This window comes from Delphinapterus leucas, chromosome 1 (assembly GCF_059928025.1).
Source record: "Delphinapterus leucas isolate spDelLeu-1000000601 "Yukka" chromosome 1, BTC_Dleu_Yukka2, whole genome shotgun sequence".
NCBI lineage: Eukaryota > Metazoa > Chordata > Mammalia > Artiodactyla > Monodontidae > Delphinapterus > Delphinapterus leucas.
The window spans coordinates 65,241,389-65,302,336 of NC_143129.1; the positions used below are offsets into that span (position 1 = coordinate 65,241,389).

At 39.6% G+C, this 60,948-nt stretch overlaps 1 protein-coding gene across 1 annotated transcript; it reads right to left on the bottom strand.

Moving 5' to 3' along the window:
• Positions 1 to 16,773: 16,773 nt before the first annotated feature.
• NTMT2 (N-terminal Xaa-Pro-Lys N-methyltransferase 2) lies at positions 16,774 to 60,456 on the bottom strand. Its single transcript, XM_022560139.2, is given in 5 exon segments — positions 16,774 to 36,295; positions 36,297 to 36,416; positions 37,183 to 37,430; positions 42,950 to 43,125; positions 53,665 to 60,456. Coding segments are annotated over 5 exon segments (840 nt in total). The 5' UTR covers positions 53,819 to 60,456; the 3' UTR covers positions 16,774 to 36,153.
• Positions 60,457 to 60,948: the final 492 nt, after the last annotated feature.

The following is a 60,948-nucleotide window of genomic DNA, read 5'->3' on the forward strand; positions in this document are numbered from 1 at the left end:
TGCAGTAAATAGTACCTTTTATAATTACATATATAAATAAGGAGAATATAAATAAATAAGTAAAATTTTCTAAAAACAAAAAAAGTAATAATGAGAATAATTTTTTTTTTTTTTTTTTTTTCGGTACGCGGGCCTCTCACTGTTGTGGCCTCTCCCGTTGCAGAGCACAGGCTCCGGATGCGCAGGCTCAGCAGCCATGGCTCACGGGCCCAGCCGCTCCGCGGCATGTGGGATCTTCCCGGACCGGGGCACAAACCCGTGTCCCCTGCATCGGCAGGCAGACTCTCAACCACTGCGCCACCAGTGAAGCCCGAGAATAAATATTTTTTAGTGCTAAGTGTCAGCACATAGTGCCTGACACTATACTAAGAATTTCAAATGTTATACCTCCTTTAATTCTCTCAAGGTAAAATTCCTATCTAAGGAGCAGAGTCTGGTAAGTGGCAGAACTAGAAATAGGCTGCCAGATTTAGCAAATAAAAATAGGATGCCCAACAAAATTTTAAATTCAGATAAACAAGAAATAATTGTTTAAAAAAAAGTACATCCCAAATATGGCATGGAACATACTTACATATCTGGTCACCCTAAACTAGAAATCAAGTCCTCAGATCTACTTTAAGCCCACGCTCTTTTTTTCTTCACCATATAAAGTTATATCCAGAATATAACTGATTCCTTGTATATTTAATTCTCTAGCATTTTTTTATTTCCCCAACCAGAAGGTTCTTCGGTAAAAAAACCATCCGAAATTGTATGTGGTTACTAACTATCAGGGAAAGTAAAAATGCTTAAGGCAAATAAACTAAACCAGGGCAGCTGGCTGGAGGGCTGGTACATCAAGAGTTATAAATCAAGCCCTGTGTTCTCTTGAGATTATGATCTTAAAGTATGTCAGCAATTATTAAAAACCCTTAAAAACAAAGTGGCAAAACAACATTTAATGTCGAGAAAAAAAAATTTGCACCATAACTTGCAGCTATAAATTGTACTTTAAAATATTTTTTCTTAATGATACAAATTAACAATCTGATTCATTTATTCAACAAAAATTATCGATTGTCCTTATGTCAAGGCCCTATGTAGATGCTGAATGAACAAAAATAGACACTGTCCTCACACTCACAGAACTGACACTCTAGCAAAAGGGACATAAAGTAATTCAATAAGCACACAAAAAAACAAATAAAATGTTACAGTCATCACAAGATCTATGAAGGAAAAATAAGCGGAGAGACACACCTATAATAGGAGGACTTGAGTTCAGAAAGGACTTTCATGAAATAGTATATAACCTTAGCTAAGATCTGAAGGATGAACAGAATTTAATTAGGAAGTTTAAATGACAGGTACCTGTGTGCTTTACTCATAATCCTACACTGGAATTGTCTTCAAATGTTATGAGAGAGAAATAAACATTTATTGTTTTGAGCCATTATATGTTTGGGTCTAACTGTTGCTGCAGACTAGTCTGCTATAACCAGTGCATTGCATCTTCTGCCTCACCTACCCACGATGCTGTCCATGCCTCACGTCTCCGCAACACTGAATAGATCTTTCAGTTCTTCATGCTTGCCATGCTCTCTTCTTCCACGGTGTCCTTGCAATTCCAGGTTAGGGGTGGTGTTTAGTGATCCTGGGGAACCCACTGTCAGAGATTCATGCTATGCTGATATTACTCTATCTATTACTCTATCATCTTCAACACGTGGCTTTCAAGGTCATCATAAGTTTTGCATCCTAGTCACCTGGTAGGATCACGGGAGGTTTTTATGGGCCAGGCCGGAAAATAGCAGAGTATCTTTTTCTTTTTTTTTTTTTGCAGTACGCGAGCCTCTCACCGTTGTGACCTCTCCCGTTGCGGAGCACAGGCTCCAGATGCACAGGCTCAGCGGCCATGGCTCATGGGCCCAGCCGCTCCGCGGCATATGGGATCTTCCCGGACCGGGGCACGAACCCATGTCCCCTGCATCGGCAGGTGGACTCTCAACCACTGCGCCACCAGGGAAGCCCCTCATTTTTGCTCTCATTCCATTAGTTAAGTTCAGTCACATGGTCACCCCTAACAGTCAGGGAGCCTGGGAAATGAAAACCATCTGTGTTACAGGAGAAGAGAAATGGGTGTTATTAACAACTTGCAATCTCTACCATGAGCAGGTGGACCAGGCGATACAGGGTCTTATAAGCCTTGTTAAAAGAATTTTGGTTTTATCTCAAGACCGATGGAAGTCCAATAAAGGGATTTAAGCAGAAATGAGTGACATGATCAAATTCGTATTTTAAAAAGATGATTCTGGCAACAAATCGTAGAACAGATTTGGAGAGTACTGAGTGGTTGTGGGTAAATCAGTTAGGAGGATATTATAGCAATCCAGGTAAGAAATCATGCTAGTATGGAACAGGGTAGTTAGTGGTGCTAGAAATGGAGAGAAATAGATGGATGCAATAATATCATGCAACAGAGCTTTGACTAGACTACAGAACAACAGGCAAATATATGATGTCTTTTCTTTGTTAAACTATTTTATACTTCTTGTCATCTCCCTGACTCTCCTTGGTTTCTTTTGTACCAGTAGGTTCCTTGATCAGCATCAATAACAATGAAGATATAAGTAAGAATCATCATAAGGAACTCCTCAAATCTGAAAAGCATTATCAAAAGGGCTTTCAGAGCCTCTCTACAGATTCTCTGGAGTGTGAAGTGGTTCAAAACAGCCTGATTTTGTTTAATACCATGCATATACAATAAAGTATAAAAATATGAAAAAAAATATTAGAATGTGCATTCTGACAGGGAATCAAAAAATATAGAACTTGTGTTACTTTTTGATGGTTTTCTTATTCATAAAATGAGGACAGTAATACCTGCACATTCTACCTCTAGGGATTTGGTTGTTGTGATAATCAAATGCCATAGAGATCACATCTACTGAGGTGCACAGTGGTTCATATTGACAAGGCTCCCTGGTGTTTGAAGTTTCTATAATTGCTTGCTCTAACTATTTACGGAGACATTCATTATAGTACTTGCACATGAAATTTTAAAAAATGTATGTTCAAAAGCCTGTTCATTCTTTTCTTGTTTTTACTGCTACCTAATATAAGAGTAAGCAAAAGTTACTTGCCTAGTATAATAGCCTAAAAAACACAAGACATATAAGCTTGCTAGTCAATGTACAGTTTAATGGGAGAGTTGAGAGTTTGGTGGTTGTTTTTACTGGTGTAAAAGAGGAAGGCTGCTTAACCCTCTAGTTGAAAATGATCTATTGCACAGTTACTGAGCCTTGGTTTTTCCCTTAGTCATCTAACAAGCTAAAAATTGTAATAGGAAACATATTAAATACCAAACACCATTCCAAGTAACATGTAAATACACACACACACACACATACACATATATACATACATATATAAACACACCTCTCACCTCCATACTATGAGGAAGGTATTATTATTACCATCTCCATTTTTCAGGTGAAAAAACTGAGGCACTGAGAGGCTCCGAAACTTGCCCGGAGTCATAAAGCTAGTTCATAGCTGAGCCAGACTTCAGACTCAGGCACCGTGACTTCCGAGTCCATGCTCTGTCTCCCATCTTGCTGCCTCTTTATAACATACTAAATGCTGAATTAAGTGCTATACTCTGCCCCTAACAAGATTATCCTAGTTATAGTTATTGCATCTTTTACTCTAAAGAATTTTCACTAACAGTACTCTAACTAAATTACCCAAAGAATTACCACTCACTTGGCACCATAGCTATTCAACGAGGCCAGTAAGATAATCCCAGATGGGTGGGGGAACTGGAAAACTCCACAACAAACTGCAGCCAGTTAAAGTCTTGCCCAGCAAGGAGGAGGTTGCCACCACAAAGTTATTCCATCAGGGGGATGAATTCCAGGGCCAACAGAAGTGCAGAGATAAGGAAGTAAGGATTCCTGCCTTCCTTTTCTAGAGTCCAGTGTCTTGTTGGATGTTGGCAGACAAGGCAGTACTTGAATTGAATCGTGGAAGTGGAGTAGACGCTCACTGAATTGACCAAGGGGAAGTGATTCCAACTAGAGCAAAGGAACAGAAAAATAATCCAGGAGGGAGAAAGCAAGGAAGAGCAAGGGTGTGGAGAGTAGAGATCAAGTAAGAGGGGAGGCTGGTAGGAGTCAGGTCATGAAGGGCTTTATGGAACTGAGGAAGCTTATTCCGTGTAGCTCCAAGGAGCCATTGAAGGGTTTTGAGCAGATGTGTGATACGTTTAAAATATTAGGGAAGCTTCCAGGTTTAGGGAAAGATCATGGTTTCAGCATTGGACTTTCTGAGTTTGAGAAAGTCAAACTGAGGGAAATCCAGTGGAAGTGTTCTGTGGACAAACAGACATGAGTTCTAGTTTAGAAGAGAGAAGTTGGCTGGAAACAGATTTGGGAGACCACTCCAGTTAGCTAGCAGTTGAAGCCATGACCATACAAGAGATTTCCCAGGTGGGTATATACCAGGAGATTTTAAAAAGGAGAAAGATTAGGACCCTGAGGTCTACATTTGAGGGTGGGGACAGATGAAGGACGAGCTTGAGGAGAAGCAACAAGTCAGGAGAAATACATGGGCAGGGCATAAGCCAAGGGAGGAGAAAGCATTATTAAAAAGGATGTGGGCAAAGATGTCAGATGGCTCAGAGAGGTCAAATGAGGTAAGGGCTGAAAAGCCCTTCCTATTTCAATGGAGTGGCAGGGCCAGCTCTTAAGATCAGGAGGTGAAAAGTGAACATGAGGTTAGCAGATGAAATGAGAGAGCAGCTGGAGAAGATTCTTCTGAGGAAGGAAATACAGAGGCAGCAACTTGGCAACCATTCTATGTTCTGTTCCTCAGTGGCCCAGTTTCTTTAAGAGACTGGGAAGTGGCATTGAGTTACGTAGCCTTTGTTTCTCTGACAGCCTCTTAGAACAGATCAGGGTTAGAGACACCCCCTCCCAGTTGGAATTTCACTTGGGATTCCAGGAACCAGCATTTAAGGTTATCTTCCAAACCCCTAAACTATGCAACTTGACACATTGGACTCTCCTTTGGGACTCACTTATGTAATATGTGATGAGAACATATCAATGTCCCAAAATTCAGGTCTTAGGTGCATCAGGGGCACATTGACTGAATTGAATCTTTCCATTGTTATAAAACCCTGGTGATTATTTTTATTTTCCTCAGCGTTTATTAGTAAGTTTAGTTTCTAATAATCATACAATATCAGGGGTACTAGATAAGACAAAGCTCTTTAAAGGAACCCAAATCTATAAAGACTTCTCCACTAGCATTTCACCATATTTAAAATTTCATGGTTTGTTATCTTGACCCCTCCTCTTACTTTTGGTGTGATCTTGGACTTGTCAGTTAACCTCTCAGGATCTCAAGTGACCTCATCTGTCTAAAAAGAGAACTGGACAGGGCTTCCCTGGTGGCGCAGTGGTTGAGAGTCCGCCTGCCGATGTGGGGGACATGGGTTCGTGCCCCGGTCCGGGAAGATCCCACATGCCGCGGCGCGGCTGGGCCCGTGAGCCATGGCTGCTGAGCCTGCGCGTCCGGAGCCTGTGCTCCGCAACAGAAGAGGCCACAACAGTGAGAGGCCCACGTACAGCAAAAAAAAAAAAAAAAAAAGGGAACTGGACAAGATGCTCAGTAAAACCATATTATTCTACACCAGGGGTCAGCAAACTGTTTCGTAAAAAGCCAGATAATAAACATTTTTGGCTTTGCAGGCCATGCACACTCTGTTGCTACTACTCAACTCTGCTGTCATAATGAAAAAGCAGCCACAGACAATGTGTGAACAAATAAGCATGGCTGTGTTCCAATAAAACTTTATTTACAAAAACAAACTGGACTGGATTTGGCCTTCAGGCTGTTGTTTGCCAACGCCTGTTCTAAACATTAAAATTAAGTCCTGGACTTCCCTTGTGGCACAGTGGTTGAGAATCTGCCTGCCAATTCAGGGGACACGGATTCAATCCCTGGTCTGGGAAGTTCCCACATGCTGTGGAGCAACTAAGCCCATGCGCCACAAGTGCTGAGCCTGTGCGCTAGATCCCACTAGCCACAACTACTGAGCCCACGTGCCACAACTACTGAAGCCCACGCACCTAGAGCCCATGCTCCGCAACAAGAGAAGCCACTGCAATGAGAATCCCACACACTGCAATGAAGAGTAGCCTCCGCTCGTCACAACTAGAGAAAGCCTGCGTGCAGCAACGAAGACCCAACACAGCCAAAAAACAAATTAATTAATTTTAAAAAAACCTCAAAAAAAATTAAAATTAAGTCCTTCAATTTATAAAGTTGGGCCTCTTAGAATCACCCATTAAACTACTCATATCCCCTAAAAGGTAAATTATGCAGCTCTTGTCAGACATTATGTGATGGGAGCCACAAAATTTAACTCACACACTGCAAATGAGAAAAGCAGAGAAATATAAGGGTTAGTACTTTATGGGTAAACAATCTGGTTTTCTTCAAAATCTGGGTGATAAAAATATACTAAGATTCGGGCTTCCCTGGCGGCACAGTGGTTGAGAGTCCACCTGCCGATGCAGGGGACACGGGTTCGTGCCCCGGTCCAGGAAGATCCCCCATGCCGCGGAGTGGCTGGGCCCGTGAGCCATGGCCACTGAGCCTGCACGTCCGGAGCCTGTGCTCCGCAACGGGAGAGGCCGCAACAGTGAGAGGCCCGCGTACCGCAAAAAAAAATTAATAATTTTATATATATATATATATATACACGCTAAGATTCCATTCAAACTTAAAATTCAGTTTGATCCAAAAATTTAAACAATCTATTTTAGAAGTTGTTAACATCTTTTTGTTACATCTTTCTGTAACAGCTTTGAAAACCTCTTTGCCCCTGCATAAAGACAGTGCTATATGAATGAATGAAAAGGAGGAGGAGGACTTGTGGGACCTCAGGGTCCATAAGGGAAGAACAGGGGGTCCTCTGGAGCAACGCCCCCTCCTTCTGTCTCTGGGATACCATCCATGTCAACACGGGTGCTTCCTGCCCTGCTGGCATTCAACAGCTGAGGTCTGTGGTCACTGTAACTTGCCATCCAGTTAGTCTTAGCTTGGGCTTGGCAGGGCTCAGAGGTGATCCTTGGCTGACTCTGCCTCACCTCCACTCTTATTGGTATTAAAGACCCCTTTGAGGTCTGGCTGTGACTATCATTAGGCCCTGGTTTAAGAGGTCTGCATTGCAACTCTTGCTATAAAGCCATTTCACCCCCGCCATTTCTTAGCCAGATTCTCAGCTCTTTTTGAAATTTGTCAGTGCACATGGGACCAAGCATGGCTCAGGAAAAGGTCAACTTCAGAGCCTTTCTCTGCTTGAGCTTGCCACATCATCAGGTCTGTGTGACTCTGACCCAGCTTGGTTTAAAGCAGCCACGAAGGTGGCCTCCTCCCCAATCCCAACTTGTTTCTTGGAGTTCCCTTCAATTTACCTAACAGTAAAGGAGGAGAGAGATGTCTGACTGCTTTACTGCTTTTCTCTCTCTCCCCTTATTCTCCTTCTCACAATCTCTGGAGTCAAAAGAGGAGGTGACTTTTCCTAGATTGCTCATTCATTTTACCCTTCTCTACCATGGAGCCGCCTAAACATCGTAGCAGAAGACCTATCTTTTCTATGCTGGAGGAGTAGTCTCAGAGCATAAACCCTCTGGGCTAAGTTGTTACTAAAAGGGAGCAATGAAGGGATTTGGAGAAAACTTTCTTAATGCCAGGTTGGCCCTCCAGCCTACTGTTTTGTTCAAAATCTATTTCGTATGTTAGAAGCTGGCTGATTCCTATCTTTCTCATTGAATTCCTTATGCCACAAATTATAATCTCGCCCCAGGCTAATGGATGGATGAATGCATTTGAAGCACTAGGATAAGCATCTTATATTCTAAGAGGTAAAATGAGGAGTGCATATTTCCAAAGTATTATATCACTGTGCATTTAATTTCTAAATTTATTCGATAGCTTTTTTCTATGAAGACAGCTGAATAAGGGGAGGTTCTGGAGAGAGCTAAACTCAGGATAGGTTGGTATTAGTACAGAAGAGCATGGAGAGGTAGCTGGCAGTATGTCAAGGGAGGCATGTTGAGTATCCAGTGTACAGTATATGACCACACAGCAGAGGGAAAAGGAAGAAAGTTGTAGAAATGCATTTCACAACTGTGTCTAGGACCAACGCAGCCAAATATTACAAGGGGAGAAAAGGAGCTGAAGCATCAATCAGTCTGCAATCCAATAAAACATCTTGGGAAGAGATTGCAGTAATAAGCTAGAGCAATGGTGCTGCATTATCTGAAGACTAGAACTTTAAGAGTCAGTAGTTTTGGTAAAACAGTGCAAGAGAACATAGAACCTTGTTCAGAAACAGGGCAGATTTATTTAGTTGATTGACTATGGGACCTGACTCAAAATTCAGGAGGTGTTAATGGTGAAGGGCCCAATAGAAAGCTCCAAAAGAGAGCAGCTCAAGAGAAACATATGTGAAAATATTTAGCAACTGGACAGAAAGCTTGTATTTTACTAAAGGTTGGATAATCACCTGTGGTCAGAAACTTATACCTACAATTTAAATGCCATCTTGCTGCCTGAAAAGTCATGCAAAATGCATAGGTAATTTACTCTTGACTTTGAAGTGTAACAAATAATTTTAAAATTGTATTTTTTTCCTAATTGTGTCATCCCGTGGCTGATATCAGTATTTCTTGATATGCACTGACTAGTAAAGAGATGGAAGAAGAAGTTAGTAAAACAAGCCATCTAGCATCAGAACGCTCCTCAGAGAGTGGAATGTGTACTTCATTACTGACTCCACATAGGATTCACAAAACAATCCCAGGCGCTAGGGGAAACAGAATAAAGATTATACTGATTCCTATCCTCAAGGAGATTAAGGTCTAATGAGAGAGAAATAAAATACGTAAAATCAACATAAATACATACAGATGTGCACAACAATTACAAGAGTGAGATGGTCATATGGAATCAAGAATTAGGCTGATTAGTTGGGGAATGATTAGGTAAACTCCAAAAAGATACATAAAGGAAATAGGGATGTAGTATTCAAGGTTGTTATCAATGCACTTTCACAGAAAAAATTTAGTTTTATGATACTCCTGGATGTCTAAACCTGTAGCATGCAATCTCCAGCATCTAAGAAATTTTATTTCTAGGACTTACCACCTGGTACCCCAAATAACTGCAGAGTTTAAGGATCTGTTACCAACCCTCACAAATTACTATCTCTCTAATAAAAGCATCTAAATTAAATATGAGAGTTTGCTATAGTGTGATAACAGATATATGTATGAATATGTATATCAGCAACTCAAACTTCTCAGGTACTCACAGTTGTGGGATATTTGCCCAGTGGGTTATCTCCAGCCAAAGGGCCAAAAATACTTCCTTTGGCCTTTCCTCCCTTCACCATCACACACAGTGTACATTCCAGTGAGTAAATATTTGTGCACAAGGACAGCTGCAGAAAATAATATACTGTGACCTACTCTGAAGGCTGATATAAACAGTTTTTTAACTATTAGCTCCCTGAGATCTTCTGTTCTTCTTCTCCAGGCCAGAGGAATCAGAAAGAGAATTGTCTTCCTGTCAGTGAGGAATGCTTTAGACATAATTTCCAAGAAAGGGAGGAATTAAAAGCAGAGGCAACTGAGAAGTCATATTCTTTGTCCAGAGGGGGAACCAGAAAAGACATCCCATTAGAGAAGAAAAAGAACCAGATATTAAAAAAAAAAAAAACAATATAGCAGAGTCTAGAAAGAGCTTAGAAGGCTCTGGAATCCTACAGGCTGTTGCAGCCATTTGCCTAGCCAAAAACCCACCAAGCAGTTCTTTAAAAGAAAAAAAAAAATAGCCCATAGGGACTGAAAACATTGAATAATAATTCTTGAATCCATCTCCACAATATTATTCATCTCTGCCAAGGTCAGGTTTGGTCACTGCATGGCTGGAGGTCTGGGCATGCAGTTCCCGGTTTTATTTTTACAGTAGTTATGGAGCCCTTTCTACTTTCAAGGGCCCTCCTGTCACTTATTACCCACCCTTCCAGACCACCCACCCATGCTCGCACACACAATACATCCAGACACACCCACAAATACCCAGATTCTTTCAACCTTATGGTGATTTGGGCTACAGGAATACTGTTTGCTCCAAATGACTTTCCTCTACATACTTAGAGTTTCCCCAGATAAATCGTTTTCACCCTCTGGGGACCTATCTGTGGACCTTTCCACTCAGCAAACATTTACAGAGCACCTACTGTGTGTAGGGCACAGATGGACGTAAGCGCTAAAGGAAGCTACCCAGGAGGCAGGGAAATGCCAGAGTTCCATGCTGCCCTTTGTTTCCTTGCAACCAGATGGGGCTGGGGGGGAGGAGAGGGGGGACAGAGAAGGGGAGGGGAGGCCATATCTAAATGGAGAGACCATTTCTTTCTTTCACCCACATTTCCTCTTTCCGCCTTCCTTTTTCTTCTTTATTCATATCCTCTCTTTATCTCTTCATCTTTTATGTCTCTCTCACTCTCTTCTCTCCCTCCTTCCTCTTTCTCTTTTTTCTACTAAGACAAAACCGTCTCAGAGTTGCCGTCAGACTTGGGAGCTATCACTGTGCTTCTCCCGCCTCTAAATAAATTATTCATGAAAGTAGGCCCTGTGGCCAAACAAACTCTAAAAACATAAAAGGAGGGGAAAACACTTGTCCTAACTCAGAAAACCTGACTTTGGGGAAACTGCATTCCTCCACATCCTGACATTGGTGCCTGCATATCAGAAAGGCCCAGAGGGAGAATGCAGGGCTCAGTGTAGCTGGCCTTCCACAGTCTCCCAGGCCCTGAGCCCTTACGATAATTTATGAGGTGTCAGGATATTCTGACCACAAGGTCGGAATAGAATGGTTTTTACACTTCAGCTGCCATGAAAGAGAAACAATTTAATTTTGTTTCACTCTGGCACTGTCTGTTTTCACAATGAACAGGGGATTTGGGTCTCCTGGAGCTTATTTGTCTAAGCACAGACCACGACTGTTGCTGAGACTTGAGATGTCTGATTTTTGACTCTAGCTTCCTTCTCCTTCCTTCCCAGTTAAGGAAGGAGGCACTTGCCTTTCCTATAGTACCAGAGTGAGACAGGAACCCGTTTCACCCTCGCAATTGTTATGTGCTAGTGACTAAACCAGATTTCACAGTCACTACATCCTCCTCTAACTTTCAGTGGGAAAGAGTGGTTCAGGTAAGTAAGGGGTATGAGAGAGCCCTTTCCAAAATTCAGCAGGCCCCAGAGTCTCCGCCCAAGTCGTGGTCTGGAGTCTGAAGCAGTGTTTCCCTTGGCCTACAAGCACAGCCTCCTGGCTCCTTCTGAAGCTACAGAACCAAAGACATTCCACTGAGCAGCCTGAAGCTCTGTCTGCCAGCAAAACCCAATGTCTCCTCGGAGAAATCACAGAGTAGGATTGCAATACTCCTTCAGCGACAGAGCAGCCAAGACAGCAAACGCAAGGCAAGTCAGATTCTCAGGACCCCACCAACCCTCTCCTCTAAGCCAGACAGGGAAGGTCATCTGAGAATCAGAATGTGACAGATAATTACATTATAGAGCAGTCACCCAAGAGGCTTACATTGATGGAGAGGGGCTCCTGGATTCTTGGGCCTAGAAACAACAGGCCTTCCTGGACCAGTTCATGTGATCTGCTCTGTTAAACTCATCTCCTAGGTTCTGGCCACCTGACAGGCACTAGAAAGACAGGAACAGTAACAGAATGAAATAGAGTCTATTTTATCAATCTTTTTTTTTTTTGCGGTACGCGGGCCTCTCACTGTTGTGGCCTCTCCCGTTGCAGAGCACGGGCTCCGGACGCGCAGGCTCAGCGGCCATGGCTCACAGGCCCAGCTGCTCTACGGCATGTGGGATCTTCCCAGACGGGGCACAAACCCATGTCCCCTGCATTGGCAGGCGGACTCTCAACCACTGCGCCACCAGGGACGCCCTATTTTATCAATCTTTTAAAGTTTAAGTATAATTAAAGTGAAAAGGGTAAATCTCTACATAATAGGTAATAATTTTAAAGAAACACTAGTGAAAAAAGCAAGGGTACAATACAATGAGAATAATATGCTACCATGTTTTTAAAAAGAGGCTGTCATGTATTAACATATACTTAAATAGACATTGTATAGGAAAACAGAAGAAGCTTGTTTTAGGGTTTGTCTTTAGAAAAAGAGAACTAGAAGCCTGAGGGTCAGAATTCAGATGGAGATTTTCTTCTCACTACATATTTTTCTGTATTTAAGAAAATTTTTAAACCAAGAACTGTTATTAGTTTTACAGAACAATATTCCATTTAAAATATAAAGTAAAATCCTGAAGAATGGTAAAGAGAAAGGAGAAGTAAGAAGAAAAGCAAATGATTCAAGCTTAGAATGCAACTTAATGTTGGGCTAGCCAATTCTCAACAAAACCACTCCCCTGAATTAAAGCAATGAATTCTTGGTGGGAAGGGTAAAGGAGCTATTTGGTAAATGACCTCTTCGAGTTCCCTTAATAGTAGTACTTAAGTGCATATGGAAGAATTCCTTACTTTCATGTGGGTGAGAAGATCACTCCCCCAAAAAGGATTTCAGTCAAAATGATGGAGCATCCTGCAATTTAGCATCCAATAAGCCTCAGTTTCAAGCAAAGTGCTGAGTCAAACTGGTTTGCTCTCCGCTCTGCCCTAAGTCAAATTTCTGAAGTCCCTTCTCTATACAGCTTGTCCAAGTAATAATCATGCTTCACATTTCCAGAGAATGTCATTGATCCAAGGAGGTGTGTGTGTGGGACAGAGCATTGGACCCTAGGTCAGACAACATGTGTTACAGTAGTAGCTGTCTCTGGGGTAAACTGATAAATTGTTTAATCTCTCTGGACTTCAGTTTTCTCATCTGTGAAGAGAAGGATTTGAATGAGATACATTACCTTAAAATGTCTTAAATGCTATAGGTCTCTGATTCTGTAAAAATACAGTTATCAGGCTGCATGCATATGGAGCCTTGTATACACTGCAGGCCAGTCATGGGTTTCCATGGTCACACTTGACCTTCAGACAGCTGCATATATGAAAGCACTTTCTAACTTGCTTCTTCGTCAATTAGGGATGATTGAATTGCTGTCCCCAAAATGCTATTCACCACCAGACCATGAAAGCAAGGTTCTGAAAGTACATTTGGCCTTGCCACGTGACAAACAGAAGAAACTACTACATTGTGAACTAAGCCTCAGAGGTATCCTGGTATTGCTTTAAGACCTTAGGTGGCTGGCGCACTGCCCCATCCATCATCTGATAGGTAGAGGTTGTCACTGGAGGCTACATCCCTGGTTAGACAAGAAATGCTTCCAAAATGAAGACCTCTCTTCCCATTCTTCATCCCACTGTAGGTGTCTGGAATATCACAAAGTCCTTTCTCCATGTCAGGACAAAGTACTCTGGTAGAGCAGCTTCATAGTGATGTCATGGTCATGTGAACCAGAGAGGCCAGAGAGATGGTGAGAGAAAAAGAATAAAAGAACTGCCAGGACAGCAGCCCCTATCAACCCACTTTACTCTCAGGTGGGAAATTTAAGAACTCAGTTGCTTAGCAGCCAACCTGAAACACATCTGATTATTTCTCTGTGTATTTCCCCTCCTCCAGTGTTTCCATTCAAAACATAACTGTTCCTCATTTCTTTCCCCACATACTCCAATTCATCATTGCCGTGTATGTCTTATTCTTCTCAACCCTATAACACAGTCTTGATTGGTCTTTCCTATTTGTCTGTGCTTTTGAATTTATAACCCTGCCACAACTTCAGTACTCTAATATAGCGATGAAAAACACAGATTCCAGAGAGATAATATAGGATAGGGGTTAAGAACATGAACTCTGGGGGCTTCCCTGGTGGCGTAGTGGTTGAGAGTCCGCCTGCCGATGCAGGGGACACGGGTTCATGCCCTGGTCTGGGAGGATCCCACATGCCGCAGAGCGGCTGGGCCTGTGAGCCAAGGCCGCTGAGCCTGCGCGTCCGGAGCCTATGCTCCACAACGGGAGAGGCCACAACAGTGAGAGGCCCACGTACCACAGGGAAAAAAAAAAAAAAAAAAGAACATGAACTCTGGTGCTAGAACACCTATCTCTGGCCTTTACAAGATGGCAGCACCTAGATGGACCATTAGGGACCAGTAGCCTTGGACGTACTGCTCATGGAGGAACAGGAGCTGTTGGACTGGGCCCAGCTCTATCCCAAGAAGGTTGTTGGTCATTAAGAGAATTCTAACAACAGTATGGAGGTTCCTTAAAAAACTACAAATAGAACTACCATACGACCCAGCAATCCCACTAGTGGGCATATACCCTGAGAAAACCATAATTCAAAAAGAGTCATGTACCAAAATGTTCACTGCAGCTCTATTTATGATAGCCAGGAGATGGAAGCAACCTAAGTGTCCATGAACAGATGAAAGGATAAAGAAGATGTGGCACATATATACAATGGAATATTACTCAGCCATTAAAAGAAAGGAAATTGAGTTATTTGTAGTGAGGTGGATGGACCTAGAGTCTGTCATACAGAGTGAAGTAAGTCAGAAAGAGAAAAACAAATACTGTATGCTAACACATACATATGGAATCTAAGAAGAAAAAAAAAAGATCATGAAGAACCTAGGGGTAAGACGGGAATAAAGACACAGACCTACTAGAGAATGGACTTGAGGATATGGGGAGGGGGAAGGGTAAGCTGTGACAAAGTGAGAGAGTGGCATGGACATATATACGCTACCAAATGTAAAATAGATAGCTAGTGGGAAGCAGCCGCATAGCACAGGGAGATCAGCTCGGTGCTTTGTGACCACCTAGAGGGGTGGGATAGGGAGGGTGGGAGGGAGGGAGACGCAAGAGGGAAGAGATATGGGAACATATGTATATGTATAACTGATTCACTTTGTTATACAGCAGAAACTAACACACCATTGTAAAGCAATTATACTCCAATAAAGCTGTTTAAAAAAAAGAGAATTCTAACAATGAACAGCTCCTTGACAAGACATCCAAAAAAGTTTGAACTAGATTTGTGAATGCTCCAGCTGGTAGTAATGTAATGAAATTATAGATTCAAGTGAATGAAAAGGTAAACCTTAAGGCTGCCAGGTTTAAAATATTTGGCTGTGGTTCTGAAATTGATCCAAGCTCATTAGCCATTGAATGGGTCAAAGGAAAAGGGTTAAAGAAGCCATGACAATCAAAAGCACAGATGCTACCGAGGAACCATGCCTTCCTCCCAAGGAGCTGCACAGCCCCATGCTAACTGAAGATACAATCAAGATGTCCCTGGTAAACTCTAAACGGAAACGTTATCTCAAGGAAGGAGAGAAAAGAAGAAACGAGCCGCGAGCCCGCAGATAAACCTCCGTTGGACCAAGTCAGTTGTTTTCCCAATCTCAGTGTAATCACCTTAAATGTCAAAAAGACTGTTACATGGTCATAAAGGATTATAGGATAATATACAACATTTTACCATTCAAATTATTGCTCTATCCAAGTGAAATACATAGATTAATTGTTCAGAATCATTTGGTTTATTTCAGCCTGCCTGTATTGTCTTAACCCAATTGGTGTTTACTTTGAAATATGTGATTGTGGCTGAAACAGCTCCTTGATGAAATCAGTAATGATTTCCAAAGAGTGCTTATGTTTAAGAGTAAAGTGTGTAAATATCCACATTTTCCTGAATCTGTTGTTAAGGAAAGAGATGTTATTAGGCTTAAATGAGTATTTGAAAGAGCCAATCATTGCACATAAAGCAGATGCACATTAAATAATACATTGGAAGAATATAAGAAACCAACAACAATAACAAATCACAAGCTTGCCTTTTACTAGCTGTGTAAGCTTGGGAAAGTTCTTAACCTGTCTGTGCCACAGTTTCCTCATCTGAAAAATGGGATGATGATAGATCTGCCTCACAGTGCAGTGTCAACTGTTAAATGATTTAACATAGGTAAAGTGCTAAGAAAAATGCCTGACACATAGCACAATGTATTATTATTATTGTTGTTGCTGTTAGCTATCTTGGATATTAGATCAGCCTTGAGGCCTTGGCTCACTGTTTTGGGTTCAACAAAAAAAAGTAAGGATGCTATTTGCGAATCTTTCAGGACTTTCCAGAGCCTCTGACTACTTCACCCCTTCGTCACGACTGTCATTAGCTCTGTTTCTTCATGTGCAAATGTAAAGCTTCATCCATCTTTAGTGACACATGTTTACTTACTTACATACCTATCCCTCACTTGTCCATATCCTCTCAAAAAAAATAAAGCTTGTCTTGCTCTTTAATTTTGAATCATTTTCCTCCACTTTCCTGTTCAAAGCTCTCCTAGTATTTAGATTGGAATACTAACAGAATAGCTGAAAGTTTGAAAGGAAGAGTCAAACTAACGATAATATTTCATGGAATTCTTGTTTCCTCAACATCTTTGTTTCTGTAAGGCAAAATGTTCCATTTGGGTCTGCTCTCAGTCAAGGGAAATTAAAGAAGGCATTTTTCCATGTGAAATGAATAGGGTAGTGTAGCAGACACTGTTCACTATCTACCTAGCATCCATCTCCCCATCTTACCTGCTAATTACACTCCAAATATATTTAGGTAGCCAGCAGACTCCATACTTCTGAAGAAGTTTAGCCCCTTCTCCAGCCCCACTTGGCATTCCCTTCTCTTTGCCAGTGATCAGAGGTTGGCATGTGACCCAGCTCTCGCTGATGAAACAAAAGAGAAAGTCTGCTGGGGGCAGGTGAGAGAAGCTTCTAGAAACTATTTTCTTTCTTTAAAAAAAGGAGACAAAAACTCTCAAGGAGCAAAACTTTCCTTCTATCCCTAAATGTAACGAGGTGAGAATGGGATGCTGGGAGATGTGGCAGTCATCTTAGCATAATGAGGTACAAGTCTAAGGACGAAAAGACAACATGCTGACAATGGTAGAGTAAAAAGAGAGGAAAAAACAGGGGACGTTGGTAATGTAACTGAGCCACTCTAACTGCCCTGGAACAGTTTATCTCCAGAATCCTTTTAGAAAAGTGTAAAGCAACTGTAATTTGGTCTTCTATTCTTGATAGCTGATCATAATTTATGATCAGATCACAAGGAATGTCAAGTCCTTTGTAATAGCACATTCATTCATCCTTGAGAATCTACTGTGAGAGCTAATAAATTATTCATACTTTTAAAGATCTTTCTGTATTTCAAAGTATTGTCACATCTCTATGATTTCTTCTGTATAGATTTTTCTCTTAAAATGTACTTATCATATAATGTAATTATCTCATCTCAGTTTACTCCAAATTTTTATAAGTACAAAATGTTTTATTCTCTCAAATTACAAATTTAAATTATTATAATTTTTTTTATTTTTCTGTTCCCTATACTTATCATTCCCTCCTATGGGAGATTTTGCTAAAAGCATAGATTTGGAATCAGAGAGACCCAGAGTCACATCTACTAGCCCTGTGAAGGGTAAATTACTTATTTTCTCTGACACTTAATTTCCTCATCTAGAAATAATATCTAGGGCTGATACCTAGATGAAATGAGATGACATCAGTAAAATGCTTGTCTAATCTTGTTACAGAATGAAAACTTTAAAAATTGTACAGGAAAAGAAAAGGGGGAAGTGGGGATAGGGAAGAAAAAAGTGAAGGAGAAGAAGAAAAGGGAAAAAAAGAGGAAAAGGAAAACATCAAGAGAAGAAGAAAATGAAAGGAAGAAGGAGGAGGGGCAAAAGAAGAAAGGGAAAAGAAAAAGAGGAAAAAGAGCCAAGAAAAAGGGAAAGAAGGAGGAAGAAGTTAGAAAGGAAGGAGAAGAGGGAAAATAGGAGGAAAAGAAGAAGGATAAGATGATGAGAGGAAAAGTGATGACAACGATGATGACGACGATGACGATGATGATGATGATTTTCCAAAGAAGAACTGAGGGGTTAAGGTAAGTTTTAGAGCCCAGACAAAACCCCTATCATCTACATCTTAATACACTGTGATTTTTTTCCCCCTAAAGCTTTGATATTATGTATGGCTGACCGTCATGCAGCTTGAATCTAGTTACTCCAACATCACTCCAAAGAAAATTACAAAGGATTATAAGCCTTGGGCAATAGTCCTCATATTTCAAAGAAGTGGTTGATTCATTAAGATTCCAGTGCAATCAAAGAACTTGAAGAAGTCCCTGGAGTTTGTTTTTGTCAAACGTGAGGTACAGCTAAATTAAATGAGTAAAAATTAAATGAGTGATTCATTGGATTTCTTCTATAATGACCAGGTGTCCTCCTTCTTCAGTGATGACACAACAAGAGGAAAGAGCCTTTTTTCCTGACACGAGAGAAAGGTCTTCTTGACAGTGAGGGCTAATAGAAACCTTTTAGTTACCATCCCGTTGGTTACAAGTCATTTCCTACAGAGTCTAAAAAGCTGGACTGATTTTATGTAATCAGGGCAAAGTACAGGGCAAGTGACGATAGGTAGAGGACTAGAAAAATCTCTCAAGGACCTTCTAGACCCACACATTTGTACTGCAGTCAGTTCCCATCTATTTTCCACTATGGGGAATTGGGGGAGGGGTCTTCCTTTCACTTCTTTAGGTTTGTTTGTGAGCATCAGCTCTCTCCTCTTGTCTTCCTTTCTCTCTCAAATGCTGGCATGGATCCTACATCTGAAGCCCTCTCCTTCCTGCTACGAGAAACACATCTACCCTTCCCCTTTTGTCTGTCCTTCCGGCTCCACACCACTTCTGTTTCAAGCTTTTATTGGTATGCATTCGAGCCTGAGATTTTCTGACTTTCCCAAGTACCATATTCCCACAAGAATCCTCTTCCATGTCAGGTTGTATTGTCATTAGCAACCACTTCTCAGACACATTCTTGGATGTTATTGCTATTTCTCATTCTCCCCTCTACAAGGTAAGAGCTTAGTCTAATGCTATTCTTCATCACCATCACCCCAACCCCCATCCTCTAATCCTGATGCCCCTACCTTCTGCAGGGTAAAGCTTAAAAACTTAAAACCTTCCACTTCGGAATTTTTTGCCTTGCATCACAATTCCAGTACAGTGACTTCACCCAAGAAAGGCAAAGGAAGGAAACTCTTGCACTAGCCTGAATTAATAATGAAGAAAGGGGAGAAGTCTAATCTTTCCAGTGCAGAAGATGTGTGTATTGTTTGTTGCGAGTAGCCCTCGGGGAGGGAGAGGTTTCAAGTTCAGCATTTATGTGGCACATTTTTCAATTAGACAATATACTGTATGGCATTTCCCTTCCTCCCCCAACCCCTTCCCTTTTATTACCACATGACTTCATCTGCCCATGTGACTGACAGAGCCCATTGGGCTCAACATTGATAAAAAACATCTGGGGAGAAAAATTGCAATTTAGAAAACAATTAAGTACATCAATTTCAATTCATTTAGTTGGCCAGAGAAAGAAAAGTTCTTTCAAAGAGGTAACTTGATCTACAGTGCTCATGGATTAAAGGGCACGAAGATCTGTTTTCTCCAGGTCATAGTGTGGAGGAATGCATCGTAGCTCAGAGCTCTAAATGCAGACATAAACTATTTGTGATTTTTAACAAAGAATAAACCACTGAGAGTTTCCCTAATTTTCTCATTTCTTCGACATTTTTTTCCCTACTGTTCCCAAATTCCCAAGAACTTAAGAGCTTCCTCAATGGATATGTATTTCTCTCTCAAATGCTCACCATATGCTCATTTGTTATGGGAGCTCTGTAAGTGAACCTTGGTTTACTATTAAAGACCCTATTTGAGGGACTGAGGTTTGTGGGGTGTTTATGACTTTCCCATCCATTTTCCTCACTAACTCTGTGAACACCCATGGGTCCATTACCTTAAGGTGTTCAGAACCTTTATGAATCACGGTATAACTTTTCATTCACAAAACCTTAAATAAAGAATTTTTTTCCAGTTTTACCGAGAAATAATTTACATACATCACTGTACAAGTTTAAGGCATACAGCATGATCGTTTGATTTACATCTGTCGTGAAATGACTACCACAATAGGTTCAGCTAACATCCGTCTTCTCATATAGATACAATAAAAAGAAAAGAAAGGAAAAAAAATTTCTCCTTATGGATGAGCAGTCAAGATTTACCCTCTTAACAACTTTTCTATATATCATTCAGTAGTGTTAGCTGAACATGTAAATACATCCCTAGTACTTGTCTATCTTATAACTGGAAATTTGTACATTTTGATCACCTTCCTCCAATTCTCCCTCCCTCAACCCTCCTCCTCTGGTAACCACAAGTCTGATCTCTTTTTCTATGAGCTTGGTTTTGTTTTGCTTTGTCTGGGTTTTTTTTAGATTTCATATATAAGAGAGATCACACAGTATCTGTCTTTTTCTGACTGACTTATTTTACTTAGCAACATGCCTTCAAGTTCCAAATGGTAGGGTTTCCTCATTTTTTTGGCTGAATAATATTCCATTGTGTGTACATATACAACTTCTTTATCCTTTTATCCATTGATGGATACTTAGGTTGTTTCCATGTCTTGGCTATTGTAGGTAATGCTGCTGTTAACATGGGGATGCAGATATCTTTAGAAGTTAGTGTTTTCATTTCCATTGGATAAATTCCAGAAGTGGAATTTCTGAATCATATAGGAGGTCTATTTTTATTTTTTTAAGAATCCTCCACACTGCTTTCCATAGTGGTATCTTATCCTTGAATAGATAATAGTCATTCTTCTTGTGAGGGGAAGCAAAGTTAGAAACAATCTATGTCATCATCTTGGTGATGTCACCTCCCAAATAAAGAATCTTAGTACCAGCAAGGTTGGCTCTGGGTGCCTCCTCCCTTGCCAGAAGCATATATCTAGGTAAATATTATAACCACTGCTCTCATTTATTAAACACCTATCATAGAACAGTCACTGTAATTCACATCTTGATTATAATATCTAATTTACTTGTCACATCAATCCCATTAAGTAGGTATTATCATTCCCATATTTTACAGATGAGAAATTGATGATCTTATTTTAAGATTATTAATATTCTCACCCACATAAAAGAGGAAACACTTGAACACAGATTTCTCAGCTTCTTCGATTCATGTTCTAAATACCACATACAGAAAAAGAGCAGCCTAGGAAATAAACTCTAGAAGGTAGAATTCAGTGATAACTTTGAATCAAAAGTCTCTAGCCACATTTAATTAAGAGAACATGTATAAAATAACTAGCTAGTGCCTGGCCCAAAGTAATTCCTCAATAAATGATAGCTTAATTATTACATAAAACCATCTCCACTTATTCCCCGGCCCTTACCCTCAATTTCCCTCAAACTTTACAATACACTTGGGATTATCATATACACTGCTGAGGTTTTATTACAGTCTCCACTCAAAATCATCACCTTTGTGGTCTAAAGACCTAAACATGAGATCCAGAAGCAGGTATTTTATGTGATCTGACTGAGAAATGTTAACTATCAGGAAATCCCATTCCAGGAAGGAGCCAACAGGTAGAAAAGGTCCTAAAGGTGACCTCACTCATTTTCTATTAAAGTCTGCCTTGGGAACCAGCTTGAAACACACCCACTCTTACAGCATGTGTTTCATTTCGCCTACTGTAGATGGAGAACGCAATCATAATAATATCATGAGGCCATATGGAAGTGTGGGGTTAGGGCATACTCATTTTGTAATGAGCCAGAGTCGACTGATAGGATCACTCAACAAGTGGACCACTTTGGCACTAGGAGGGCTGGAGGCTAGGAAACATGAACAAAGAGTGGATTTGATGTCAGTGAATAGATGGTAAAGTGAAAAGAAAAATGATGTGTGGATTAGAAGGCATTTGAAAGGCAGAGGGAGCTGGCCACTGGAGGCATTACAGTTGAACAAAGGAGCCTACAGGCTACTGAAATTCGAGGGTTTGGGTTTCTGGGTAGGGAATCCAGGCATGATGTGGCAGCTCAGAAAAGTCAGAAGGTTGCTGGGAAGAGTTTATTTGACTTAATTGTAACAGTAGAGAGATGGAAAAAATACCTAATTCCAACAGAACAGTGCTTGGGTCCCTGGAAAATCTTGGCTATAGGTGAGCGATGGGGAGATCACTGTGAATTGGAATATTTAAGGGCTATCTGTTAGAGGAGGCCTCTTGGTAGAATTTGATGAAATGAGAAATCAGGATGGCCTGCTTGTTAAAGGTGAACAATTGAACAATAGCAGGAAAGCAAAAGTGGACATGGTGACAGCAAGGAAAAGATGGAACTAAATATGTGTCTAAAGACTGCTGAATCCCTCACCATTCCCCACCCCATCATGAGTCCAATAAGTAAGCAATGAAGAAATCTTGTGCTTGGTTTCTTGATTAAAATAGGAAGAGAACAGCTACCTTTCCCTGGCTCAAATTTGCCTTCTGAGAAAGGAAAAAGTTGTTCATGATATGCTGGTTTCAGTTTTCGTTTTTATTTCTTGTTTATTTTGGTTGGGTTTGGTTTTTAACCTCCCCAGGTCAGTTCAGGACAATAAGGCAATTCAAATTTAAAGGTATTGCTGAACTTATCAGAACCATTTGTCTTCTTTGACTTTAAAAGCCAGGCACAAAATGTTGCAAAATAAGATTTCCAGTCTTCCTGGCCTCTGTTCGTGCCAAGAATGCCCCATGACTGCCCTTTGAGAGGTAACAGCCTTTCAGATCATCAAGAAACCCTGGAGGTTGCTAATAAAAAGAAAATGATTTTCCATACAAAGTAAACAGATCCCTACCGCACGTCTAAAAGGACTTGGCTTTAGATGTGGGTGAAGGTTTGGAGTGGAGTTTTAATTTTTATATTACAGAAGCTCATTCTGAGCTTGAATTTTCAAGTTATTCTTCAAAGCACAACAGAACCCCCTGTCAGGATATATCCAGCAACTGCATTCTTGGAACAGCTGTAAATTAGCCTGCTTTTCCTCTTCTCTCTTGAACTTGAGGTCCCTTTTAGGGACCCAGCAGAAACCCTTTAGGAAGAAGGAAGTGAAGTTTAGAGGATCTGTCCTCTCACCTAGAAGGATTGTTTCTATGGAATCTAGTCTTCTCTAGTTTCCCCCCCAAAACTGAAGCCTACTTTATGGCATCAACAAATCATAACAGGCAGATTCTGAACCAGAAAAATCATCTTCCTGGGCTAAATTCTTTGTCATTGCACAGCTGAGCAGAAGATTTGTACAATAAATACAAATAGTTTTAAGTGTGGCCCATTATAAATGGGTCACCAGATGTATTGTTATGTCAGTCCTTCCTGGCATTGTAAAAATAGGGAAGTCTTTCAGGGGTTGGGAGTATATGTGGAAATGCAGGGAGGCTGATTGAGCTTTACAACTCTGAGGAAAAAAGGAATCCATGAGGAAGCCTGATTTTATACCTGGGATATAAAATACAAGAAAACAAATAGGAAATGTGTTCAATCGTAGTACCTTTGTTGTCACATGTAAGATTTTTGATTGTTATTTTGGTTTTTTTGTTTCAGAGTTTTGGGGTTTTTTAACCTCCCTGCCGGTTGCATTTCATTTACTCATTTGGAAAATATTCATTGAGCATCTATGTTGGGACAGCACTCTACTGAATTCTGGGGATGACAATGAAAAAGTAAAGGCAATGCTTTCCAGAGCCTATATTCTGTTGTATAGAGATAAACAGATATATCCATGGTATGTTGCTGACATAATGTCAGATACTGATAATGCTCTAGAGAAAAATACAGAAAGTGAGGAGGAAAGGGAAGAAAGAGGAGAATTAGGGAAGTCCTCTTTCAGCTGAAGGAAGTAAAAAGGTAAGCCATATGCATACCAAGGAGAGGAAACAGCAAATGCAAAGGCCACGAGGCAAGAGTGTTCTTGGTCCTTCCAGGAACAGCAAAGAAGGAAGAGCCTAGAGTATAGGTCCCTGTGAGAGACTCCAGCTTTATTCAAACTTTTCTGAAGTTAAGGGATGGAAGTGGAATGGGATAGAACTTGGGTTACTGCTATTTAACTGAAAGTAGAAATTGAGGCAAAGAGGCAACAATTAACCTACTTTCCAAGCCCCCAGGGAAGTAATCACAGAGGCTGGTATATGGTTAACAGGGAATCAGAGGGTGAGGGGAGAGAGGGAAGAACCACATTTTGACTGAAGACTAGGTGAGTATTGTGATGCCCTACCAGGCGGGCATCTGTAGAAAGGATCACAGTCATCACATTCCAGATTAAAAGCAATCCACCATAATTTCCCAGGGACATTAAAATTTAAATATGCCTATTTGTACACTGAGTCACCTGGCCTCACCCTTCTTCCTGATCATAGTGGCTTCAAACTGCAAGGGAAAGAGTGACTGTGTTGATTGCTCATCTTTCCTTAGCCAAGGAGCTAATACTCCACTGTGGACAATCTGGGCTCTTGGCTCCTTACACCATTTCTTCTGAAGCCAGGCTTGTGGTCCCAGGACCTGCTCACATTACAGAGAGGGTTAGGCTTTCTCATTAATCTCTGTCTGGACCCTGTCCTCAGATTAGCAACCACTGAAACATAATCCCTGTGATGAAGAAATGGAGGGCCTGGCCCAGAGGATGTTTGTTTGGCATTTGTTTGTTTCCTTATTTTTTAATATTTATTTTATTGAAGTATTATTAATTTACAATGTTGTGTTAGTTTCAGGTGTGCAGCAAAGTGCTTCAGTTATACATATATGTACATATTCTTTTTCAGATTCTTCTCCATTATAGGTTGTTAAAAGATATTTAATATAGTTCCCTGTACTACACAGTAGGTCCTTGTTGTTTACCTATTTTATATATAGTAGTGTGTATATTGTAATCCCAAACTCCTAATTTATTGCTCCCCCCTCCCCCTTTGGTAACCGTAAGTTTGTTTTCTAACCGTAAGCTTGTTTTCTATGTCTGTGAGTCTGTTTCTGTTTTGTAAATAAATTCATTTGTATCATATTTTTAGATTCCATATATAAGTGATATAAGATATTTGCCTTTCTCTGTCTGACTTACTTCACTTAGTATGATAATCTCTAGGTCCATCCATGTTGCTGTAACATATATATATGTTATACATATACATGTTATATATATGTTGTATATATATATATGATAGATATATCACATCTTCTCTATCCATTCATCTGTCAGTGGACATTTATGTTGCTTCTATGTCTTGGCTTTTGTAAATCGTGCTGCTGTGAACACTGGGGTGCATGTATCTTTCTGAATTAGAGTTTTCGTCTTTTTCGGATATATGCCCAGGGGTGGGATTTGCTGGATCATATGGTAGCTCTATTTTCAGTTTTTTAAGGAACCTCCATACTGTTCTCCACAGTGGCTGCACCAATTTACATTCCCACCAACAGTGCAGGAGGGTTCCCTTTTCCTCCACATCTTCTTCAGCATTTGCTACTTGTAGAATTTTTAATGATGGCCATTCTGATAAGTGTGAGGTAGTAACTCATTGTAGTTTTGATTTGCATTTCTCTAATGTTTGCTTATTTTTTAAAGAAATAAAAAAGGCTCGGTTTCCTATCTCACAGGACTGGTGAAAGAATTAAGTGAAATGATGGATGTAAAGAACTTAGCATTCACTGAGTGTTTACTACTATGATTATTTCACCACTTCAAAAGAAATTCCAAAGGGTTGAAGAGAGGAAGACACAGAGAAAAGTACTTCTCATGTACCTTCTGAGCCACGGAGAGGGCCAAAGGGCTAATATTCCAGAGACAGACTAAAATTTCACGTCAAGAAATGGTAGCTTGACCCAGTGCAACACCCAGAAAGGCCTAATGAACAGGATTCAACATGCCACTGGATATTTCATTGTTTGGTGGGCTGGCTCTCATAATTTAAATGCAGTTTTATCAATACATATTGTCAGAGAACATCTGGTAGACACAGAGGGGCTGTCTGCCACATTCCTTTTTCCTTCTCGACAAATATTCCTCTAACCCTAGAGGGGGTGAGAACCAGACATTCTTCCACGACATCCTTTTGTTCTTCTTACAATAACTGAAATCCTTTCTGTACACATATTTAATCCAGTGGTGCAGGAAAATCGCAGCCTTTTTCGTCTGGCAAAAAGTCCCAAGTGCAGGTGTTGGCTGCCTTCCCAAGACACTCTTTTTAAGAGTTCCTATCAAGAGACTGCTTCATTTCATCTCTAGTGCACAGCATGAAGATGTTTCATGATTTAAAATTTTCTTATTATTTCCTGATCTCAGTCACTAAAGACAATCAGACACTGAAGACAATTTGGAATATCTTCCCAGCTCTACCCCTCCTTTAACTGTGTCCCTCAACTACAGCCCACAGCTGGGGGGAGACAGGATGGGATACACAGTCATATTGCACAGCTGATGGGACAAGAGGTGCAACTCTAACCTGTGCCAGGTCAATTGGTGGCCCTTTCCAGTGAAATGAGAATTGAGAGAAAGATCAAGGGCTACTGAGAAAGAGTCAGCCGCTCCCTGTGGCTAAACCCAGAACATGCAAACCAGAAAGCCATGGTTGCCCATGTTTCCTATTATACGAAGTAGCGAGCAGAGAATGCCACCCACAGGGAAAGAGAAAAATGAAGCACTGAAGGCAAATCCAGCCTCTGTACCCTGACACTGAATTAAATCTCAGAGACAGAGTTTTGGGTGAAGTAGAAACGATTAGCTTTATTGCTTTGTCATGCAAACGGGGCCACAGCAGCCTAATGCCCTGAAAACTGTGTGTCCCCGCCTGGAGGCGGTAGTGAGAAGTTTTATAGTAATGGTTCAAAGAGGGCGTGATCAGCTCGTGCACATTCTTCTGATGGGTTGGTGGTGAGGTAAGTGGGAGTCAGCATCATCAACCTTCAGGTTCCAACTGGTCTAGTGTCTAAGTGCTTGTGGACAGCATACAGTTAAATTCTCCCACCTGGTGAGGGTTTCGGTATCTGCAGAACAGCTCAGAGATATTGTTATGTGTATTCCTTGAGGGGGAACCAGGACCCTGCCCCAAGTTTGCACTGTTGTATCTTTTGACTGTTCCTCCAGTGTCTCCACATCCATTCCCTTCCCTAATTAGCGACTGTTTGAACCTGCTCATTGGAACTCAGGAAAGGTCATGGAGGCTGAATAAAGCCTATTTCCTGTAATCAAGAAATGGGGGCACAGACAGGCTTCTGTGGCCAGGAGCCCCACAGGATCCTACTTTGTTTCAGTGTATGTGCAGAGAGAAGAAAAGGCTCAAGATAGAGAGGGTCTATTTCCTGGTCCCCAGTGGCTTTCTTGCCTCTGGTCCCATCCTGAGACCCAGCTGTACTCTGCCCTTGAGTTTTATAAGGCACCCTTGCATCCATATACTAAACCTTCCCATTTTTAACCCAGCTAGAGAGTGACCCAGTGTATTTCCTGAGTCCTCTATCTTCCATTTCCCTCAGTACACTGACCCTGCATTTCGTACACAGTGGGAGGCACATTCTCCTATTTAGGGACCACGGATGACTAGGTTCCTTTATCTGCATTTATATCTCCAGTTTGCCTGTAGCTAACATAGAACCTGCCATCTCTAGGGGAATGCTTATTACTCCATCCCTCAGTTTCCACAGACTTCCATTCCACTTTCAGGAAAGACAGTAGGGGAAGGAGGGAGCATTTCTATCCCTTATGGTCTCTAACTCACTCTTCTGCACAGAAGGAGCAGCTACTTCTTTCACTGAGATTGGGAGAAGTGACTGGAGTCACAGAGTAGGCATTTTTTACTCTTACTTGCTCTTGTTTCACTGTGGAAAGAAAGTGTAGAGGCCTCACAATCGTTTCCCATAAGTCCTTCATCCTCCCTGGGTAAAGGGAGACTACAGATCTCCTTGTACATGTCTTGGCAAATGTCAGCTCTTCAGACCTGATTCTTTCCTGGGAGTTGGTGTGGAGAGGAGGGGAAGCAGTGGGATGGTGAGGGCAATAAAGTCCCAAGATCTAGACTTGTGGAGGGGAGACAGAGCATGTGAGGAAGGCTTATCTGGGCTGCAGATCCAAGATACGTTCTCCAGCCTTCCTTTATACACAGTAAAGTAATATTTGATCCTTGATTCCTGAGTCTATTTCTAAATTGGGTAAACCATTTAGAGGAAAGAATACAATTGGTCCCTCAGAATCCTCACCAGTCTTGAAGATACTTTAAGGAATGTTGAGTTCCATGAAAGAAATAAATATCTAACTACAGAATTAGGTGCACTCATTAAGACTCTGCTGTGTGATTGCCTATTAAAAGATGTGTAATTGGGCTTCCCTGGTGGCGCAGTGGTTGAGAGTCCACCTGCCGATGCAGGGGACACGGGTTCATGCCCCGGTCCGGGAAGATCCCACATGCCGCAGAGCGGCTGGGCCCGTGAGCCATGGCCGCTAAGCCTGCGCGCCCGGAGCCTGTGCTCCGCAACGGGAGAGGTCACAACAGTGAGAGGCCCGTGTACCGCAAAAAAAAAAAAAAAAAAAAAAAAAGATGTGTAATCTACCAGGGTAACTTAGTTGTTCTCCTTTATTTCCTAAACTGGTAACAGGTAACATATTCTACCTAGTGACTGTAGTTGAAAATCTTCAAGTCTTTCTTGATTCCTTTCTTTTTCTCATTAACGTCATCAAAATCAACAACTATTGATTTTGCCTTCCCAGGGTTTCCTCTGTTCTTATGACACTGCTTAAGTTCAGATCCTTTTATCCCTAGTTTTAACTACTGCTGAAGCTTTCTGGTTGTCTTCTTGCCTCCAACCCCTTTCACATTATAGCAAGAATTACCTTTGTGAAATAAACCTGATGAGGTCAGTGCCCTGACTAAAAACCTTAGGTAGTCCTACAACCTTTTGCCTGTAGGACAATCTGAATGTACAAGACCTATCACCATCCGCCCCAATCTACAATCAGCAAGTTCACTTTCTTCCATCATGCTTTATGATGTCCCAGCATCTCTACATCTGTAGCACCATGCCCCAACCTGATACCCCAACAAGATTTATATACTCACCACTTCTTCGTACATGCTATTAAATGCCCAACCATTTCACTATGCCTGAAACATTGTTTCGCAGGCCTCTCTGACTGAAGAACAACCCTTTTATCCATGGCTAAAATTTAAATCTTATGTGAATTTGGTACCTTCGTGCTCCTCATTGCTATTTCCAAACGATTCTCATTCTCTTTCCTCCCTAGACACTCTCAGAGTTGTCTCATATAAATAAATTATATTACTCACTGTTCGTCATTGTTGATGTCGCTAACCATCCCCTAGATAATACCCCTTTATTTCCCACTGATTTTAGTTCTTGGTTCACTTTCACTCTCTCCAGTACTGCTAATGTCCGAATTCTTTGAAGATTGCAATATACACAGTAGACGACTCAATCCAACACTCTAGACTCTCAGTTTCTTGAATTCCTCTCTTCCAGTGATCCAGCCTTCCTCCACACCACCCAGGCCATTCATTTATATATTCATAACCCTAGACCTTCTCATTACCAGTAATCTCTCCGTAATCTCAATTTAATTTATTCCATTCTCTAACCATAACCTCCATCCATCCCTCTAGTGCCCCAGTTCCAACTTCACCAGGATCTCTAATCCACTGATCTATCTTTTCACTGTCTCTAACCTTCTTAATAGTCTTTCTCCTCTCCTGATTCATCTTAAATTCCACAATCAATCAATATACTCACTTCTTTTCATATACCCTCAGTTCCTTGTTGTACTCACTTGACAAAACCACAACCCTGGTTAAATTCATCTCTTTACCTAATTTGTGCCTTCATTCATGCAAAAGAATGCGCTGAAGACAAATGCTCTTGATTATGAACCTCAAGTGAACCCATATGCTGCTTGGTGATCATATTATTTTTCTCCCATCTAAAGTCAATCCCTCCACTTGCAAACTAGATCCCATCTTGTCTTACTTACTCAGTGACGTTGCTCTAGCAATTCTCCCATTTCCTCTCCTCAATCACAGATGTCTCCCTCTCTACCAAATCTTTCCCATCAGTCTACAAACTCAATCAAATTATTTCTCCCACCTTAAAAACAAAAACAAAAAACCCTTCTCTTAGCCCTTCTTCCCTTGCTTGATACTGCCTTATTTGCAAATATGTTTCCCTTTCTAGCAAAACTGCTTGAACAACTTGTCTATATTCATTCTCTACAATTCTTTTTCTCCCATACTCATAACTGCTCCAATCCGGCTTTTGTTCCTACTTACTTACCAAAGCTGCATGGTCAATTCTCAGTTCTCCTCTTACTTGACTTATTGGAAAGAGTTGATATAGTCAATCCCTCTGTCCTCCTTGATATACTTTCTTCACTTGGCTTCCGAAACACTCCACTCTAGCTTGAATTTATTGTTCATGCCTTAGTCTCCTTTGCTGTTTTTTCCTCTCCTTCCCAAACTCTTAACGTTTAACTGCTCCAGAGCTCACCCTTTGTCTTCCTCTCTATTATCACTCGTCCTTTTGGTACTCTCATCCAGAATCACAACTCTGAATACCATCTCTATGGTAATTTTCCATCTCCAGCCCAGACTTCTCTCCTGAACTTCAGACTTGCCTATTCAGTGAGTTCCTCAATATCTTCACTTGGTGTCATCTAAAAACTCACACCTGTTGACTTTAAGCTGTTCTGATTCCTGATTTTTCACCACGAGAATGGTTTCACTACCAACTTTCCCTACCTCAAATGATAGAAGCTATGTTCTGGTTCAGGCCCAAACCTTTACTCTCATCTTTGACTTCCCTTTATTACACTCCCCCACACAATCATTTAGCAAATAGAATTGGCTTTAATTGCAAACATAGCCAGAATCCAAACACTTCTCACTACCATCAGTGCTGCCACCCTGGTCTGAGCCACCATTACTTCTCTCCTGAATTACTGCAATACAATAATTTAGGGATCAGGAAAGTTGGGGGGGGGGTTTGGTTTTGGTTTGTTTGTTTTTGTAAAAGGGCCATATAGTAAATATTTTCTGCTTTTCAGGCCATATGGTCATTGTGGTAACTCCTCACTTCTGCCATTATAGTGCAGTTGGGCATAGCTGTGTTCCAGTACAAGTTTAGTTACAAAAAAGCAACAAGCTGAATTTGGACCGTGAGCCATAATTTACCAGATCCTGGTCTATCTGGTCTCTTTGCTTTTATCCTCACCCCGACTATTTTCCTTTCTCAACACAGCAGCCAGAGGAATCCTTTTAAAACACAGGTCATAACATGTCACTTCTCTGCTCAAAACTCTGCAAAGGCCTCCTTTCTCGATCAGAATAAAAGTAAGAGCCCTTTCCATAACGTACAAGACCCTGTGTGATCTGGCCCCAGTCATATCCCTAAAGCTCCTATCTTATTACACTCTCTCCTTCATCCACTCTGCCGCAGCTGCACTGACCTCCTTGTTGTTTCTCAAATAGTCCAGGCACACTCAAGACTTGGGGCATTTGCACCAGGTGCCCCCTCTTCCCCCAGGTGTCCATATGGTCAGTGCTCTTACCCTCTTAACTTTGCTCAAATGCCACCTCTTCAATAAAACCAATACTGGCAACTATTTGACATTATAACCTTCCTCCATGACTCTCAATCCCCCTCACTCTATTTTTCCCTTTTACTTTCCAAAAATTTGCCATCTAACATTAAAATAATTTACTAATTTCTATTTACTGCATTCCTATTTCTCCTAGAATACAAGCTCCACAAGGCCAGTGATCTTTGGCTTTTATTTGTTGTAACCTGAGACCCTAGAGGAGTGCATGGCATATTTTTTTCAAAAAACATTTGTTGAATGAATGGAATCTGTGTGGCCTCCCTCAAATCCCAGAGATGTAGTGAGTCACTGTATTCTGTATATTACTTTAACTCTTTGTTCATGCTATTGTTTAGTCCTCTTTATCCTGATTTATAATTATTTATGTATCTCTCTTGCCCGTTACAGTGTCATGATCTTCTTGGACATTTTCTGTATGTATATTTGCAGTAAGTAATACAGCCTGTCACACAGCAAAAGGACAAATAATGCCAACTTAATGAACATACAAAGGTGCTGTATGTGTGTAGTTCTCTGACACCAAATCATTAACTCTGCAAGTCAGTTATTATTTTAAAAGTCTCTCCTCAACCCTAGCTCTAGATACAAGTATATACACACACTACTAATTGAGATAATTTAAAACTATTTTTCACATATTTGCTTAATTAACTTGCAGTGACCTCTGCAAAAGCACTGGCCTCTGATGATTATAAGAGGTAGTTTTCTGGCATAGACACCAAAGCATCAAAGAGTCAGCTAGAACTAAGGAAAGCAATAACACAACTGGTTTTAATTACTCATGACAGGCAGCTGAGTATATCTGACACAGGTCTTCTCCCCAATACATCACTCAAAACAGGCCAGTTACAGGAAATGGTGGAGAAAAAAAAAAAGCCAGAATGGGGCCAAAATGTGTCCACAATATAAAGCAGATCATCTTTCACGTGGATGACCTTGTTCATTTTGTGTTATATTTTTACGATGGTCCTGAATGTATAAAATTGCTGACCCCTTAAGACTTGGCATGCTTCTATACTGATGCTGAGGAGGGGTGGCTCAGGTTCTTAGAAGAGGAGATAGGTGAAGACTGTGCCTATTCATGAGTCACTGTATAAACCAAGGGGTCCTCCAAAGTTAATCTAGAATGGCAGGCATGTTTGTGATGAATTCATCTGTGAAGTAGAGGTGAGCAACTTCTACATCTCCTCAACATTCACAGAAGGATTAACTTCATCTAAACCTGGTTGCTTCTTTGGACTTGTTGCTTAGCAGGTAACAGGTGAGGATTCACCTGTGAGTCACTTTGTTAACACCTACTCACAATTTTAACATATCTCTCTTACGAGGTACATCCTCCCACCTAATGAAACGATGGGCTTTGGTTGGCCATATCCTTGAGTTGGCTCCTGTTGAAAAAAGAGACTTCCTAATCAGGCAGGATTTTACCCCAGGACCTAATTTTCTTGCTAAAGTCTCCTCCCAGGTGCTTGTATGATGCCTGAGCTCACTGTCTTCTTATTTCTGTGCATTTCCTGGTTCTTGCCAGCTTGCACTGTTTGATCACTCTTTTGTCCAGTCTTGCACATTCCAGTGCTCGTGGAACTTCAGAAGCCCTTGGTTTTTCCTGCTGCTTTGCTGATTCCTGTTTGATGCCTCCAGAAACACAGACTGCCTCCTGAGTCTTTCTACTTTTATACTTTCAATAAAAGTTGGAGTCCCTGCAGTGTGCTAGGGCATATGCTAAAGACTGAGACTCTAACATGAATGCTCCATTAAGAAGCTCAGAATTTAATAGAGGAAATGGCAAGTAAGCAAGCAATTACAATGCACATGATAAGTACTGTAAAACGTTAAGCAGAGGGTATGAGGGTAGCATATAGTAGCGGCACCTAAGCCAGCACCTGGGGGGTGAGGGAAGCTTTCCTAGAGCCAGTAACATCTATGCAGTCTAAGCCAGACAAAAGAAGAATGAGAGATGTTCTACGCTAAGGAAGTAACGTCAATAAATGCCATGAGCCCTAAATCATAGCTCCTTTAGAGATCTGTATGTATTGATAATTAAGTACGGCTGCAGGGGATGTGGGAAAACTGAGGCTGGAGAGGGAAGCCAGGGTTAGATCACAAAAGGCTTTATATGTCATTCTAAGGTGATGGGAATTCATCGTATCAGTGATGGGGAGTCACTGAAAGTTTATACATAACATGGTCAGATTATGTTTTAGAAAGATTGGCATCGGCGTGGAGAATAGATTTTACCATCTAGCTACTTCCCTGAGCCTGGCCCGCTTTCTTGCCTGCCCTGTCTTATCTTCCTTTGACTCTAAAGGGTCCAGTTCGACACCCCTTTCCCTATCAGTGTCCTTAAACAAAACTAATGATCAGAATCATTTTGAGACCTTACAAAAATACAAGTTATTTGATCCCATTTCACAGAATCAAACTCTCACGGAGACAGAACCTGGGAATCTCTATTTTATAAAAACTGCCCAAAGGATCCTGGGGCAGTTGGACTATGGACAGAATTTGTGAACTAATGTAGATTGTCACTTATAATACAACAGAGATGTGCTGATAAACATTAGCAATGTGTATGGCTTACTGAATTAGATTGAAGATGGCTGGAGTAGGTCTCACTCCTAATGTCTTCTTTCTACAGCATTAGAAGACCAAAACAATCAGCCCCTTACTTGGAACCTCAAGATCTTTCCCTCGTTCTTTGAATAACATGTCCAGACCTTCACATGACCTGTTAGGCAGCATGATTTGGCTCTGATGGCCTCACCTCTCAAGCTACTCTTCCCTTTACCTTGTACTAATTATTAACTTGTTATAGATAGGGGATGTTGATACATTTACTCACCAGTTTCTACATTCTCAATTAAATTACAGATAGATATGGTTTGGGGGAACTTTGTGAAACAATAAAGATCTGGAAATTTTCTAAGGAGAATGGAAAATGATTTGATTTAGGATGAGAAAAGGACTGCTGCTCAACCTCAAAGACTCACCTGAGTTAAAGATGATACATCCATATTCATAGGACAATTCTGCTATTTCCTCCTTGAGGAGCCAAGGAGCAGAGAAAATGGACAATTTTGTCAATCAGCATGTGAGTACTGGCAAAGCGTAAAGTCAAGAAGTAAGAGAATAAGGGTGCTCAGATAAAAGAAACAGAAAATTCCTGGGATGGGCCAAAAAGGAAGATTCAGTTAATTTGCTCCAAGACACAAAGGATGAAAACCTGAGTACCCTTGTTTTGTCATACTACTCAGTCTGTTTGGTAATGATCTCCCATTTTATTTAATTCTGGTCTCTGGCTTCTCCACCAAAGGTTCTAACTCACATTCTGTTACGTTACCCTAGAGCACTGTGAATAACATACTGCAGCTGGAAGGTGCCAGTGGCAGAGTAAGTGACATAATTTTCCAGGACATAAATGAAACTACCTAGGTAAGGTTATATCAAGGTAGTAAATGTTTTATAATAATTGTTTTCCTCCTAAGTTAGAGATATGACTTACAGACATGATTTTTATGGTGATAGCATATCCATACAATAGACTTTCTTTACTTAAATTGATTGCATTTCATAGAAGACTCGATATATATCAAAACACAAATATGTCCTTCACATGAAGATATTAGAGTGTTTTAAATACAGTAGCTATTATATTTAAACATTCTGCTAATAAAAATTAATTACATGTTTTTGAAAGATTTTAGATTATTTTTAATTAAACCAATGCCTTAAATTAATCCAGTTGGTTCAATTTTCAGGCTTATCATTTCGTTTCTCTTTCCAATGTACAGCCGTATCAATCAAGGAAACAGGAGCAGCTGCAATGAAGCAAGTTGTGTTGGAAGCCAATGGCTAAAATTAGATTAACAATGACATTTACTTATATGTTCACGGCTGAAATTTCAAGGGTAAAACATTTTCTCCTGAAAGGAGACACTTCCCCATCACTGAAATGCAGACTTTTGTTATCAAATTATATCCATATTACATCACCGGGTGGTGAAACTGACCCAAAATAGAAAGTGAAACCATAGTCTTTTTTTCTGCTAAAGTTAAAGACAAAATTAAGTAATGGAATTGTTTTTATAAGATTATTTTGACTGGTGCCTTCTTAATTAGGGGGAGATTTTTATCTAGAGAAGTAGTATTCCCAAGGAGGAAGGAAGTATAATGTATCTAGCATGAGGGCAGAGAAAGGTGGTCTAGGCTTTACCCCACCCACCCTAAACTACTCTATAATGCAAATCTTCAGAGACCAAGCAGTTTAGATTTTGTGAACGTTGCTCCCTTTTCTGTTTTTTGTGTACACTTGTACAGTTTAGCAGTTTTTCCAGATGCCACTTTCCATTTCTCTTTTGGAAAATCCACAGAGTGTGTGCAGGTACTTACATAACTAGTGGAAACATGTACATATTACATCAGTCATTTCCAAACATGCTGTAGTCCCTTCCCTCCACTCCTACGTGAATTACAAGGGGCACCTCAGAGGAGAACACCTCTTCCCAAAGCACTACTGTGCAGTGCAGCCGTTCACTCCCACTGCTGGTCAGGAGTGTCCATCGCTATGCAGTGCAAACATCCACACTGGGATGCACTGCTCTGGAAAGCCGTCCTGCTTCTCCTGGCCCAGCACCACCAGCCCACTCCTCCTAATGAGGCTCTGGAGGATGTCCATATCCCGAGTCACACAGATGGAAGATGCAGCCCACCTGAGCCACACTGTCCTTCAGTATGATGATGCCGTTTTCTTTCAGGCCATGTCGGCACCGGGAAAGAAATGCAAGAAGGTCTTTAACGGTCAGGTACCCAACAGGTGAGGCCAAGTAAAAGGGGGAACAGGATGAAAGGGTGGGTGGGAAAGGAGGTGAGTAGGAAAGACAGACCAACCACAAGGCTACAAATCAGGAGCTCATTTGTTCACTCATTCATGAATTATTTAATAGCCTGAATTGTTTTGCTGCAGGAGGCTTTGAGAATTTAGATAAGAGGACAGGTATCTTCTTTGAGGTGAATCAGTGTATGTTCTAAAAAATAGATATTATCTTACCTAGTCTATCTACCTCCCAGGCACAAGATAAACTATTGCTCATCCCTTGGGTTCCCTCCATGTCCCCTGGACAGCCGAACTCTGTCATCATTCCTCTGTGTCTCACACACACACACACTCAGACCAAAATCCAATTCACCGCTGTCTCATTTCCTGGGAATTTAAATCTAAGAAAGTCTAGTTTTTCCAGTAAATGGGGATAGACTCTTTTTGTCCCCACTTTTTAAAGTTTTTCAAATATTTAGGTTTCTTCTATGATGTAGGTTGGTCCGAAGGCACTCCATCCCTAAGGATGGGAATTGTCAAGCTTGTTCAGAGGATGTTATGGGAGAAATCTGGAGGACCAGAGCTTTGGGGGAGTTCCCATGATACCTAAGGCTAGCTAACTGTTCTAAGCACAACTATAGCCAGATCTCCCTTTGTGTCCTTGTTCTGCCTCCACAAATCCTCCAATCAGCCCCATGTGTTTTCTTCTTCTCTATCTGGAAAGGGAAGAATGGCAGATGCAATGCCATGCAGGACTAACCAGAGACCCACTGAATCCAGATGGCATCGTATCTCCCCAGTGGGGGTGTGAATTCCTTCAGACTGTAGCAGTGGTAGGTTTCTACCTTGTCCCCTCTGACCTGCAGGTAGTTCTGTGCCATGAGGAGGAACGATTCCATCATGTCCACAAGTTCCACAGTGTTGAAAACCAGCAACAGGACATGCTTGCTGACCCTTCCTATCCCAGAGCCGCAATCCAGGGCACAGTCTGTCCCAGCTCTCCCAGGCCCCTGCAGAAAGGTACCTTGTGGAATACTTCAGGAACAGACACTCACCCTGAGTTTGGACACTCAATTACCTCCTTAAATAAACTGTATTTGGGTCAATTTCATATAATTAAATGTACTATTTTAAGTATACCATTCAATGAGTTTGGACAAATGTATACAGGCACGTAAACACTACCACAATCAAGTTATAAAATATTCAATGACTTTTTTCAAAAAAAATCCAATCATGTCTAGTTTTTGCCTTCTTTATTTTATTCAAATATAGGTCTTTCAAAGAATTTCAAAATAGGATTTTAGAAAATAATGTCTTAAGTTTGAAAACTGGGTAATTTTCTCTAAGATAAATGGGCCTTTGAAAGCCCTATGAAAATAGAACTTTGTTAACTGTAAATTTGGGTCAAACCCACAGCTAAATGGACCTGCACCATAGCTTATTGCCTTGTTAAAAAAAAGAGAGAGCAAAGCAGTGAGAGTCTTTCAGAGTTTTAAAATTACTTTTCAAATTCATGCAATGAAAACATTTCAATTCATACTGGGATGGATAACTGAAATTTTATTTTTTTCAGAACTGATTTTGGGGGCTCTGAATTATCTACTATTCTTGTGTGGAAGATAATTTTTAAGACTTGAGCTGAGGAAATGCAAACTGTTCCATTCTTAGGCCAGGATTTTACTTCAAACTCAGCCTCAGTGACACACAGCACATTCATGAGGACAAAAGGTGGTTGCAGCAAAGTCCCCTTGTCTCTTTTCATGCTAAAAATTGTTTTCTGCTTTTATACCAGAAGCTACATGATTTATTGGGCACAAAAGCTCTGAAATTTTTTTAAAGTAAATCTCTGCATTAAATTAACTGATGGTGAAAGATGAATAGGGGGTAGAGATAGGAGGAAATCAGCCAATAAAAACTTTCTCAAACTTGCTTCTATAAAGTAATATACACATATACATATATACATATATGTATGTGTACATGACCAGTATACATCTATGATATGTGTATATATGTGTATGTGCATATATACATATATATATGTATATGTGTGTGTGTGTGTGTGTGTGTATATATATATAAGATTCAGCTGGTCTAAATTATTTGGTCACAGTTGGGATGGCTGCTGAATAGGTTTTGTGCTAGAAATTACAGTAACAAGATATTTGAAGTTGTCAATCAAGATCTTAAGGAGAAAGTCTACTCTTGATTTCTCAGGACCTAAGGGTTTAAAAAAAAAAAAATTGGCTAAGGATCAAAAGGTGAAGTTTAAGCAGAAGGAAACATCAGAAACGCTGCTTTCCAGTCCACTCAAAAGGCCTTCCTTACAGCAAGAACAAAGAAGAACAAAAAGTGAAGTAATTGTAGTTTCTTTTCAGAGGAAATAATAATAATCACAATTTATTGACTGCTTGTGTGTAGCAAGCTCTTTGCATCCATAATAACTATAGTAATCAAAAAGCCCCACAAGATAATGATTATTCTCCAATTTGGAGATGAGGACCCTTAGACTTTTTTAATATCACCCAACTAATGGCAGAACTAGAATTTGAACAGTGAACTGTGTGAATCCAAAGCCAGTTCTACCTTAGGGCTGTCACCTCAAGTGCCACAACTCTGGTTCCCTTGTTAGTAGCTGTCTAACGTTATGTTGAAGAGAATTCTAAGGCTTCATTCAGACTTACCAGGAAGAGGTCTATGATTGATTAGTTATGTCTGCCTTGAGTATGGGAATGGGAAGTGGTAGTACATGTGCCACTTGTTTGCCATTCCTACTTACAATATGCTACATCCCTCATTCAGATATTATAATATAAACTAAGCTAATTCATTAAAAGGCCTAGGCTAAAGTTTTATGTTATGAAGGCCATAAAAGTAGCATCATTTAAATAAATTTATAACATAAACCAGATGGAGGGAAATACAGGGAAATTATTTTAAGCTACTGAAAATGACTTTAGTTGAAATCTGTGTGCTCAACTAGAGATTCTCATTATAATTTTTTCTTATCATTATTTAGCCCTAAAGCCTCTACTGATCATGTTGCTCACATTATTATAGCAAGTGGTTTTAAAAATTGAACCATGGGACAATAAAACAGAGACAACAGAGATCTATGCCAGAGGATTTCAAGAAGTTTAAAACAGCTTAACTCCTTTTTCTCAATGAACAAATAAATATGAAGCTGTTCTGGTTAAAGTGAGGCAGGGCCTCACCCACTCAGCCTTTCTATCATTCTCCCAATAAGCCCTTGAAGGGTATCAGTACAACCCTGGAGTTTTAAAACCATTCATGTCTAATCTCCCTACTTTTTCAGACAAAGAAACTGAGGCCCAAAGAGGTGAAATATTTGCAATAGAACTTCCTTGAAAATGCACATCCTCTGATGTGTATTTTTCACCAACTTAGATGTGTGATATCTGACCGCAGTTATCCTTGAAACAAGTTATTTACAAATACAAAAGATGCCTTTCACTCAAATCCTGAGCACCTTAGCCCTTCGCCACTACTGCCTAGTTCTCTTTATTGCATATCACTCCACATGGTTGGCACTACCTCTCATATCCTGGCACCACATTTATTCCTCTGTCTCTCATTCACATGCAGCACCTCTGAGAAGGGACATTTAAAGGCTGATCTTGGGAACAACATCTCTAGCCTCTTGGATACCATGGCTGCCCACTACTGTGATTGGATTGAAATTTGATGCTCTTCCATGAATGTGACCAGAAGTACCTACAATGTGTGATTTCAAAACAAGATGTTTTGTTATTTTCAGTTATTATCCTATCTTCATATTTATGGATTCATATAAAATAGTGAAATATTCTTAGAAATTTCATTTTCATTTTGATTCTGCCTATGTATTTTGTCTTGAAGAATATTATTTTACCTTCTTTCCACTGGAGTTTAAAACTAAAATGAGGGCTTCCCTGGTGGCGCAGTGGTTGAGAGTCTGCCTGCCGAGGCACGGGACACGGGTTCGTGTCCCGGTCCTGGAAGATCCCACATGCTGTGGGGCGGCTGGGCCCGTGAGCCATGGCTGCTGAGCCTGCGCGTCCGGAGCCTGTGCTCCGCAATGGGAGAGGCCACAACAGTGAGAGGCCCGCTTACCGCAAAAAAAAAACTAAAATGAAAGTGCTAAATGCCACTTTATAAAAACGATGAAATACAAGTTAGCCCCCAATTTTTTAGTCATCCAATCTCTGAGAAATGTCAAGAGATAAATATCATCAAATACCAATTACTTTTTATAAATTTCTACTTTTCCCAATAGACAGCTAGAAGTAAGGAATGTTATCAGCTATGCTGTTGACATCATCTTGGTATCATTTGTTTATTTGCTAAAGTAAGCACATTTGCAACAAGTTTAAACACCTTTTCCCACTGTCTCATGTCACTAAGTGTTGAAAGGAAAGAAAAACTTTAAATTAAACAATCTGTCTTTTCCCAGTTGACACAAGGATAAATCACGTCAGATACTCATATTCCCTAACTCCTTGTATCTTGACCTGGATACTAATTTAGCATATTATTAAGGTCAAAGTACCAAAATATCATTTCTTTAAAAAGACTGTGTTTGTACTTAGTTAGAGGTCACAGCTTCACAATGAGCCTAGTCTACTAAGAAGGACTCCTTATATTTGTTTGAAAAGAGCAGGCTGCTCTTTTCCAACATAAATATGCAAGCACAAGGCTGTTTCCTTTCCCGGGTCCATGGGCGTGTGTATGGGCTCTGTCTGACCAGCATCCCTGTGGTCAGCTTGGCATTCCACATGGAGTGACAAGACAGCTGGATTACTAACTAAGCTTCTGAAATGCATTGGGATCAAAGTCAGCCTCACCATGAGGCGAGCAGGAGGGATTGCTCTTGGCCAGACTGGAGGAGAGTTGAGGTCTGTGGTATACACACACACACACACACACACACACACACACACACACGCACACACACACACACAAAGCAGGGATTTTTCTGCTTCATGAGACAAATGGAAAAAATATGTCGTGGATAAGAGCAGGGAGTTTGGTGTCAGACAGACCTTGCCAGGCATAAGTCCTAGCTCTGTCTCTTACCAACTGTGTAACCTTAAAAACTTATTTAACCTCTCCAAGCCTCAGTTTCCACAACTGTGAAAACAAGAAATGATAATAGTACTTACCTCACAGAATTATTATGAAGAGTAAATAAGACAGTGCTTCTAAAGTGCTTATCAGAGTGACTGACTATCTCAGAAAAAGTGCTCAGTGAAATCAGTCAGCAACACTCATTTAAAAATATTCCAGGTTAACCTGACCTAGAAATAGCCCCAGCCAACATCCCTAGCTCCATAGTCTTTATGGCCACAGCTGATGTCCACTTTGGCCCAATGGGTGCTCCATCATTATCCTTTTTTCTATACTCAGGCAAAGGGTGCTCTAGGGAAGTTGGATGTGCAGTGAACCTTACCTCAACACTAGGGATATTATTAATGTTATGCTTCTAAATAGGTTGACAACATAACCCCAAATATTCATAATATTCTTAATGTTGCCTTCATTAGAATAAAATGGACTCCAAATTTCAAACGAATGACTTCATAGTGAATTGGAACAAAACCTATTTGCTGGGTAGGACTTTGTTCTCAGTAGAACCAACAATAGCTTTATTGTGTGGGTTAAGTCTATTCTAACAACTGAATGAAGCTCCTTAAAATATAATGAATGCATTTTATGAAAGCTTGTTATTAGTAGTAGTAGCAATAAATTAGATTTATTGGGCAATAATTATGTGCACTAAAGTAAGCACTTGACTTATATTATCTCATTTGAGCTTCACATTATCCTATGAGGTGAGTTCTGTGGTTATGCCCTAGTCACAGGTGAAAACTTGAGGTTTAAGAGCATTTAAGGAATAAGCCCAAGGTTGCTTATACAGTAAGAAGAACTGTAATGACTCTAGAGCCCAAGATTTTGGCCCCTACAGTATATGATCCATCTTCATATGGCGTGGAAGTAAGGAAGTGGAGTTTCACCCAACACCAAGTCTACAAAGGGATCACATTCTTTCAAGGCAATGTCTCAACTATGTATAGAATAATATAAAGAGATTCTACTATACTTACCACTTTTAGACTGAACATAAGCTTGCATTTCCTTACAACATGGAATTTTTATTACAGGGACTCAAAAAATCACCCCAAAACCCAAAATGGCATGATCTCTCATCAATCATCTGGGTATCAACTGTTTATCTATGAGACTCTTAAAGAGAAGTCTTCTTAATCCACTAATTGTAATATTAACACTGCTAGTTCACCTTCCCCTGTAAGAAATTAGCTGGTTCTAGGAGGGTGAAATGCCAAGTGGGACAAACCAGTCATTTAATGTGACCTATCCTTTCTGAACATCTTAAAACAGGCTTTCACACTAAACTCTTGGCTGAGCCATATGGCTTTAATATGACTTAAGCAACAACACAGAAGCATGTGAGCTCAATGTTTGAAAGGACTTTGCCTCCTCATCAAACTGCAGTTGGATAACTCACCCCAACAAATTTCCTAAGAAATTCCCAAGAGGCCTGGATATCTGGGTTGGACAGTTCGATGAAATTTCCCATCATACCCTCTTCTGTAGCTGGTACTCCTTGGTAGAAGAGTTTAGCTCTGGCATAGAAGTGCATCTCACCATTGATGACTTGACTTGTTAAAGCACACAATTTCACTGCAAATGAAATATTATTAATATTTATCAGTATTTAAATGGCAGAACAAGTTTATTCTTATCATGCATTGAATTTCCTCTTAGAAGCCTGCAAATTTGTGCTGTGGGAGAAAGGGTATTAGTTTGATGTCAGAAGATCTGGGTTTGAGTTCTGGCTCAGTGACTTGCTTGCTATGTAATAACCTTGGGTAAAGTTCTTAACTCCTATGATCTTCAGGTATCTCATGCATAAATCACAATCATGTGGCATTTTCATGATTTAATAACACTAGAGTTTAATTTTAAAAATAGCTTGTCACTGTATTAAAAAAAAAGCTGAACAATGTTTGCTACAGTAGAATAAATAATATCACAAGTTTCAAAGTAACTTTTACCTCCAAATATTTTATGAGAATTTAATCACTAATCTTTACTTCTAATCACGAGGTAGATTAGGCATAGCTATTTTTTCATCTCTTTTTTTTTATGCAACTCATACCCAAATATCTCTTTGTACCAACATTACAGAAAATGTGCTTGAGCTCTATCTTCTGAAAATAAAATAATAAAAAGAAATATAATATTTATTGAGCAACTATTCTGTACCCGGTAGTGTACTAGGCATATTCACATATACTATGTCATTTCATTATTTCAGGTATTTTAAGACATTTATTTTTAGAAAAACATGTGTTCTACTTCTGAGGGGTAAATGAGTACGCATTTAAGTGTGTTTTTTAAACCAAAAGGCACATTTGCAGATATAAAATATTTTCATCAGAGGATATTCAGAAGGAAATGATAGAAAGTGAGATAAAAGGGAGAAACTTATGGTTCAAGATTGTAGGCTGAATATATGCATTTGTCCTCCCTGCTCCCCAGTACTCCCCAAGAATCATTTTAATAAACTCAACCCTTAACAGTGAAGAAAATGAGAAGAGGCCATCAATGGATTCATGATTTCAACAAATTTCTGGAAGACAAAAAACAGACAAAGCAGATGGAACAGAGCTAAAGAATTTACAGCGGGCTCCCCTGGTGGCGCAGTGGTTGAGAGTCTGCCAGCCGATGCAGGGGACACGGGTTTGTGCCCCGGTCTGGGAAGATCCCACATGCCGTGGAGCGGCTGGGCCCGTGAGCCATGGCCACTGAGCCTGTGCATCTGGAGCCTGTGCTCTGCAACGGGAGAGGCCACAACAGTGAGAGGCCCGCGTACGACAAAAAAAAAAAAAAAAAAAAAAAAATTACAGCTCAGGATAGTTGCAAAAGGAAGTAAGAGTTAATAAAACAAAAAAATCTGTCTACAGGCCAACTGGTGAGGCAACCAATGCACTCCCCACAAAAGTGACAAGCAGCACAGCTATAATCCTAGGGAGGGTAAATATGTCTCTTCTCTAAAAAAAAGGAAAAAATATTAATTAAGTGCCTTAGGAGAAAAAGACCAGTTAGTGTTGGAATCCTAGAACACTACTCATTCTGGCATATAGAGGATTCCAAGTACCTCATTTCCTCATACTCAGAGTCTCACAAGATCTACCGGCAAATGTAGAGCTTCTTGTCATCCTTTCTATTCAGTGGAGAAGTATATAACAGAGGAAACCTTCTCCATTACCGAAAATCATTGCCCCTGTCCTTCATTTCTAACTATGGATAAATAATGATTTCCAAACACATGGGGGTAAAATGGCAGTCTGAAAAACAAAGATACAGATAGACAATCAAAACTGACCCCAAAGGAAATAGAAATAATCCAGGAAATGAATGAGAATTTAAACCAAAACTAAACAAAAACTTACACCCTTGAAGAGGTATGAGAACAGGTGCATCCATAAATTGAAGATGTCAAGAAAATGATAATTTAAAGAATAATAAAGAATTCTTAGAAATTAAAATTTTGATTACCAAACACTTTGGAATATAACGTTGAGTAAATTATCAGGACATAAAGGAAAAGATTGATATGGAAAACAGAAGTAAAAAGATTAGAGCTGTAAAGACTTAATTCATGTACTTCCCTGGTGGCGCAGTGGTTAAGAATCCGCCTGCCAGTGCAGGGGACACGGGTTCGAGCCTGGTCCGGGAAGATCCCACATGCCGTGGAGCAACTAAGCCTGTGTGCCACAACTACTGAGCCTGTGCTCTAGAGCCCGTGAGCCACAACTACTGAGCCCACTCACCACAGCTACTGAAGCCTGTGCACCTAGAGCCTGTGCTCCGCAATAAGAGAAGCCACCACAATGAGAAGCGTGCGCACTGCAACAAAGAGTAGCCCCCGCTCACCACAACTAGAGAAAGCCCGCACGCAGCAATGAAAACCCAGCGCAGCCAAAAAAATATAAATAAATAAATAAAAGTTGTATGAGTTGAAAGTGCTAAGTACATTCCATCAGTGCTCAGAATTCAATGAAAAGAATGAGCTATAATCAAAAAGAAAATTTGAAAAATATTTTTTAAAAAAAGACAATTCAGAAGACCCAACATCAAGCTAATTAGGATTCTCAAAAACAGAAAATGGAGGGAAGAAAATTATTACAGAAATAATAGAAAAAAATTTCCCAGAGCTGAAAGAGACTATAAGGTCCAAAAGTACTGAGCAGTATGGATTTAAAAATACTAATAATTAAATAAAAGTCACATTTATATATATCCTTAGGAAATTTCAAATCACAAAGAGTAATGAGAAGATCATTAAGTTATTTAGAGGGAAAAAGTTTGTTGACCTTCAAGTAGGGTTGCCAGATTTAGCAAATAAAAATACAGGACACACAATTAATTTTGAATTTTAGATAATCAATGGATAATCTATTAGTATAAATACAGTTGAAATATCACACATTGCATGGGACATACTTATACTAAAATTTGTTTGTTGATTATCTTAAATTTAAATTTAGCCGGCCTTTTATATTTTATCTGGCAACCCTATGTTCAAAGAACTAGAATCAGGCATATAACACGGATCTCATCAGAAACCCTGGAAAACAGTGGAGCAGTGTCATCAATATTCTGAGGGAAAATTATTTTGAGGCTAAAATTTGTTACCATTCAAATGGTGAAAGAATATTTACCTCCCATGGATTCATCCTTCAGAAGTTTTTTGAAGCTATATTCCAGCCCAATGAGGGTTAAAATCAAGAGAAGATATACAATGAAATTAACCCAGGAATCCAATGAAAAGAAATACCAAAATGACAGATACTATCAGATCTAGAAAGAAATCAGTTTATATTACAACAGAAAACATAGGCTTTAAAAAAATATCTTCAGGAAGTAGAATGAACTGGATTCTGGGTAATAGATAGCAGGTAAGAAGTAAGGAGACATAGTGATATTCTTAGGAAGATATATTTTTAACCGCAATCAACAAAAATAAAAGACAGTTGAAAGTTCTAAGTAAAATATACAACAGTATAAAAATGTTACAATCAGGATATGAAGCAAACCAAAATATGACATAATTTTATGTAGAAGGAGTATAAGAAAAGACAATCTATTTAACCTTAACTAGGAACATTTTTCTTCAGGTAAACAAAGATTGTGACATTGGACTAATGCACTACTTGGCTTTGAATTGAACAATGGTTACATAATCCCAAATTTTGATTCTAAAAGTTAAAAATCCAATAAACACTACTACTATCCATTTTAGTGGAGTTCATCTGTGGAGTTAAATCTGTGGAGTTAAATCAGTATTTCCCAACTTGAAAACACTGGATGTGGCCAACATTTGGACCCTTGAATGATCATGAATTTGCTAAAAGGGGTACAGGAATCAGTTCCCATGTACTTTATTTTCTAGAGACTAACAATGTTATATATTATATCTCCCATATATATTAACCCACAATAGATTGTCATTTTAAAAATACAAATCTTTTAAAACTATTAATAATACATAGATTTTTTGACACTTTATACTCAAGTTAGTTACTGATTGAGAAAATAAAACATTAAAAGGAGCACCCTCATGTTCAAAAACATTGGAAACCACTGACCTACACCAGTCCCCCTTCCCTAGTACTTGGTAAAGTGTTGTATGAACAGGTAGCTCAAGAAATGCTGATAATTTCAACAGGGACGACAAAAATTAATCATCGCCATGCCAAAAACATGACTGTTCCAAATTCTTCTGTATGTCTCAGAAAAGCAGGCTAGGAAATCACAGCTTACCAAGTCTTCCCAGAGTTGAATGCTTCTTGGGATCACAGGCAAGCCACAGCCCAGTACTCTCTCGTTGATCCAACCAAAGCAGCAAAACAGCCACACTCATCATCACCTGGTTAAGTCAACAAGTTGGTGGAGTTTATTAAAACCCTTAATCTGGAAATGGGAATGGTCCATTATGCCAGCAACATTTAGACTACAAGTGAATGCCAAGCTCAGCAGGGGTCAGACTCAATAGGTACGTTTTTATGGTTATGGGCTTGTCACCTAATTGACAGGAACATTTCACTAAAAAGATATATGAGGTGTAATGGCCAGCCCCAGGTTCTCCCTTCTTGATAGCTCCTGCAATGGTGCCAGCTGATTCAGATAAGGTTATCAGTCATCAGCCTGTGCCTTTTTATTACAGAAATACATCTAGTGGCTTATTCTTGCATGATTGCGATGTTTTTGTGAAACTTGGGGTAGTCTAAGACAGAGACTAGACACTCTATTAGTCGTTGATATAATATGGTACTTATTTCTTGACCTATGTTATGAGCTGAACTCCCAAGGACCTTCCAACGGCTTACTTGTTACAAAAATAAAAATAAAGTATATGTGAATTTGCCCTGAAGAACAACAAAGATCTCGTGAACTCTCTAAGAAAAATTTTGTTGAGAGATAAGTGTCTATGTTTGCTGAGTAGCTTTTTCTTTTTCTCTTTTTAATAGTTGGATATAACTATTTTAGACTTTATTCCAAACGTTAGACCTGTTTGTCAACTGAAAATTGACCTGGGAGTCTTCAGAGGGTATGTAGGCTAGATTTAAATGGTAAGTTTGAAATGATCGGAGATAGAATATTGAATCAAGTTAGTCTATAAGAGAAAAGAAAGTCCAACTAGAAGATGCCCTTATGAAGTGTCAGATCTTCCATAAAAGAGGTTTGTAGGTGATGACTTCTCATTTGAGCCATTAAAGAAGAAATGGTAAAATTTAAGGAAGGAAGGGAGGGAGGGAGGGAGGAAGGAAAGAAGGAAGGGAGGAAAGAAGGAAGGGAGGAAGGAAGGAAAATGTACCTAGGCACAATGGAATATTACTCAGCCATAAAAGGAAGAAAATCCTGCCATTTGTGACAACATGGATGGACCTTGTGGGCATTATACTAGGTGAAATAAATCAGAGAAAGATAAATAATGTATGATCTTACTTACATATGGAATCTAAAAAAAACCAAAGTCATCTGTGTTTTCACCAACAGGAAAGGGTAGGAAGTGGGAGTTTATCAATGTTCCTGGTAGAATCCAAGGGTCTGTGTGTGCCAGAATGCTAGAAAGTCATCATTAACAAGTCTCAGAATTACCCTGAGAGGCCCCCTAGGTTTTATTTCTTCCCTGCATGCTTTAGGTGTCTGGTGTTTCTTGCCTCTAAAATAATGCACTGCCTACCCTAAAAGTTTTAGTGGGTTTTGTTCTTTTCAACTGAGAGCTATTTCAGTGTTCCCTAAATTCTTTTCAGCCTTCAACACAAATAACGTAAGCAGAGGTGGGAAAGGAGGGAAAATACACTTTCCCCTCTTTAGCGAGAATGTACTCAAGCTCCCACCACACATCACATCCCCTGCCCACTTGGCTGAGTGTCTTCCTAACTCTTTATTCCAACTTTAGTGTTCTACCTGACCCACTGTCAAATTTGAAAAGGTCAGAATTCAGGTGAAGATACTGGGGACAGATTTTTCATGGTGAGATTTTGCATCAGAAGAGTCAGAAGCAGATCCAGCAGTCACCACGCCTCCTCTGCACCTCTGCAGCATCCTGTAGTGGTCTCTATCATGACTTCCACATTCCACAAAAATTATCTGTGGGTCTCTCTCCTACACTAAACTCTCAGGATACAGCTCTATTTTATTTTCCTTGTAATCCTAGGACTTACAATTACACTTAACACATAGCAGACTTCCTTTAAATGTTCACTGAATAAAGGAATATTGTCTAGCTTTTTGTTCTTTGAATAATACACAGGTTCAGCAAAGTAGTGAATGGTTATAAGGAAAAACCAGCATAATCACAAATAAGTCACACTGTTTGTAGTTTACGAAAAACTATAGGAGGATATATCTTCTCTCCTAATTAGGCATACCCAAATAATAAAAAATATTAACTATCACTGATCAAATATGTATATATGTGCTACATATGCTAAGCATTTATATCTAACTGAATATGTAAGATAAATGTGATTATCTACAGAAGAAAACAAGGCATCAAGAGGTTATCTAAACTGCCAGTGAGTGACACAACTGGGATTTAAACCTAGGTCTATTTAAATCCAAAACTCATATTTCATCCATCTAACACAGTGTATCTGAGAGTCTGCTAAATAAAGGGAAATTATCTGGTTCTTCATTTCTTTAAAGTGAAAAAATGATCTTACAGCATTTGCACTGCAAAGGTAACAATAAACATTTGGAAGATGGATCACTGTACAAAAAGTTGTGCAGCAATGCCTACCACAGGGATGAAATCAATTTGAAAAATGCCAAGAGTTGTATGCTGAGTTTCATTTGGAAGTTCCAAGTGTATTATAGGAAATGTTTTTATTAATTCTAGTTTTTAATTGCGATGGCAAAGGCGTGGCCATTGTTCTCAATTTCCTCCTCAGAGCCTAACTCTTCTAAAAAGGGGTAAGTGAAGGGGGGTTGGTTACTAACCATTAGTGGGTACCTATGTTCCAGGCATTAGGCTAGGCACTCTCAGGTCATCTCTTCACACTCTGATCCTCACAATGACACTACAAAACTGGGATTATAATCATCATTTTACAGGTAAGTAATGAGAAAATCAGAAAGATTTAGTAACTTACTCAATATTACACAGAAATGAAGTGTCACAGCCAGGCCCTAACCCAAACCTATTTAAATGCAAAGCCTTAAGTCAGAAAGAGTAAAACAAATACCATATGCTAACACATATACATGGAATCTAAAAATATAAGCGGTTTTGAAGAACCTAGGTGCAGGACAGGAATAAAGATGCAGACCTAGTGAATGAACTTGAGGACACAGGGAGGGGGAAGGGTAAGCTGGGACGAAGTGAGACAGTGGCATGGACATATATACACTACCAGATGTAAAATAGATAGCTAGTGGGAAGCAGCCGCATAGCACAGGGAGATCAGCTCGGTGCTTTGTGACCACCTAGAGGGGTGGGATAGGGAGGGTGGGAGGGAGATGCAAGAGGGAGGGGATATGGGGATATATGTATACATATAGCTGATTCACTTTATTATACAGCAGAAACTAACACACCAATGTAAAGCAATTATACTCCAATAAAGATGTTAAAAATAAACAAATAAATAAATAAATGCAATGCCTTTGTTCCTTTTGCTAAACCACGTGGAACTATTGTTCTAAATGTGAAGTTAAACTAAGCCTTTAACAATGTCCAGGAGTAATAGATTCTTGCTCAATATATAATTAATAATTATTCGCTGACTTCTATGTACTAGAAATATGCTGTGGATAGTGCTAGAATAATTACTGAGGAGTAATTATATGAACATCTCCAATTGGGCCATATATAGGCCGCTGCATGCACTGGTATACAAACTGGAGATTTATATGAATTTTTTTCCTATTCTACTTCTGATTTGTTCACAAACAGCCACCTTTGGAAAATTCATTGACTCCAAGCCTCCAACTGAATGTGGGCTGGTAAAACTAGATTATATGAACCTGCTCACTGGCTGCCCATCTTGTTGATTATCTCAGTAGAAAGCCAGTGCTCCTCATAGACTATGTTTTGTATTCCTGTCAATTCAAAAAAAGTGGTAAAACTTACATTGCTCCTCTCATTTGTCAAGTTGCCATTTACAATGGGAGGCAGCATGATTTTGTGGTTAAAAAAGACAGACCATGGAGCTAGACTGCCTGGATTCTAATCCTGCACTACTTACTTCCTCTGTTCCTCAGATATAGGGTGGAGAAAATAACGGCACCACATAATAGAGCTGTTGTGAGGATTAACTGAGATAATATATGTAAACCACTGAGAATAGTAATAAGCTTGCTCCCATTTCTTTGTGAAGACCTGTTGTATTCAATGGCATAGCTAACTTTTCCATTGGAGATTTTGAATAGGCATGCTCTTGCTTCTTCATGAATCACTGAGGCTAGTCGGGGATATTTCAGCAAATGTCCCCATGAATGAATGTCACTGCACGGTGAGCTGGTGTGAGCCTGGCTGACTAACACAGGCAGTTGGAGGGAGGAAGGAAGGAAAGAAGGAATCAAAGAGTCCGGTTAGCCACTGTTCTTCCCATAACTACCCCAAACAACAAACTCTCTGTGCAGACTCTACAGTAGGGTTCCCCATCCTTTTAAAAGAAGGGTTTTATTTTCATTTCTATGAAGTCTTGAAATCATCAGGAGGAGGGGAAGCCAACTCTAAAACACTTCAGTGGGGCTGAGTTTTATTTCCAAACTGAAAAGACTAATATCCACTGCAGCCTGAAAACTCCCATATAGCAAATTAAGCTTATCATCTTCGGTAATGCCTGTTCTAAGGAAGGCTACATGATGACTTTAAAAGAGATCTGACTCTAAGGAAGGAGATAAAAAGCTAATGCTTACTGAGCGTTGGCTAGTTTCACATATATAATTGCATTTAATCCTCCAACAGCCCCACAGTTTTAAGGAAAATGATGCTCAGAGACTTTAGTAACTTGCAGAGGTGATTTTCTCTACCACTAGCAGTGCCAGAATTTGAACTCAGGACATTGGTAACCTGCAATTAATTATTAGTAAAGGGCCCTTAATTTGTCTAATAAATATTTATTGGGGTCTTTTAATTCATCTTTAGCTACTTTCAGAGATGAGTTTCTTTTCTAATAGTTATTTTTAAAATTGGGCAGTCATCTGCCCCTTAGTGAACCTCTCATAAGTTATTGTAATTAATATCTTTCTCCAGACTAATGCAACACGAGCCAACAAGCTACTGTTATTGAGGTGTGGCCCAAAGAGTGTCTCCAGAAAAGCAATGCCCTGACAATATGTGGAGTGGTCAGAACATCATCACCTTCCAAATAGACTGCTCTAACTTTTCCATTTGAATACAAATGAGATGTACACTATGTCCTAAAAGAATTACTCATGTGTAGTGCTATCTACCAGAAAGAGCCCTGGTCTTGGGTTCTTTGGTATCTAGATGAGATCTATCTAGATTAGATCTCAACATCTCTGAATTTTCTTTTCCTCACTTGAAAAGATAAGATAGGGGGCAAGAGTGAGAAGGTGGGTGGAAAAATAATAATACCCTATCTATCGCATAGCATGGCTGTGAGGATCAAATAGAGTCATGAATGCGAAATTTTTATAAGAAATATATATAAATATAAGATGAAAGTATTTGTATGTCTAGAGTTAAAGATTCCCTTCAGAAATGGACTTATAGAAAGAGACTTTGGTAAGCTGCTAACATAGTTTTGAATGCAATACAAAGAATTATGTAGCTCCTTTCACGTCTGGAAACCCTGGCCACATCAAGTGTACGATGGGGCTTTCAGCAACCTTAACAAAGCAGACTGGGGTTGATACACACTGTTCCTGCTTTCATGGGGGGAAAATATAAATCAAAGGGAGATACTTTACTCCTTAATCGCAAGTTATTTCCTCTTCAGTGTTGTTAAGAGCGCCCTGAAGTAACCATTTTCACAGAGGCTGAGAAAAGTGGTGTAGACAAACCAGATAAGTTTTTTATTGCCCTATTGTCCAATTCCTGAAAACTAGAGGAAATAACTAAAATGGAGACAGACTACAGCCCAGTTTTTTTCTTAATATTCAAAGACCAAACTAAAATCTGCTCCTTTTAAGCTCTTGGACTATTATTGTAATTTAGAAAGGCCAGAAAGGATTATGTGGAGTGTGTACTCATGCATACAAACACACACACACACACTCACACACAGCCACACACACCAACAACCTTGATCTATTATTGTTTAGCCTTTTTAAAAAATTCTTTGTTGATATGCTTCTGTATTAATATTCTCATCTTTGAGTTACCTAATTTGCCCACCTCTAAATTTTTGCAAATACTAAAAATGTCCTTCCAAACTCAAGAAATTAATTTCTATAATCCTGACACTCAGGCAACCAACACCCAGAGAAGCAAGTTACCCATGTCTGAGGTGCATGGAAGTCCCCAGATAGAGGCTTGTCCTGCCAGGCAATACTTGGTCTTTGCACTTTCCATAAAAGAATGTCACTGAAACATTTAAGCCCATGGACATTGGTTGTGTGTCCTTTTTATCTGGAAAGTGTCCTTGTTCTAATTCCTTTTGCAAAAGCCCCACAGTCTCACACAGTTGCTCCAGTCATTTCTTGTCCCTTATCTAGTAGCTCTGACTCACTTACCCAGGGGAATATTTTCCAGCAGGTAGAGATAGCTCTGAAAGAAGTCATTGCAAATAGCTTTGTGAAGAATAAAGGACATGCTATGCCGACGGAGCTCATCACTGGTCTTCTGCCTGCGGGATCTGAAGGCAAAGTGGGTTCCCAGGTAGGCCATGGGGAAAGGGGATAATAGTTATTCCTACAGAAGAAGGAAGCTTGTCTGGCTGTTTCTTTGAATTAACTTTCTCTTCCCACACGAACTTGAAACTGTCATTTTAAACCAGCCCTTGTCCATCTGTATCGGGAGAGGTGTCACAGGGATTGGGGGGAGGGGCGGCAGACACGGGGAGGCCAGACACTTGGCACATCTACCATCTGATTGCTTGGCTGACACCACTCTAAGCCAACAGGTGCTAACTAAAGATGAAAACAGGCTGAGTGAGATCCTGCTTCATCCAGGAAAAAGCACGCCTCCCTCCTTTAGCTGCCACTTCAAACAGGCAGGAGCACAGCTGGCTAACACCCTGAATACTTGCTTTAATTTGATTCCTAAATTGGAATAGCCTAATTTCCATTTCAAAGAGTTGTGAATATTTTGCACGAGATCCAGTTCCCTGATTTCCATCACTCCTCCTAGAATGCCATAACCTCAAGTTACAAGGACACTTCAAAGTCATCTTAGCTACACTTCTTTCATCAGTACAGTTTTGCCCAAATCATTTCATAGAGATGGATGTGTGTTTCCCATTTTTAAGGATCTTCAAGAGACACAATTATATGAAAGCCTGTTCTGATGTTAAATACCCTTCTCTGTCAACAAACTCTTCCATCTAGCTTGCTCTAAACAATACCTAGTAGTGTGAGCCTGTTTCTTCCTCTCTGCCTATAAATGGATATGATTTTCCTCATAAGTACTCATTTGATTTCTGTACTGGGTATCTTCTGATTGTCCCTCCAGGTCTGCTCTCCACTCTTCCCACATTACTGTGTGCAACTGGAGACTGGACTATATTGACAACATCAGTGAACTTCCTTGCCTTCTGGCTTCTGGTTGGGCTCTGCCAATGGGTAGTGCCACCAGGAGGCTGGAGGAGAGTGATTCAATATACTTATTCCCCTGGCACCTTCCCTGCAGAGATGCCATAGGCTGACTGCTTCCTATGGTGAAAAGTCATAGCTCCTGTCCAGGGATCTTCTCATACAAATATCCTCTCCTAGTTCTGATATCTGCTCCTTCCTCATGCTGCTTCAGGCCTCGGGGGAGTGATACACCAAGCTGTCACAAACCCTGGAATAACATACTATTCCTTGTAATTTCTCTATACTTAACTTACCACACCTTTGTAAATAGTCCCTTTATTAAGCTGGCTCAAATTCTCAATTTGTGAATGTCATACGTTTCCTGTAGGGATAACAACTACCATTTTAACCCTCCAATACTCTTAACAGGAAAATCCATAAGAACTCATACTCTTTTGGCCCCATACCACGTGCAACCACTGACTACCCAGTGTCCCTGAAAACACATGTACACACCCACATACACACAAATGCACACTTTATGGTACGCAGCTTCTAAGATAGCCCCATAGATCCCCAACTTCTGCATGATATTCACACCTCTGTGTCCTCTTTCCTGAGAAAGGGCTAGACTTACTGACTCACTTCTAAAGAATAAAATATGGCAGAAGTGATAGAATGTCACTTCCAAGATTAGGTTATAAAAAGACTGTCTTGGGCATTTTCTTTTGCTTTCTTGCTTGCTTGCTCCCAGGGAAGCCAGCCGCCTGTTGTGAGCTGCCCTAAGGAGAGGCCTATATGGCAAGGAACTGCTTCAGTGCAAGAGCCCAAGTAAAGCTAAATTCTACCAACAACCATGAGTGAGCTTGGAAGATCTTTCCCCAGCAACCTAATAAAAGACGCTGAGCCAGCTAAGCCACACTCAGGTTACTGAGTCAGAAATAAATGCTTCTTCGAAGCAGCTAAATTTTGGAATTTGCTACAATGCAGCTAATGGAGAGCTAATTCACACATCGTCAGTGGAATTTTTTTAAGATTTTGAATCTAACCATGATCTTTCTTTTAGTTTAATTTATGTGTTAATCTTTTAGTGGGAAAGGAAGTAAGGATTCCATTTGATTGATTCTGACTGACTTTTTTCGTTTTCCTGTGCTTCTATATTTCCATTTCCCCTCTCCCTACCTCAAGGGGCAGCCACTCAATTTCCGTGGGATTGTTCCCATCCCTGGCTTCAGGAATTACCTAAATTGCAATCCAAGTTATCCATTTTCCCCTTGCCACAGTGTGTGGTTCATGGATGGGTACACCATCCTGTCCTGGGCCAATGAATACATGGTGTTCCCCCAGCTCCAGTTTTCACTTGGAAGTGGGCACATTATCTAAATCTGTTATTAATGCCAGCTTGAGTTGGGCTTTCTGTGCTAGCAATATGGAATCTCATCTAACACAAATACCATCGTGCTTCATTTTTACTCAATTCTGATGAGGATGGAGATAAAGTAGATGATATTAAACAGAACAGGGAAACTTCAAGACTATTTCATGGTGTTAAGAGGAAGGCTCTTAACTACAGTTAAACATATTTGACTAAGTTAGAAACTCATTCCCACCACTTACATACTTGGCAAACTTGACAAATTCTTAGCCTTTCTGAGCCTCACTTTCCTCTTCTGTAATATGACGGTAATGATAATAGTATATACCTCATATGTTAGCTGTGAGAACTAAATATACTCCATGTAAAACACCTCAGTGCCTGGCACACAGTCCATGTTCAGTAAATGCGAGCTATTATCAGTATAGTCTTTGGAAGAAAGCTGATGAGTTATAGGTCCTAAAAACACTTTCTGTCTGTCTGGCTCTTTTGGGGTTATATTCAATGTAGCATTGCCTCTTACTGTGAAATTTCACCATATAACCAGGAGACTTTTTTGCACTGTATGCTTTTAAAAGTTGAAAGGAAAAGGAACTCAAGTTAAATATGCTATTGGAACTCACTCATCATCCCTTCAGAATTTTCTGTTGTTGTAGGAAAAACTAAGCAACAGAAGAAGAAAACTCAGGGAACCTCCTTTGTTACTTGATTTGTCAATACATCTAACGGGAGGCAGGTTCTTAACTTCAACATCTTAGTAGTATTTTGATAACCTCTCATATGCTGATAAGGTTAGGATGTATGGTCCTAGGAGAGAGACTGGCAATCACTGACTCCAGCTACTCAGTATTCTTTATTTGCAAGATATTGCAAGATATTGGCAAGCTTCTCCACTTTTTACAAAACTAATTTTCTTTCACTATAAAATGGATGTTAATTACTTATGTTTCGAGAAGGATTAGTAAGTGTTCTAAGATCTCCATATTTCAGACCTATAATTCCTGTGTGGGAATGAAAGACAGATTGGCTTATCCAAAATGCCTTTGTCAGCTTTTGTTTACCTCTGTGAGTCACATTAGGTTTTGCGACTAATGCCTTTGTCAGCTTTTGTTTACCTCTGTGAGCCACATTAGGTTTTGCGACTGTTTCTCATACTGGTATAGTTTGTACCAATTTCTGGTTCATTGTATTTATTTCCTTATGCAAATAATTTTTCTCTCATGGCTGAAATGCTCTATTTGCTAAAACCTCATACCACTACTCTTGACTATATTCATAGTAAGTGAATGAGGGTATGATATAGATCTCCAGTCTACCACAGGCATCCAGTTTCCAGGCAGGAAAGGAAAACAATGAATGTAGAGGAAAGAAATAAGACTATAGCAAAAGAATGTTGAAACTCTGAATTTATCCAGGTTGGTTTGCCTTCTAACAAACAGCAGATTCCTTAGTGAGGAGTAAAGCACTGTTAAATAATAAATTAGGCATGGAAAGAGACTCAGAAGTAAGAAAGATAAAGAAAGAAAAAATTCATAGAGGAAGTATACTCATTCAGTAGTATGATAAACTAAATATTTGGGGAAATCCAATCAATATAAAATACATATCAAATTAAAATTCCATAATACTTCAAACTGAAAATTCAACAGAGAAGATAAAGTAAAGATATTTTCAAATGAAGACAGAACTTACCATTCATAGATGCTCACTGAAAGGAATAACTGAAAATATCTACTTCAGGAAGAAGGAAATTAAGACAGGGTGCTATTAGCGTAAGAATAGCTAAAAAGATGACTAAAGCAGAATGCAGAGCCCCCAAACAATTCTATTCACATTAAGTTGATATAAGACAGAGATAATATTGCAGTAGAAAAAAAGATACTTTCAATAAGACCCCTGATGTTGGCACAATTGGATCCCTACCTCACATCTTACACAAACCAACTCCAGGTAGATTGAAGACTTAAAGGTGGAAAGCACAATTCTAAAATTCTTTGAACAAGTTACAGGAAAACATATTTATGACACCAGCATAAAAAAAAAAGATATATTTTTTAAGATGCAAAAAATAAAAACCATAAAGAAACAGAGTTAATTAATTTGACTGAATTAATATTTGAATAATGAACTTCTGCCCATCAAATGAAACCATAAAGTGAAAAGTCAACCAACAGAAAGATAAATATTTGGAGCATTGATAATCAATAAAAATTTGGGTACTAAATATATGAATAGTTCCTATAAATAAATAACAATACAAATAATCCTACAGAAAAATGGAGAATAAAAAGTATATAGAGACATAGAAAACAAACTTATGGCTACCAAAGGAGAAAGGGAGGAGGGGAGGGATAAATTAGGAGTATGGGAGTAACAGATACAAACTACTATACATAAAATAGATGAGCAGCAAGGATTTACTATATAGCACAGGGACCTATATTCAATATCTTGTAATAACCTATAATGAAAAATAATCTGAAAAAAAAATATATGCATATATATATATAACTGAATCACTTTGCTATATACCTGAAACTAACACAATATTGTTAATCAACTATATTGCAATTTTTTTAAAAGTATATAGAATTGGTGGTTAAAACAAGACTGAAATAAAAGTACCTGGATCAAGATTCCCAACTCCAACCCAGGGAAGTAGATCTAGAAGACTAAAACAACAGGCCAAAATCATCTAAATTAAATTTAGGATAAAATCAATGCATTTTATTGTATATAGGTTTTAATGAAAATTAGTGGTGAGAATACAGAATGAGTAACCATTGCTTGATAATCTCTATGTGTCTTTGTACTAAAATGGGCATTTAAGTAGACTTTAAGCTTGGAATGAGACAGCAGTATGAAGAATAGGGCAAATAGGTTTCTATGAGCAAATCTTAAACAGACCACCTCACTTCACCCTATACTGGTATAACCTCATATGAAGTGTTTGCCTCTTTCTTTATCCTGCTTGTTTAAGAAACAGGTAGCCAATAAAGATTACCCCTGATTATAACTTGGAAGTCAGTAAGAGAGATTATGACCCTGTATGTGCTTCGAATATATGGTACAAGAGGAAGTTTGGATGACTATTTTCATCTAGTGCAGTACTTCATGTAGTACAGAAAGGCTGTCTATCCACTGAGTTAATTAGATTCAAGGTCAACAATCAGATTTCCACTTAACAGTCATTATTAAATAAAAATGGGGCTTGAGGTAAATGACCCGTTGCAGCTAAAGAAATATTTAAACTCATAATTTTCAGGTTAAGTCATTCAATTAAACAGACAGAAAGACTGGAGTAGCCCTTGAAGAACTCCTTCCTGTCATACTGAGGAGGAGAGAATTCAACTGGGCTGCTTAGTTCTAATTAGGGTTTTGATTCCCCAAGAATTTAGATTAAAAAAATACATTTACATCTCTAACTAGGGGAATATGTCCTTGCCTGAAACATCTGTTTGTGTGTATGTGTGTGTGTGTGTGTGTGTGTGTGTGTGTAGACTTTTCTCATTTCTCATTTATGTTAATTTAAGGAATTATAAAACATTCAACTTCATTTCAAATTCTCCTTTTAAAATATAACAAAGCTTGATTTCATATAATTTCCATAATTTAATATTTCAATATGATTTTGGATAGATAAAAGTGCATACATAGAACACTATCTAGGTAAATTAACTTTTGTACATTTTCCCTAACCAAAAGATATTAGGCAATTATTAATAAAAGAAAATCAAATTATTTTAAATCTTACTTAAAGAATTAAGAAATATGATGAAGTGTCAGATTGATATCCTAATATCTGAGCTTTCCCTTCAGTGTATCAACCCTTATTTTCCATTTTAGTAGGAAGGCAAGTTGAGGGAGGAAGTAGAAATATGAGCTAGAATGTAAAGACCATATGCCTTATCAGTAGTACTAGGTCTTCGTAGATTCGGGCAGAGCATGATGAGTAGGTGGGCTCTGACCTTCCCACCCTCACATTGGCCAGAGGAGCAGATTTTAATTTTAATATAGAATTCGACATAGACTTTCACTTGAAAACAGTGTTCTGCTCCCATCCCCTCCTTTCATCATGCTTCCCCTTTACCTGATATCCTGGTTCTTACTCAACTTGCCCTTGGCTTTCTCCTCAACAATGTTTTCATATGTATATGAGCCTCCATAATTACCCCAAGCTATATTTTGGGATAAATATTCTATTTACACTACCCTCTGATTTCAGCTGAAACTGAACATATATCACTACCAGATATACGTTTTTCAGAGGCCTAAGTAAAAGAATATGCTGTCCAATCCACAATACGTAATACAAAATAAAATTCCCTCTGTTCTGTCTCTTAATCTCAATCCCCACCCCCTGTCTCTCTCTGTCTCTCTTTCTCTCCCCAACCCCCTGCCACCCCACAAGCATAGAAACTTGGACTCTTGATGTCCTTTGGATAACCCAGCATTGACGACAGAGTTTCTCAAAGTGTGAACCTCACACAATGAGCATCAAAAACTTCTGGGGTGTTTATTTTTTCCAACTAAAAGCTAGAAAAATAAGAGACTTTCTTCTCTGCCACAGTTATGTTTTTTATTTTCTAATTGACTGGGTTTTGAAAATTATGAAATAATTCAGACTTACAGAGATTTACAAAACAAGCATTCATGTTACCACCCAATGTTAACAAATGTTATATTATGCTGTATAAGCTTCAGATTTGTCTTTTCAAGAATTAAACAGTTATACAAATACAGTTGGGAGCTCTTTCTTACCCGCATTGTTCTACTGCCTTTCTCAGAAAACACATGCCAATTTGAGGTATGTATCCATCCTATATAGGTGTTTGTATTTTCAGTATATATGTACATATCCACAAATTGTCTTAATTTTTAAATGGACACAAGTTGGTATTCTGTAATTC